At 40.3% G+C, this 60,948-nt stretch overlaps 5 protein-coding genes, 1 long non-coding RNA gene and 1 pseudogene across 9 annotated transcripts; 4 read left to right on the top strand and 3 right to left on the bottom strand.

Moving 5' to 3' along the window:
- Positions 1 to 4,483: 4,483 nt before the first annotated feature.
- LOC121979014 lies at positions 4,484 to 4,623 on the bottom strand (annotated as a pseudogene).
- Positions 4,624 to 7,087: 2,464 nt separating this feature from the next.
- LOC121974390 (V-type proton ATPase 16 kDa proteolipid subunit) lies at positions 7,088 to 10,252 on the bottom strand. The gene is made up of 3 exons (XM_042525424.1): positions 10,075 to 10,252; positions 9,672 to 9,957; positions 7,088 to 7,473 (listed from the first exon to the last, which is right to left on the bottom strand). The coding sequence occupies exons 1-3, from the start codon at positions 10,148 to 10,150 to the stop codon at positions 7,341 to 7,343; spliced, it is 495 nt and encodes a 164-aa protein (XP_042381358.1). The 5' UTR covers positions 10,151 to 10,252; the 3' UTR covers positions 7,088 to 7,340.
- A 583-nt stretch (positions 10,253 to 10,835) lies between these two features.
- On the top strand, positions 10,836 to 12,166 carry LOC121974389 (photosystem II 22 kDa protein, chloroplastic-like). The gene is made up of 4 exons (XM_042525423.1): positions 10,836 to 11,091; positions 11,163 to 11,276; positions 11,419 to 11,662; positions 11,748 to 12,166. The coding sequence occupies exons 1-4, from the start codon at positions 10,885 to 10,887 to the stop codon at positions 11,990 to 11,992; spliced, it is 810 nt and encodes a 269-aa protein (XP_042381357.1). The 5' UTR covers positions 10,836 to 10,884; the 3' UTR covers positions 11,993 to 12,166.
- A 1,065-nt stretch (positions 12,167 to 13,231) lies between these two features.
- LOC121974387 (cystathionine beta-lyase, chloroplastic-like) lies at positions 13,232 to 22,584 on the top strand. Of its 3 annotated transcripts, none has more exons than XM_042525421.1 (15): positions 13,232 to 13,623; positions 13,686 to 13,728; positions 14,107 to 14,248; positions 14,357 to 14,543; positions 14,630 to 14,739; positions 16,916 to 16,986; positions 17,098 to 17,189; positions 17,261 to 17,348; positions 17,431 to 17,542; positions 20,490 to 20,586; positions 20,700 to 20,781; positions 21,216 to 21,333; positions 21,527 to 21,634; positions 21,707 to 21,809; positions 22,118 to 22,584. In XM_042525421.1, exons 3-15 carry the CDS (start codon positions 14,171 to 14,173, stop codon positions 22,291 to 22,293), a joined length of 1,422 nt encoding a protein of 473 aa, XP_042381355.1. In that variant the 5' UTR covers positions 13,232 to 13,623; positions 13,686 to 13,728; positions 14,107 to 14,170; the 3' UTR covers positions 22,294 to 22,584. The 3 variants fall into 3 exon arrangements, with proteins under 3 accessions (XP_042381355.1, XP_042381356.1, XP_042381354.1); XM_042525422.1 differs by having other exon boundaries at positions 13,686 to 13,786; XM_042525420.1 differs by lacking the exon at positions 13,686 to 13,728.
- A 1,495-nt stretch (positions 22,585 to 24,079) lies between these two features.
- On the top strand, positions 24,080 to 26,490 carry LOC121974386 (patellin-3-like). Its single transcript, XM_042525419.1, has 4 exons — positions 24,080 to 25,332; positions 25,515 to 25,639; positions 25,727 to 25,868; positions 25,987 to 26,490. The coding sequence occupies exons 1-4, from the start codon at positions 24,154 to 24,156 to the stop codon at positions 26,245 to 26,247; spliced, it is 1,707 nt and encodes a 568-aa protein (XP_042381353.1). The 5' UTR covers positions 24,080 to 24,153; the 3' UTR covers positions 26,248 to 26,490.
- Positions 26,491 to 26,867: 377 nt separating this feature from the next.
- On the bottom strand, positions 26,868 to 27,737 carry LOC121977303. Its single transcript, XR_006110778.1, has 3 exons — positions 27,646 to 27,737; positions 27,422 to 27,570; positions 26,868 to 27,088 (listed from the first exon to the last, which is right to left on the bottom strand). It is a non-coding gene; the product is annotated as an uncharacterized LOC121977303 (long non-coding RNA).
- Positions 27,738 to 35,892: 8,155 nt separating this feature from the next.
- Positions 35,893 to 37,950, top strand: LOC121974385 (protein DETOXIFICATION 54-like). 2 transcript variants are annotated; one of them, XM_042525417.1, is made up of 2 exons: positions 35,893 to 36,924; positions 37,187 to 37,950. In XM_042525417.1, exons 1-2 carry the CDS (start codon positions 35,983 to 35,985, stop codon positions 37,781 to 37,783), a joined length of 1,539 nt encoding a protein of 512 aa, XP_042381351.1. In that variant the 5' UTR covers positions 35,893 to 35,982; the 3' UTR covers positions 37,784 to 37,950. The 2 variants fall into 2 exon arrangements, with proteins under 2 accessions (XP_042381351.1, XP_042381352.1); XM_042525418.1 differs by having other exon boundaries at positions 35,894 to 36,924; positions 37,202 to 37,950.
- The last annotated feature ends 22,998 nt before the right edge of the window (positions 37,951 to 60,948 follow it).

Raw genomic sequence — 60,948 nt, 5'->3', positions numbered from 1 at the left:
TGTGTTTTCCTTGATTTTATTAATTTGCACAATGGTTATCGTTGCTTGCATATACCAACAAACGAATTTATATTTCACGGCATGTTATTTTTGATGAGTCTCTATTATCTTTTTTAATAGATTTTTTAATCTCTCCTTCAGATACATGCGGTGCATTCTTAATGCCACCTAACATTGTAGAAAGTGAGGATATCGTAGGTCCTGTTCTGGAGCTCTCTGATAACTCCCCTATCCTATCAGAATCACTTTAAATTACTGCTCCAATCTTGGAAGTCTCACCAGTTGAAGATAATATGTTCTCTAGTTCTAGATCCTCAGATAATACAATCTCGTCATCTAAATCACCATGTCAGCCTATTTCCACGTCTCCATTAACAAGTGATTCGGATGATAATGTTGTTGGTTCGAGTCGCACATGAGAGAGGGGGGGGATGAATCACGTGGTTTTGAAAATCTTTTTTTTTTTCAAATCAAGTACGAACGTAGCGGAATAAGAGAATAGACAAACGAAAACAATACGAACACAAGCGGTTTACTTGGTTCAGAGCCTTCGACAACTCCTACTCCAAGATCCAGGTCCCACAGACCTATCGATAGATAATCCATTAACAAACCTCTTCCGGTACATCCGGAAGAGGAAATCAAATACAAAGAGATCGGAAAAGTGTAACAAACTACGCTTTTCGTTTATAAAAATTAAGTATAAAAAATGACTTTGTTACCGACACGTAGTGATCGAAGTGAGAGCACATGAGTGTCGGTGTCGATCTGCCGGCCGCGATCGGAAGTCCTCGGAGCAGTTGTCAAGCGCAGCAGCTTCATGGTAGAGTCGCAGTAGGAAATCAGAGCAGTCGAAACCTCAAATTGACGCGTAGTAGCTCGTATATAAGTTGTTGAATGAAGATTGATTGAGACTGACTTGAATAGGGCATGGAAGGCGTCTTCCATAGGCGTTGAAGGCCCCTCCAATGGGCCTAATTTGATCCCGGAACTTCCTGAAGCTTATCGTTGAATCAGTCAACTTTTATCCTCCGGAAGGCGCCTTCCAATGCTTGAAGGCACATTCGGGTACTATTTATCTGAAGGATTTTGTGCTCCTTTTTTCCTGCAACAAGTGTTAGTCCAAAACTAAAACATCTACCTTGTAAAACAAAGTTAGCACAGTTATAATAAAGAGTAGTAATTATTTCCTATCCTCCCAGGACCATGAACTAGTGCATGGTCTCAATTTAGGGATCCAAAATGAACCTAAACTGAACTGGTGCCTACTGTCTCTTGACCCGGGACGCGTCTTCACTTAGTCACTCTCCTTCAGTGACTTACCTTAACTTACCAGCTTGCTGTTGACTTGCATCTTGCCCTACCAGGTCTTTATGTAGTTGTCTGGTCTGCAAATCCAAATGGACTTCTGCTGGTTATTCGATCTCATGGACTAAACCGGACTTTCTGCAAAATATTCGGTCGGCTCATTGACCTATATGGACTTCATACCAGCTATTTAGTCCCGCAGACCTAGCTGAATTTTAACCTGGTGTCCGATTCTTCAAACTCGTCAATTTCTGCACACTTGGTAATGCAATTAGATCACAAAATACCTAACTTAACTCTATTGTCATTCATCAAAACCTGAATTAGACCGTTAGTGCAAACTGCACCAACAAATGCTCCTCATTGCATGCTTCCCTTAAGTGACATCTATGCATGTTGCCCACCAATGACAACTCGACATCCCCTTCCACGAGCTCTAGCGGTCTCTTCAAAATCTATTGGAAAAACTTATTTGACATAAGCGAACAAGGATCTAAATTGGCATAGTGCAATGACTACATAATTTGATATATATCTTCGCAATGGAACATGGAGCTTAGTTCCACGCACTCTCTCCATGAATGTTGTGGGTTCTAAATAAGTATTCCGTCTTAAGCATAGAACTGATAGTTCTCTTGAATGATATAAAGATCAACTTGTAGCTAAAGGATTTAGCCAACAACTAAGTATTGACTTCAATGACACTTTTAGCCCAGTCATCAAAATTACATCCGTCAGACTATTATTATCAGTAGTTGTTAGTTTTAATTGACTTGTACGATAATTAGACATTTCAAATATGTTTCTTCATGGTTATCTTGAGGAAACTATATTCATAAAGCAACCACCTCTATTCATTCATCCATAATTTCTATCTCATGTTTATAACTCAAGAAATCTTTATATGATCTTCGACAAGCTCCTCATATATAGTTTCATCAATTATCTAATTAGTTACAAGCTCAAGGATTTTCTGGATCAAATACTGACTCATCTCTATTCCATAAATATAATAATGGATCTATGATATTTTTTTTATTTATGTGTGGATGACATCCAAATAACTGGCAAAGATCAAAAGGGTGTCATAACTTTATTAAGTCTTCTCAATCAAGAATTTTTTACTCGAAATTTGGGTATTGTTCATTTTTTCTTGGTATTGAACTTATTCCACATGAGGAAGACTATCTCTTCTCTCAAAGCAAATACATTACTGAGCTTCTTTAAAGAGCTAAAATGGATGAAGCATATCCGGTCTTTACACCTATTGTTATAAAATTAGTTCACACTCTGATATTACCTTTGCAATAATCGTGTTTGTCAGTTCATGCATGCTCCCACTAAATAAAATTAGGAATGTGTGAAAAGAATACTTCGCTATTCAAAGGTACTATTCTACATGATTTTATTTATATCGTCAATCGTCTCGAAATTTACATGCCTATAGTGATGCAGATTGAGCAAGTTCTCTTGAAGATAGACACTCTACTAGTGGATATGCAATATTTCTTGGACGAAACCTTATATCATGGAATTCGAAAAAGCAACCTACGATATCTCATTCAAGCATTGAGGTAGAATATAAAGTTATAGCAAATACAACGTCTAAAATTATTTGGCTTCAATCACTTCTCTGAACTTCATCTTACAGCAAATATTGCACCAAAAAGTCGGTGTGAAAATATTGGAGAAACATATCTCATAACAAATCTAATCTTTCATGCTCGTACAAAACACGTGAAAATTGATTTTTATATTGTTTGGGAGTGTGATGACTCAACAATTATCGATTTCTTATATTTCTACAGAGGATCAAATTGTTGATATATTTACTAAGTCATTATCTAAACAGCATTTCAACAAGCAGGCAAGCAAACTCAATGTTAGAGATCTCCCGTTAAATTTGTCGGAGGATAAAAGAGAATTATTCAATATGATTGCATCAAAATAAAATTAGGACTTATTAATTATTTTTTATTTATGACTCTGTAAATTGACGGAGTCTTATAATATTTCTTTTATTTATTACTTTATCAATTGATGAAGTCTTTATAATGCAGTCGAGATCCTTTGGACCACAATCCCTGGTCCACTCCTGGACCAGGGGTCGTTCATAGGTGGAATTTTATGGATCCCACCTGTATAGCAGGTGGGATCCATAGAACCCCACCTATGAGTGAGATGGTCCATCCTTTAGACCACAAAAGTGTGGTCCAAAAGATTCGTGCTCCTTATAATGTATCTATAAATTATCCCTTTATGGACAAACCAATGTAATCTACAATTTTGTTGTTTCATCTCGTTTTCAATCTTATTTTCTTTCATGGATTGGCCGAATGTTCATAACACGAAGGTATTTTTGTTTAAAAAGAAAAAAAATCATAGGATAATTTTGATTTTTTTTAATTTCTGAATCACATCAAACCTAACACTTCTAAGATAATTGCATTTCGAGTTATATTCTACATTTGTTGATACAACGGACATTCTCCATTATCTAAGAATCACTCATTACTTAGATATATAATTAAGATTATCAATAATAACCTTTAATCAAATATGTCTAGATTCAATACAAAATGGTTTTTCAGACATGATCGTGACATAGGAAAGACCAGCAAACCAACAACACATAGGAATAAGGTTATTCCTTAACAGCGGTGATATGCAAGACTGCAGACTTCTTCGAGTACTCAACCTTATTTATTTCAACTATTTGAGATCGAATAACGCGCTTGAATCAATAGCCTTGGGATTTGATTCTGAAGGAAAAAAAGTCTGGTTGAAATTGTTTAAGGAGAATATCAATACGAAGAGTATTTTCGAGCAAAAATAAAAAAGGATATCTTTTTTAATAGAATTGTAAAGGACATCTTTCTTTATTATAATTGTAAGAAATATTCAATTTTAATTTATTACTAGTGATAGTGCACACACGTGTGTGTAATATAATATATGAATACACGTAAATTTTATAAGAACAAATACTACACTTAGCCAAGTGGTCATCCATAAATTAGATAAGGGTGTGCTAGACCCATGCAATTGTGCTATACAGGTGACGCTAGCAATCGTGCACACATATTGTGTATGTAATATAATATATGAATACATGTAAATTTTATAATAATAAATACTACACTTAATTTTAGTCAAAAACCACCCATAAATTGGGTAAGGGTGCGCCAAACCCATGTAATAGCAAGGGTGCCACTCGAAAATCTCAGTAGCAAGCTACTGTTAACGGACTCACCCTTATAAAAAATCAATTTAATATATCATACATGATCTTAGCTAAAAAGTTGAGAAAAGTATGCTTTCTAATATCACCGTCCCAAGGTATTTCTAAAAGATTTTTTGCTCGTAGTGTTGTCAATTCTAATATGTGAGGCTAAAAAGATTATAAATAGAGACTCTAAATTTCTGATTGATTATTAATGAGAAAAATTCTCAATAATACACCTTAGCTGAATCTCGAACTCTAAATCCTTGATTGATTAATAGAAAAATTCTTAATAATACATCACAACTGAGTCTCGAACTCTAGATCTCTGATTGATTAATGAGATTTTTTTTAATAATACATCGTAGCTAAGTCTTAAACTCTATAGTCTTGATTGATGCGTCTGTGGAAATTGCTAATAAACCTTAGAATTGTTTTCGATGTGAATAGAAAAAAAGATATTATCGTAATTTTATTTTGGGCTTCACCAAAGTTAGTTAGTAAAGTCCATATTCTTAATAAAATATAAGAAGATTAAAAGGGTGTCCATGACTTGTGACATAATTTTTAAAGAAGCCCTAAATTTTAATTTATTATCACAAGGATGTCATATGTACCATTAATTAATATTTCAATCTCATCAACACTAATGAATTGATAGTAATTATAGTTCATAATTACTATAATATGAACATTTCATCTATGATCAATACTAATCTATATTATGTTATAAATTTTGAATTTTAATATTAATCAAATCTCTAGTCAATACCGATTCTTAACAAAGTCCTTGTTGGGTGCCTGATCTCCATACAAAAGGTCACTATACTAGGATAAATATTTTCCCCTGTAATTTACTCCTTTCTTATCCTAGAGGGGTTGCTAAAATAATAAGTTCACTTTTTGCTCCAATACTAATCCTTGAGAAATATAACATTGATCAACATCATATTATAGTGGCAATCATGGTTTGTAAAATCGTGATCCTGGATCGTGGGATCGTACGATCCTACTATCCAGAACACCTAATCGATCCTAGATTGTGTAGAATCATTTTTTGTAGCAGAATCGTAGCAGGATAGGTAAGATTGGTAGGATCATAGTAGGAACGATAGAATCGAAACAGGATTGAAATAAGATCGGAGTAGAATCGTTAGAGGCTTTGAGATGGGTTAAACCATGTTACCTATAATATAAAGTATATTGAGAGATCTACAATTAATTACCGAGTAAAACCCTAACTTCTTAGTTTTAGATTCAAAAAACATCATTTAAAGCCTTTTTGGAGACTTGAAATTTTTTTAATATCTTTTATTATCTTTTGGACTATTTTATAATTTAGGTTATTTTCATTTTTGTAAAATTAGGATTAGGGTTTTGAAACTATTTAAGCATCTATTTAGTTGGAGTTAGTTTTTAAGCAACAATATTCCGTCATTTCTTTTTCCTAAAAAGATGAGTTTTTTAGTGTCTAGTATCTAGTATTATGCGGAATTACAAGTCTTTAAAAATTTATTTCAAATATTCATGTTTGAATTAAATGTTTCAATAGCTTCCGCTACGTCAGCTACTTTGTTGACCTTTAAATTAAGTTATCTTGTAAACTAAGGGAATATTCTTGAGGTTAATGTAATTATTATTATTGTATTAGTAGAAATTTTATTTTAATTTTATGATATGAAAATATAAATATTATTGAATGTTATTATGCTACAATAATAGTTAAATTACTAATGAATTTAAATTTATATATTTAATCATATCAAATGTAGCGTCAATTGTTGATGATTTTATATATATATATATATATATATAAAATTATTAATCTATTTATGTCAATATTCCGAGACATCTGATTTTGATACCAAATCAATCTTGCGCAGGCATAGGATTATGATTTTTCAAATTACGTGGCTAGCGCATAAGGTGTTGTCATCATGAGATCTGAGGTTCGAATCTCGGTAAAGTCGAGGTAAATACCTCCCTTATGTGCTAGTCACTATTCCAAAAGTTAATAACCGTCCATAATTTACCTCCTCCGTGTTGACCCTGAGATAAATTAATGAGGATACTAAAGACGAGCATATTTATCTTTTGTCATCATGATTTTTCAAACTACGGTGGCAATAAAATTCCCAAGCCATTTGATGAGATAAGACCTACAGTTGGAAGAATCGCATATATACATGACTAAGAGACCGTTGAGAAATGATCTTAAAGATGAATTTATTCAATTCATTTCGGACAAATTTCAGCTCAAGACCAAGCCCAATCTATTTTTTGCTTTACACCTACAACCAAAGGAACAAAATAGACATTCAAGACAACGTCCAGTCCGTGTTCGTAGGATGAATTATTTGACACGGTTTGCACATGATGGATATTATATATTGTAAAATATGATCATATGACAATGCCTTCAACATGGGTATAGAAAGAGTTAGCAAAGCTATATGAATACGAGTCGTTGCTCAACTGGTGCATATAAATAGAGTTAATACTATAACGAGGATTTAGAGTAGAGATTGACTAATAGCTATAGAAACACTTGTTCCATAAGAAAATCTCGCATTCTAATCATTCAATCATTGAAGAAAGCAATCAAAATCTTTTTAGTTTTTGCTGCAAAGTATAGTTTTTGCGGCAACCGAAAACTTACAGAGCCGACAAAGATTACAAGCTTGTAAGTTCAAATTATTGAGCATTTAATGAGTCCGCCTGACTCTTATCTGTAGCAAAAGTTAAATAAATAAATAACATTGTAACCACAAAAGATAGGGCAAAATAATGGACCATCTCCTGCAGTTCTTTAATCTGCTCGAGATTGACCAGCTCGAGAGGAAAGGATGATGCCGACAATAAGGCCATAGAGGGCAAGAGCTTCGGCGAAGATGAGTATCAGAATCATTCCCACAAAGAGCTTTGGCTGCTGGGCGTTGGCCCTACAACAAATGGAATAACACAGCATTAAGATCAGACTGAAATTTACACAGACCTGTTATTTTGTTTGAACTTCATATATATAATAACCCTATACACGATTTTCATGTTCGTTGGGTGCCGTGATCCACAACATGCACAGATCTCTCAATTTCAAAAATTCTAAGATGCTTGGTCTATGCACATAAAGCTAGCCCAGATAAAAAAAAATATATCATAATATCTCATTTACAAAGGTTTTCACATGGATTAAAATGTAAATACTAGGTAGATAAACTGATGCCTATGCCTGGAAGTTGTTTAAGCCTAGAGATGTCTGCTTGGAAGCAGCTTAAGTAGGGCGAAGGAGGGCAAAAAGTAGTCAATTTCTTTCTTTATCTATTTCAGCAGAAGAAGAAAATTAAGGAGAAGGATCGGAAGAGGGCAATTTGAAGTTCCTTTACCTTTTTTTAGTTCCATCCAAAAGTGAACAGAAGATGAGAGAAAATGAGAAGCGGAGGAAAGATTAGTTTATCCTTGCATGTCTAGGAACAACAAATCAGAGTTTAAATTTTTCTCAATTTATCTTCTTTCCTTTTTTTCTAGTAGGCAAAACAAATGAAACTCCTCCCCTCTCCCCTTCCTTCCCCTCTTCCCTTTCTGGACACTCCTCTTCTTTTCACTCTCCTCTCAAATAAACATGCTTTTAAGGCCAAAACCACCTCCAAAATTAAAAGTTGGCGATAGCTAGAGAGTTCATATACCACCAGACAACTAAAAAAACAGAATACCAAGGATCCAGACATCATATTATCAAAGCATATATACAGCTAGAAGATAGTGAGACATATCAAAAACATACAGATTTTAGGATGGCAGATGTTCAAACATCTTCATTGTTTGCAGGTATTGACGGAATGGACAAGGGTTCTACTTTCTAACTATGGAAAGTAGAAAAGCAGATTTTCATTCATTACAAAAACTAAAGGCAAAAACTATGGGGTACACTACTATTTTTATAGTTGCATAGAAGGAGAAAGCATTGTATCAGATCCTGTGCATAGTTCGTTTGACGCATGTTTGCATAGAAAAAATGATTTGATTATGATATACATGTGATCAGGAACTCAAACCAAGGAGATAATTATGATGGCCGTCAAGAGTGTCAGATTGGTCAGATTAGAGAATCCACAACAAGACTAAATATTTCTCTCAAATATTTGTGTTCCTACATCCACATCATCAATTAAATATCTCACTCCTCAAATATCCCAAATCCCACAATTAAATATACAAATCAAATATTTACGAGCCCAACAATCAAATATCTCACTCTCCAAATATCCCAAATTCCATCATTAAACATTTTTTCTTAAATTTTTTTTTGTTAAGAAAGCAGAGAGAGAGAGAGAGAGAGAGAGAGAGAGAGAGAGTCTATGCCCGGTGATTTCAAATCCGCTCAACAATATCCCCTTCCAATGGGGGATATTTGAGATTGAGGGATATATGGAGAAATATCCCCACTGTGGATGCCCTCAAGGATAGCTAGAGGAGCACAAAGCATCTCGAGCCATGTTGCAAAAATGAGACGGAATATGATATCACAGTTTTGCTTTGGGAACCTAGGGAAGTCATGGATAACAGAGAACAATATGAGAAATGGATTTTTGTTCTTGTGCAAATTTCTTTATGTATCGAGGTTTTAGTGCATTTTTCTCCAGTTGAATTTTCTATTCTACCATGTAGGTACTCATATTGAAGGGAAGATTTATTAGAAGAATTAGATGCCCTTGGTATGTAGTAAAACAGAATCTCGTTTCACCCCTCCTTTCTTATTTATACTGATGCATCAAACTTTCATAGTGTTACTTTGCTTGTTGATGAAACTAACCAGACTGATCTTCTCCGCCATTCCAATATTTCCAATATCAATAAAAAAAAGCTTTAAGAGTTATCTGGTTCAGATGACAATGCTTGATAATTAGCAAAAAACGTCCTTAATCAAGGTTAAGGACAACAATATATACGACATATGTGCAATTGATCAATCATATGCTTTAACCGGGGGGAAAGTTTCTCATCTATCCTACGGGCATCTCAAAATCAATTAAGCAAATTTACGAGAATATAAGACAAGATAAGAGAATAGGTCTCCGACAATTCAGCCGGAACAACAGAATTCAGATCACTCTCAGATCTAGAGAGGGTCTCAAACAGATACCTGACTCCAGCATCTCCTACGATTCCAATCGCCATGCCAGCTGAAAGTCCTGCGAGGCCACAAGCCAGCCCGGAAGAGAGGTGCGCGTACCCATCGAAGAGGTAGTACGACTTGGCCTTGGGGTTGATCCCGGTGCTTATTATCACCGCAATGATGAGACCGTAGATCCCCAAAACTCCGGCCATGACAACGGGAACTATCGACTTCATCACGAGCTCCGGGCGCATCACACCCATGGAAGCAACACCAACGCCGCTCTTCGCAGTTCCGTACGCCGCCCCCATGCCTGAAAGGAACAAAATCAACCCGAAACATTTCAAACACGAAACCTTCACATCGAATCCAGCTCGACGCCAAGATGAAGACCCGGAAAGGGCGCGGCGCATGAGTTGGGAGAAATTACAAGAGAAGACGAGCGCCGCGGCCGCGCCGAGGAATCCGAAGAATGGGGCAGTTTCATCGCCGCTGAAGCTAGACATCGGGGCAGGGCAGCGGCGTCGAGGAAACCCTAGTTTGCTTCGGAGGAGGTAGGGAAGCGCGGAGGGAGAAAACAGAGCGAGAGGCGGTCAGATCCAAAGAGTCGTGGTGACCGAGATTTATTTCTCGGACACAGCAGACATTATAATACCAAAACTACCCTTATGATATATAACAGTTGTAGCAGCATTTTGCGATTTCGTCATGGGGTCTTTGGTCATTTAACATTTGCTTTCTTCCTTACCGGCCAATTCTCCCAAGGTTCCTTCTTACCTGCAAGCTTCAGTTCAATCCGTTAACTATACCGTGGGTGTACGTACACGTGGCAACATAGATGATCTTCCAGGAATACCGTATATACCTGCGCACTGCGCTGCGGCATGAACAGAGCGACAAACAAAGAGAGATTGTGATGGAGACATCACTGGCTCACAACCAAATTCCACACTGTTCCTTAAATGTTGTGATCCTGAGCCCATGGCGCATGCGTGGACTGGCTCTGCTTCACAAGTTCTCAGTCTGGCTTTTGCCTCCCATGAACACTTTTTCATCGATCTCTAATATGGATCAAGAACTGTGCACGTTATCTCCAAGTAGAGCCGGTGAGACGTGGTCTCTCCACTGCCAACAGACCTCCTCAAACCCTATCTCTGGCTCCTAGTGATCACTTGATTTCATAAAGATAGGGCCTCGAGCCCAGCAGATTAGGCAGAGGTCGAGAAGGCTCAGGTTCGCTATGGCCACAGCTCAGTCCATGCTCGTGTCCAGCATTAATGGAGGCAGAGAGACGACGGCGCTTCTTCAGTCTCAAATTCGCCGGCTCCGACCGGCACCGTTCTCCCACTTCCTCCTCCCTCCTCGGCCGTCGCCTTCTACTTCTTCCACTTCTTACAGGCCAGTTCTGGCCGTATTCAAGTCTAAGGCCAAAGCTCCGCCCAAGAAGGTTAGTAACAAAGTTTGAAGCGTGCAGATATTAAGAAAGAGCTTAAGCTTGATGGTGTTTTGAATAAATAGGTGGAGAAGGTCAAGGGAAAGGTGGAAGATGGCATTTTTGGTACTTCAGGGGGAATTGGATTCACCAAGCAGAATGAGCTATTCGTTGGCCGGGTTGCTATGCTTGGATTTGCAGTGAGTAGATCGATCCTTTCATTCACTCTTACAAATTACTCTACTTAATTGCTTGCGAATATATCAACAAGAGCAAGCTAAGCAAACTGAATTCATGTGTGGATCTGAATCTGATTGAGAGTGCCTTCGCTAACGACTGCAGGCATCAATACTAGGAGAAGCAATCACAGGGAAAGGAATCCTGGCACAACTTAACCTGGAAACAGGAATACCAATCTACGAAGCCGAGCCTCTCCTCCTCTTCTTCATCCTCTTCACCCTTCTTGGAGCCATCGGAGCTCTCGGGGATCGTGGCAAGTTCGTCGACGACGAACCCGCAGGCTTGGAAAAGGCTGTCATCCCCCCTGGCAAGGGAGTCCGATCAGCTCTAGGACTCAAAGAAGGAGGTATAACAGGATCATAAGATCATATCACTCGTTTTAAAAAGAACACATATATATATCACTGACTATGTGTTTGTTTCCACTGAAGGTCCCCTCTTTGGGTTCACGAAGGCAAATGAGCTCTTTGTTGGGAGATTAGCTCAGCTTGGTTTTGCAATCTCGATAATTGGGGAGATCATCACAGGGAAGGGAGCTCTCGCTCAACTGAACATCGAGACTGGTGTGCCGATCAATGAGATTGAGCCACTGGTTTTGTTCAACGTGCTCTTCTTCTTCATTGCCGCAATCAATCCAGGAACCGGCAAATTTGTCGTCACTGATGAAGAAGAGTAAATGAGAGCGGGAAGCTCTGTGTTTGTTTTCTTGTCTTAGTACTAGTTCTTGTTGTATCAGTATTTTGTTTGGGTAGCCAAGTGATATACGTTTGTATTCTAATGAAAGGTGGATAGTCCTCTTTTGCAACCTGAAAATTTGGTATCAATTCATCTGAAATGCTATGTTCGATTCCGCATTGTTCTTTTGGGGAAACTTATCTTCCCCATTTTTATTATTTACTTGAAAATGATCTTACAATTTCTTGTTCTTGGATTGATCCGGTCCGAGATCAAGAGATGAGTTGACTCAGTAAAGTAACCACGACTGAGTACTTCCGGATGGATCAATCCAAGAAAGACTAAGACAAACCTTTAAATAGTAAATATAGTAAAGAGTAATGAAAAATATTTATCTAGTCGATGCTATCCGTTATCTTTAAATAGAGAGTGAGTGAAAGCCCTATCTCTCAAAGGATGCACTTCTTCTCTCTCGAGTGAGTGAAAGCCCTATCTCTCAAAGGATGCACTTCTTCTCTCTCTATTGAGAGAGACATTTCTCGGTGATCATTATAGTGATAAAAAGTGAATACATTCGTTCCTAGTGTCCCTGTCAATCCATCCCAGATCAACACGGAGGAGTTAAATCATGGGCGAATGCTAGTTTTTGGAATAGTGACTAGCACATAAGAGAGATATTTATCTCAACTTTGTTGAGATTCGAACCCTAGACCTCATAGTGACAACACCTCATGCGCTAGCCACTAGACACATCCGAAGAGACCTTCTTGGTGATCATTATGCTCTAAGTAAATAACACTTCAATAATTGTTGTGTCGAATCCGAGTTCCAAATTGGAGCATGCCAAACTAGGATGCGACTTACATGGACTCGACTTGAGCTTTTCCAAAAGTAGCCAACTTAACTTGAGCTCGGTATGACTTTAGTCTAGCTCGATTTGACTAGTCTCAAACACGGCTTCACAATTTTCCAAAAAATAAAATTAAAACCAACACCAATTCAGTAGTGAAAAGCTCAATTGTGTTTCAAATTATTGGTTTATTGCCGTGTCATCAACTTAATTGCTAACTGAGGAAAACAAACGATATATTTCACACTTTTTATAAACATTGTGACAATTTAAAAAAAGAAATAAAACGTTGGGATAGATTTACAATTTCAGACACAGATTCTGATAAATTTATCAAAAGTTTTAAGGGCATTAAAACAAAGGGTCAATTTCAGTGGTCAAAGTGAAAATACCTGTTTAGCGCACGTTTTTTTTTGCCTATTTCTGTAACGAAGCCCTAATATTACGTCGATGTAACGCCTTCCGGCGCCGGATTTCACGACGTCGGCCAGTTCTCTCAGGATCCTAGCCGGCGAGTGACTTACTTTTCCACCGCCTCTCTTTGCTCATTGTCGTCTGAATCGATCACACATCCACGCCGCCCTCCTCGCTCCCCTCCTCGCCCCCGCCCATTTCTCCCCCTTAGAAGCGCTTCAAGCCACTGATCGCCTCATCCACTCATCCGAGCACATCTTTCTCGTCAGTGCCCCTCCACCTCGAATACTCTTTGCGTCACGTTTGCTGCAATTCCTGTACTCCTACCATCACATATTCACAGTTCTGCCTTCCAACTCAGTCATTAGGTACGATAATCGATAACTATGATATATTAATGAAGGCGTGTCATTATTAACTTTTTTTGTAGATATATTGCGCTCGTGTGCAGCATAATTCAATTTAATTTCCGGGTAAGACTCAAGAAGTGGAGAGCCTTCACTTACTTGGAGGATTTATCTGCGTTACTTGGTGATTTTTTGCATTTTACTCGGTGAATATGCAGGTTTTAATGAATATTTCTGTTTATAGCTGTGAATATTTTTTGTAGGCGTCTGTGCTATAATTGTTGATTATGATACTTATAAAAAGTTTGAATGAAGAATTCATGACAGCTGAACTATTTGTAATATGTGACTTTTGAAGCTTGTTTATCTATTTTGTGTATTGTTGATACCGTCTTTGGACTCAGATCAATGAAATGGTGAATTGATGCTCTCACCGGGTTTAAAATTATTGGTACTTGTGGGCAAGCAATAACTGCAAGTAGTAAATTATTCTATGCATGACAGGGTCGTGTTGTTTGGAAGAAGAATCTAAGCCTAACGAAGAACAAAGTGAAGACTAGAGGTTTCCATGACCTCCACCACTTGTGTCATCCCCTCTTCGCCCATCACTCAACATCTTACCTCCTACCATGTTGATTTCCCTTCGGTAGGAAGTGTCCGATCAAACACCTTCCTCTTGTCCTCCCTGTTAAAACTTTGTATTTTTCTTTTTCAACTGCTTGATGCATATTCTAACACATGCAACTATTTATAGGAGTTGAGGTCTTGGAATTTGAGTAGAAGCTTAGGTTTATCCTCTAGGAGGAGCTCAATGCCTTTACCGAAGATGTCATTGAGATCAAACACAAATCTTGGTGGCGGTGATGTAGACAAGGAGACTGAAACTTCAGCTATGGTGCATGGTTTTATTGACCATTCAGATGATTTATCTTCAGATTTGGGTCTGTTTAACCTTCTTGACTACTGCTTTTGTTTTCTTAATCGAGAATCTATTTTCCATGCATTAGAGACTCATTTATTTAACCAGAGTTGGAGAAGGAACCGGGCATTGCAACACTGTTGACTTCTTTTGGGAATTCTTTTGATCCATATGGAGCTCTGAGCACACCATTGTACCAAACATCCACGTTTAAGCAGGTAAAGATGGTTCTTTTCTCCTTTCCAGAAATATAAATGCATGATTCTTTTATTAATTTCTATAAAAGATCTTTCTTACTAGCAATATAGCCTTGCATAAAGCTCAATAAAGGAATAAAATTCATCTAGACAACTGCAAATAGTTGGGACATGATAAAAAAAAATTTATTGAAAAAAGGCTATATGTTATAAAAATTGTTATTTTATTTATTTAATATAAAACAAGTATAATACATAATTCTAGAATTGTATTCTCCTTTGAAAAAAAATACTGATTTTATTGCTTGGAGGTAGGTACCTTTCAGTCAAGGCCATTTATTTCAAAGCAAAAAAAAAAAAAATGCATGTCACAACTGATCCTATGAGAAAGGTAACCTGTTACTTGAGAAGTCAGACATCCTGTGACTGAGAATGCTTCAAGCCCATATAACAAACTTGATTGGCTTGATACCATTCAGCTCTATATACTTCAAGCTGAACCTTACTAATAGAATAAGAGCATCCACATCAGATACCCTATTCAAACATTTTACCTTAAATTTTGGATAGAGTAGTTAAAAAACCTTTGCATCATCAGTTACACTATTCATTCCCTAAATTATGCATTTATGAACAGTATTTCTCTAAATTTAGGGAATGGATTCCATTCCCTAAACATGATAAAGGAGAGAGAAGAAATAGGGAAGTTGATATATGGTGTATTGAAAAGTGGATATCTAAATTTAATAAAGTAAATTTTTTACCCTAAATTATGCATTTTAGATAGGGAAGCTGGTGTGGATGCTCTAATATTTCTTTATATCTCTACAAATTTACAGTGCTAACCTTTGATTAAACTATCATATCATAGTCTCCCTCTGTAAGCTGGACTTCTTCAATAGAACTGAAGACTCATAACCTAGAATCCAAAACTTGTCAGTGGTATGTAAGCTCTAGCCCAGTGGGCCATAGTACTATGAACTATCCACTTGTAGCCCTTTCGTACTTAGGTCCCTTCACTATGGGTAGAATCAGATCTGCTATGGTACAATTGTCAAAAGTTACCAAATCAGAAAACTGATGAATTATTAACTCAGTAGACCGAAGTTCTTGTCACCTAAAATATGCATGTCCAATTTAACAGAACTGCTGTAATAGACCCCATCTAAGTTATGAACACAAGTAACCTCCACATCTGATGTGGGATTACACTATGGTGTTACATAATGTTATCATTCTAAACAAGATACATTTAGTGCTATCTATTTTTAACACAAAACTTGTTTCAATTAGAGTGGTAATTGGCACATTAAGTGTTTAATTGTAGGATTGACTGGCATATATGTATATGCATATTTTCTCAGTGAAGAATATTGAACGAATGTTAAAAACAATTTTATTTTATTTTTCAATTTTCTTGTTTAAGGAAGAGAAAGAGCTGTTGAAGCTCATTATTTTAGAAATATCAGGCTTTACCATTAAAGTGAATCTTATGGTTTTTTAATCACAAGACTTTAATGCACTTTTGAAATAATAGGAGGATGGTGCTCAAATATGATAAGAACAAACTGGGTTATGACTAAAATAGGCATATTGCTTTGAAGAAAACTTTATACTTCTTTCTAACTACCTATGTTTAAAGATTCAAATCTATTGACAATTTAATATATATTGACCACTGTAATATGTTTTAAGAAGCAACCTAGGTGAGATATGTAGTATCTCGTATCACATATCACATGTCCGTATATCACATACGCGTCCTGCATATGCAAACACCCAAAATTTAAAGGCTTGGTTCATTCTAACCAGTTCGGTTGAATCGAATCAACTAAAAGATCCTAATTATCTCTTTATTTCTTTATTACTTGCCCCTATTCTTTCCAATAATAAACATTCAATAATTCCATTCTCTTTATCAGTTCTTGTGATTATGTAGCACTTTTACGGCCTAAGTTTTTGTGTGTTAACTTGTAAGTATTAACCTGTTAATTCAAACAGTTTGTTGGGCAAAAGTTTAATTATATGCATGTTTTCTATATGACATTTATAGAACTCCAGGAGTATTTATCTTAGAACTCAAGCATTTTTTTAAAAAACAGGTTGCATTTGGTATTTATGTTGAAATGTAGCCACTCCACATTTTTAGACTATGTCATTGTCCTAAAATCTTGTTGCTCATTTTCATCTTATCCAGCCTTCAGCAACTACTTTTGGCCCATATGACTATACTAGAAGTGGTAACCCTACGCGAGATGTGCTGGAAAGGTTTGTTGATTGGTCCTTTTCTGCAAAGTTCAAAAGAATTATGATATTATATGAAAAATTAATTTTACTATTTATAATATGATAAAATGTAATCTTTCATATAAATTCCAGTCTTATGGCTAAGCTTGAGAAGGCTGACAAGGCATTTTGCTTCACCAGTGGCATGGCCGCCCTCACTACAGTCACACATCTTGTTGAATCTGGTGAATTTCCACCTTTATGCTTCCTAACACTTACAATTTTACATAATTTATTGATTAAACTTCTTTTATAGGTCATGAAATTATTGCTGGTGATGATATATATGGTGGCTCTGACCGGTTACTCTCTCAAGTGGCTCCAAGACAAGGGATCATTGTGAAGTTAGTTTGGTTCCTTCTCATCTTTATAGATGTATATGCCATTCCTCTCTAATATTCAAATGGTACATCTTCCACGGTGCAGAAGAGTTAACACGTCTAATATTGAAGAGGTGGCATCTGCAATCAGTCCTCTGACAAAGCTTGTGTGGCTTGAAAGTCCAACAAATCCTCGTCAACAGATCACTAACATACGAGTATGCTCTTTTGTTATCTTTGTTGAATGTATTGTAGGAGGTGTTTTGCATAAGTCTGAAGGTTACTTGCTGCCTCTGTTTTATCTAATGCTGAAACATAGGACGTGCACTGTGATGCTTGTATTGTGCTGAGTAATCACTAATTGACCGTATGCAGCATAATCCTACTATCCACTTATTATAAGAGTTATCCTCCCTCTCCCTATCCTTCATTAGGTACTCTCTTTCCTATCTTTAGTAATGATGCTTTATGCTTGCAAAATTATCCTCTAGCCGATAGATTCATCCTGGCACTATTTGAAAATGGCCAAGTCTGCAAAAGAAAGCTTGTCAGTTGTCACTGTCAATGTGAACTTGGATGATGAATCTAGATAAATCTGCTATTTTGTCTACTTCGGATGGTAGTAATATTACTACTATGTACTTCCAATGGACTGTGGTAATTATCAAAAGGGCAACACATTTGTGCTTCTTGTATTTCCACCTGTACCTACGAAGTGAGCTAAGTGTTGATCTGAGTTTCTTAACCCATGTAGTCTTGAACAGCCATCAAATGTTGACTGGGTTAAGGTATATATAACATAAGGATAAGGGGGATAGGACCTTCCTTTAATGACACTTTAGAGTAGGTGTCCTACTTATGTTGTGAGTTAATCATTTGATCAACCTATTTAATTGTCATCACTTCCTATGGTCCTTGGCACTTATCTATCATTGAGAGTGGGCTCTTGTGGTGGTTGGCTTTGTTTGAGCCTTTTAAACTTTCATCAACTTTAATTGAACTTGACAATCCCTTCATCTTTATATCTTTGTCTCTGTTAGCAACAACCTTTATATTTTTGACTTGGCCAATGTCAATCAGCCGAATGATGAACTTGTGTTAGACTATATCTTTAGGTGGTGGTGAAATTTCAATATCAAGTGCGATCAACTACTTGGTTAGAAGCAAGCTGTTAAACTGGATGACGCCTAGTTTGAGGAAGTGAACACTTCCCATGTTCTGATTACTCTGTTGTCAAAGATGAAGCAACTCAAATTCCAAAAACCAAAAGAGGATTCAAGGCCACTTGCACAGGTGCAATAAGCTTGGGAAAGAAGGTAGGGTCATTCACATGAAAGGAAACAAAAAGACTAACTTGCCAACCATGGAAGGAACACAGCAAATTTGGGAAAACTATCTCTCAAAAAAGAAAAATTATGTTATTCCTTTGGAAAACAATGGATAAATTATTGAAATATTTCAACATGCAATGAAGATTTATCTGCAACTACTAGGAGTGATGTGCCTGAAAGAAGTCGCTATTCTCTGGACTGATGACTTCATCTATTGGGCATATCACATTTGTTTGTCATACCATTGTAGATTCATACATTTTATTGAGTTGAGAAAATAATAGAACCTCGCTAAGATTCTGTTCGTCCAAGCAAGTACCAAGAAAGCAAGCCAATATCAAGATTCAGATAACTATAGTTCATAAATGTTAAAAGGGTGTTCAGGTGGAGAAATGTTGTTTCATTTCTGTGATCGTATTTTGAATGACAACCTAAGCCTAGAAATCATAAGTCACATGTGCAGCACACTCAACTTGGACAGTAATTAGTAAGAAGAAATACTTCTTACCTGAAAGCTTTTTGTGATGAAATTGAGAAATAGGCTGAAAATACTTCTTACCTGAAAGCTATCTAGGTTGTAGAAATCCCCATATAAACGTAAGGAGTGAAAGACATAATCTGAAAATCTATGTAGTAATAACAAAGAAAAGTAGAAGACTGAAAATAGAAATATGAGAGGAGCAAACATAGCCTAAGTCACAACACAATACTAATGAGTATAATAAAATTATAAAGTTTCATCCAGATTGATAGATTGGGTATCAGTTCAAATTTTTACAAGAATTGTTTTCAAAATATGATAGATTTTGACATCAAGTAAAGTGAAGTCATTGTCCAAAGAATTCAATATTTGAGTCCTAAGGTAATATAAATTATAAATGAACAATAAAAAAGGTTGTAAGCGACCTGTGAAAAATATAACATTATGCAAACACTGGTGGATTAGCAGACCCCACTTAGTGGGATAAGACTTATTGCTATATGCAAACACCGGTGGATTAAAAAAAAACCCAAGTGCCCAATTAGGACTTGCATACTAGCTGTGAACTGGATGTTTTAAATGTTTCAATACAATCTTCAAATTGAATAAGAAGTCTCTGATTGAAAGAGATCACACAAAAAGAGATCTATGTTGACCTTTTTTATACCATTTGATGCAGACTAGAGGAAGGGAGGAAAGGAGTAGAGAGAACTCGTTTAGGAAAAAGGAATATTCTTTAAATATTTGAAACTTATCCCAAACAAAAATCACCAGAGCCTCATGAAGGCTTTAACCAAAATAAAATAGATTCACTCTAAGTAAGATTTAAAATGGAATGAAATCCTAGCTAGATCTGGTAATGGTCTAGACCTTAACAGAAATGGTAGACCCTTTCCTACAATCTGTAAAGATCTAGATTTTGATAAGTTATGTTAATAGACTCACTAGATAATGAAATTTCTTAACTTCGACATCTGTTGCTAAATTTCTTTTCCTTTACTCTATTTGTTGGTGCTATAGCATTTGCAAATGATATCAGTGTTTCTAGTTAAAAGATACAAATTGGTTACTGCCGTTCTATTTTTTTTTTGTTGCATATACTAGTTGTTTGTTGATAAGTTCTTTTCAAAAGTGTTTTGTTTGAGATAAACTGCTGACTAACTCCATTTGGCTTGAAGAAGATACATTAAGATTTAGTTATTTTGGTACATGTCAGATGCCGCCTTGTTCCTACTTTTCAAACCTATGATGTCTCCTTTATACTGCTCATGCTGCTTGTTGGCTGTTAATGATGGCTAAATACTCCTCTAGTTATATTGAGATGCCTTGGTTGATGCTTTAATTTTCTGGCAGGAAATTGCTGAAATAGCTCATTCATATGGTGCTTTAGTTATGGTAGATAATAGTATCATGTCACCTGTACTGTCCCAACCGTTGGAATGTGGTGCAGGTACCCAAGAATTATGAACCATTATTCGGAAAGGGTGTTTTGAATTTTTTTGCTGTTTCTGCTTCCTTCTAAGTAATAGCTTTTTATCTATTGGAAACTTGTCCTGCTTGCAGATATCGTGATGCACTCAGCTACTAAATTTATTTCTGGTCATAGTGATCTAATGGCTGGCATTCTTGCTGTAAAGGGTGATAGGTGGGCCATTTGTTGTTATTTGTCATTTTTCTATGATCTTATTTCAGGATTCTGTCTGCTTTCGTAAAGAATATACATATATGAATATATGATGATTCCAAAATAGTAAATATCAAAAGGACATAAGATAAGCTGTGTTGTTTCCCTGACAAGTCTTGCAGAAGATTGCATAGAAGATTTTTAAGGAATTCCATACTTTCATCTCATTGCATTTCAAATGTGAGGGTTCACTCTATGAAGTTAAATATTAGCATAATCGTAGATTAAATTTTCTCTTTGATGCAAGAAGTTTTATTTTAATGACATCCTTTTGACCATTGCCTATTTGAGCCACAGATAGTAGGCCTTCCAATTGTCTTTCTTTCAATTCCATGCCAAGCATTCTGTTTTAACATTTTATCTTTTTTTAAATGTTTTCATTGTTGTATGGCCAGATTGGTCAAAGAGATTGCCTTCCTCCAAAATGCTGAAGGCTCGGGATTATCACCATTTGATTGTTGGCTTTGCTTAAGAGGTATCAAGACTATGGCTTTACGTGTCGAGAAACAACAGGTTCGACATGTTCTTGGCCTTGAGAAGCTAACCTGTATTTGGTCTCCTCTGGATGAAACTTTTACATCCCTGTGACATTGTTATTATTTGCAATAATTCTTGCACTGAATAGTTAACTTTGACACGATTCTCATTATTGTATGTTTCATCAAGCTGCTGTATTATCCATCATAATAGTTAATTCTTCCAATAGGCTAATGCACAAAAGCTTGCTGAGTTCCTATCATCCCATCCACGGGTGACACAAGTGAATTATGCTGGACTTCCTGGACATCCTGGGCGCTCTCTACATTATTCTCAAGTGAGTTTACCAAATTTTTCTTGTTTGATCAAAAGTAATAAGATCAATAATGGTATTGCATATTCTTTGTAGGCAAAAGGTGCTGGCTCAGTGCTGAGTTTTTTGACAGGGTCACTAGCCCTTTCGGAGCATATTGTGCAAAGTACAAAGTACTTCAGTGTAACTGTTAGTTTTGGTAATTATACTTCCTTCTTGATAGCTTCTGATCTGAGGAATCAAAAATTTATCCTGTATGTTCTTGTATAAAAACTGGGGACGTTATTTGTTGACATAATTTGAGAAACGTTTTATGCGCTTGTTCATTTAGGCAAGCAAAGCATTGGTTTGCTTGGGGTAACACATCCTTTATTTAAATAATTGGAAATTTTGCATCATATGCTTCTATAAATAGACTTCATTCCTCATCTCTGCTATACATTCTTTTTTAAACCTTTCTTCTCGTTATGTGATTCGAGTTTCAATGTATATTTCCATTGGATCCAGGTAGCGTGAAGTCACTTATAAGCTTGCCTTGCTTCATGTCACATGCAAGCATACCAGCTGCAGTTCGAGAGGTTAGGGGTCTTACGGATGACCTTGTTCGCATCTCTGTTGGCATTGAGGACATTGATGATCTTATAGCAGATCTAGATCATGCCATCAGATCTGGGCCAGCTTAAAGGCTATGCCCTTGGTAAATTAAGTGTGGAAGGTGTGTTATCTTCACGTTGTGTTTGATATAACCTTCCATAAAATCAATTTATTTGAAGTAATTAATTGACAGATGTGTCAATTTGTCATTTTGTGCATTGTCTTTGTAATTCACTATCAGTGTTTTGCCTTCAACTGATTTATAGTTTGATGTCGATAAGGATGATGTTGTTTTTGCTTCAATATAATTTGTCACATATTTTGATGTATTAGATAGATAATTATGTTTGGGTGTATTTAATGACTAATTCAAATATAAATGATCTGTGCATATTAATTAGGCACTGTTTGGTTGTAGGATGACAGACTTTGTCCATTTTCTGCTACGTTTGGGCAATTTAGAAGAAACTCGTTGTGTCTCCAAAGAAATGGAGACAACATTTACCTTGAAAAAGTGAATTGCATAGCTTGCCATCTGTGCTTTGTTTTAAATTTCTTATAATGTATGCTTTTCCATGTGGTCAGTCATCAAGGCACATTCATACATGTTTTGCCCATGTTTAAGTGTAGTTATGATAGATAATATGTGGAGAAAATTGGGACATAATATTTGAGCATCAACATCTCTGATCTATACTAATGACATTGGATGCTTAGCTTTGGAAGCAGGGAAGATGGAGCTTAGCATGCTGAGTTCTAACAGAGTTTCTATGTTTCCGTCACCATATATATCAAATTCTCCAATTGTGAGTATTTATATTTGTCTTCGAATAATTAAAATACAAAGTAATTATTTTATCTAACAGCGAAAACAAAGATTGATTCTAACATTATTCAATTTTGTATCATACACATTTATTTATATGTGCCAACAGGCTGGTAGCTTATGTTGCGATGGCTATTGGCTAAGATGTCGATTGATTCTGGTTCGGCTGGGTTGGAAGTTTTTAGTCTTAGTCCTATTATCATTCAGTTCTACTACCACGACTTAAACAGTCTGATCTAGTCTAATATGTTATGACAACCAGTATCGATTGCTTAATGGTCTAGCATATCCCCGTGAACACAAACATTATTTCAAGCTCAACAAATTTTGGATTCAATGATAAAATGATCTACTGTGCCAGAGAAAAGAGAAGGAAAGTATTTGGAACTGATATGGAGCTATCCAAGATGTCCAAATTTTGTTGCTGGAAAGCTTAAGAGTTAATAATGACTAATCCCTAATCCTCCTTAGTCCTCAAAATCTATGGTCCTTCTCACTGACTCTGTCACAATCAATATAATTGTGCAAAAAACAAAAACAATAGTTTAAGTCAAATATGATTAGATTAAGTTACAGTCCATCTTATCTTCAAACCGAATTATAATTTTACCAATTGGGTTTCTTGCATCATTATCCATTCATAATTGAAGTCATTTCAACACCAAAACATTATTCTGATTCTTTTATGAAAATAGTGTGAGTAAAATAAAGTAATTGATTCCCTATAATTTGCAATCCAACTTAGAAGAATAGAATACACACGTTTTGCGTATATTTATGGAGTTAATTCATTTAATGTATTGTTTGATATTATTAGGCATTCAATTTGAAATATTATGTTTTGGATTAAATGGAAGTAAATCAAATCATTCTGTTGTTTTATTTAGAAACAGAGTAATTTATCGGAGTAATTGCTCCTATATTATTATTATTATTATTTATGAAAAAAAATATACAACTAAAATTGAACTGCTTCTATAGAACTGGCTTTTTCTTGTTTAATTGCCTTCTATTCTATTTATTCCTTTTCTACTTTTTTTCTTTCCTTTTTTTCGTTCTTCATTGTATTTATTATTTCACTTTCTCCGTCCGTTGCTTTTGCCCCGTCCCTCGCTCTGTCGCCATGGCGGAAGAATCCCAAAGCAAAGCGACCGATGCGACCCCCGCCACTGAAGTCGTCGTCTCCGAGCCTGCCGCCGAGGAGAGGGCGTCGCAGACAGAGACGCCTCCCTCCGCGGCCGCCGGTGAAGCCGCTGCGGAAGGGGAGGAGACTAAGAAGACTGCCGAGGCTGTGGCCGAGGCGGAAGCACCCGAGGCTGAGGAAAAGAAGCCCGAGGGCGTAGAAGGTGAATCCTCTGCTGAGAGAAGCGTCGTCACTGAGGCGATCGATCCCGAGAAGAAGGCGCTCGATGAGCTCAAGTTGCTCGTCCAAGCCGCCGTCGCCAACAACGAATTCGCGCCTCCGCCACTTCCCGCTTCTATTCCGGCCAAAGAGGAAGAAACTAAGTCTGAAGAGCCTGCGGCCCCTGCGCCGGAGGTGGCCTCGGAGGAACCTACGAAGCCGGAGGGAGTCCCGGAGGAGCCGACAAAATCGGAGGTCGAGAAGGAGACTGCTCCGCCATTAAAAGATGTGCCTTTATCCACCACGACGCCAACTGGCGAGGAGAAGTCGGTTACGGTCGAGGATGACAACGCGAAGACGGTCGAAGCCATCGAGGAGACCGCCATCCCAGTCGCGCCCCCTCCTCCGGAGACCGATGAGGAGGCAGCAAAGGAGGCACCAGTAGAGCCGCCGGAGGAGGTTTTCATTTGGGGCGTTCCTCTCCTTGGCGACGAGAAGAGCGATACTGTCCTCATCAAGTTCCTCCGTGCTAGGGACTTGAAGGTTACCGATGCCCTGACGATGCTCAAGAACGCCGTCATCTGGAGAAAGCAATTTGGCATCGAGGCTCTCCTTGAGGATGACCTCGGCCTGCCGGAACTGGAGAAGGCCGTGTTCATGCACGGCGTCGACAGGGAGGGCCACCCGGTGTGCTACAACGTCTATGGGGAGTTCCAAGACAAGGAGCTCTACGAGAAGGCCTTCGGCGACGAGGAGAAGAGGCAGAAGTTCCTCAAGTGGAGGATCCAGTACCTGGAAAAGGGTATCCGAGAGCTCTTGGACTTCACTCCCGGTGGTATCTCCTCCATGGTTCAGGTGACCGATCTCAAGAACGCTCCTAGGCTTGGGAAGCATCGCCAGGCCACCAACAAGGCCGTCACCTTGTTGCAGGACAACTACCCTGAGTTCATAGCCAAGAAGGTAATTTTAGCTCAATGATCCAACTTTAATTATATCTTTCGATCATAAAAATTGCATCTTTTTGATAATCCTCTCAGTTTGCTTGGTTGATTTTGCTAACTGTTAATGAAAATTATGGTCGAAGGAATTAATTGACAATTTCTGCTTCTTCAAGTTTAACTCATCTGTAACTGTCATGATAGGTGTTCATCAATGTTCCATGGTGGTATCTGGCTTTCAACAGGATGATGAGCCCCTTCTTGACCCAGAGGACCAAGAGCAAGTTTGTTTTCGCCGGGCCATCTAAATCAGCAGACACTCTATTCAAGTGGGTGTTGATCCATCAAGTTTCTTTTCTTCGATTTAGGTGATTTAGTTATTGATTTTTCCCTCTGGGTTCATGATCTTGGTACAGATACATAGCACCTGAGCAAGTTCCAGTTGCATTTGGAGGCCTAAGCAAGGAAAATGATCCAGATTTCACTAGCAGTGATGCTGTTACTGAGCTTAGCATCAAGCCCTCATCCAAACAATCCATCGAAATACCGACTATTGAGGTTGTGGCTCGATCCCATTCACATTTTCCCTTATTTCTTCCTTGTTTCAGAATATTCAATGCTCCTTGTTTCATAAAATCTTTGTTTGGGTATTGGATGATTGATGCTGTTTTATCAGGCAAGCGTCTTGGTTTGGGAACTCCGGGTCTTGGGATGGGAAGTGAGTTATAGTGCTGAATTCGTGCCTAGCGCGGAGGACGGATACACAGTGCTCGTGCAAAAGAACAGGAAGCTTATCGCCGCTGATGAACCTGTAATCAAGACCTCTTTCAAGATCGGTGAACCTGGAAAGGTGGTTCTTAACATCGAAAACCCAACATCCAAGAAAAAGAAACTCCTCTACAGATCCAAGGCCACATGTTCTGTTGAGTCCACATAAGTAGTTCATCTGCCATCTACCATCTGCCCTTCATTCCATATTTGTTGAAATTTGAGAAATAAAAAAGGAAGAATTCAGAGAAATGGGTTTTAATCAGTTGATCAAAGTTTCCTTTTTCTCCTCTTTGTTGTTGGTGTATTTGGTTTGATCATTGAGTTGAGTCATGCTTGTTGAATTATGGGTTGCTGCTCTGTTTTTATTTGTATATTCTATGTAAATTGGTTCAGAACTTGTCTCTTGAAATATGGCTTGACTTCGTCAGAAATTTTTGATTTAAAAAAGAACAAATCTGCCTCATGTTGATTTCTTATCTCTACATATTTGTTGCGTTGCCATGACTTAAATTACTTTGCAACTTCTGTGCTCCTACCTGTTTGTTTTGGTGTAAAATATAAAAGGATCCACAAACTATAAATATAACCTTGATCCTTAATTGCATGTAGATCCCATGATATATATATTGTTTAACTGTAACTCCAAATTCCATGCAAAAAATTACTATGAAACAAGAACCTACACACAGCATACGAGTAATGATGATGAGCATGTGCAATGGGCATCTTCTCAAACATGATGATAGCATCAGTCAGTCTCTTGTGTTCATCAAATCTCTCCAAATATTTTAACTCTATGTTTTCAGCATTGACTCCATTAAACTAAGTTGGAATAGGGTGGCTTTGTATAGACCAGCCATGTGCACAAGAGCCACTACATTTATTTGGTCTAGTGGAATGTACAGTTTGAATGTTCCTCTGTCTTGGTTTCTTTCAGCATTACACTTTCACTTGTAAGTTGTAACTGTATTCTTGGCAATGGCCTCATTAAATTCCATTTCTGAAACCTAAATCAAACAGTAGGTTAGTTGGGTGGATAACTGTCTTCTTTTAATATCCAGTCCAAGTCAAAATTAACTTAGATAACGTTGATATATTTTGTTGTAATGAATGAGAGTTAAATAGAAGTTGAGTAGAGAATTCTTCATTGGCATGAACCACATCTGAATGATTGCCCTTATTCTTTTTGTCTTTCAGAAACATGTAATTCATTGATGTTGGGCAACAATGAGATGTGCAATAACTTTTTGTAATCTCAAAGATCTTCTAATTTCCAACTCTTAGAAAAATAAAAATAAAAATAAAAAATATTGAAACATTGGGAGTGGGCATGGCACAACCTGGATCGTCTCAGCCTTTGGCTGTAGCTGGCCCCCACCAAGTGCAACCTGTACCATCTAAGTGTTTGGCTGTCCCAGGCCCACCAGGCACCTTGATTGGGCATTGTAGGCTATAGATGAGTGGGCAGGGAGAGTTAACTAAGTTGAGCCTATCATGACAAAGTGGAGAGGGAATTATCTTTTCCACGTTAAAAAAAAATGAAATGAAAAGAAAAAGACAGTACCAGGATATCAAGCACAGCTCATGGACACACATCTTGTTATCACTCAAGCATCAGCTACGTACAGATCGAGTATTTCCATTGTTTATTCCAGCTATTTAATTTTATAGTGATCAACATCTCACCTTGAGCTGTGTCATGAAAGAGGAATAGTGCTTGAAAAGCAGAGTTGGCATTGTGTAATTTGACATCTAAGCTAAAAGATTATAATAGTTAGATGCAAATAGGTCAAATGGAAAGTAAACTGAATCATTTTGATAGTTTCTGTTGATTATAGTAATTTATTTTTGGTGTTTTACATTTAACACAATCAAAATTAAGTATGATGCTAAAATCGATCACTATTCTGAGGTGAGTGCTAAGGAGATTAAATCCGACTTGCACACACGAACATAGTTATTTCCCGCGAGACCCTACTAATGAGTAAGTCATCAAGGTGAAGTGAAAGCAAAAGCACACAGTAAAAATATGAGAATGAAAGATTCTGAAATCTGAACCTATCAATGATATCCATATGTAGGTATTTACAGGCGAAAGGAGAAAGAAATCTATGGAGATTATGACCATGCTCTTTGAGAAAAGAGGGGTCATTGTGTTATTTCGATCGTTTCAATCAGTAGAGGAAGTTTGGGTCATCTCAGCTTAAAGGGACAAAGAACTGAGAAACTAGTTGGATGGAAAGCTATCAATGCAGGAAGAGAGAGTATCATAGTTGCAAAAGGTGCCATATAGTACACTCTGTTTATGCTACAACAAAAGGCAATGACTGAGTTATGGTCAGCCCAAAGAAAAGTTGCACAATACACTATTTCTTAAATTTTGCAAATCAAACAATTTTGAGACAGTTTTGTCTGTAATTGTGTCACCATTCGTGTAGAACAAACTTGAAAAATAGGCCAAACAAAACAAATCCACCAGCTTTAGTATAAGTTGCACGAGGTGAAATCTCCAATGTTTAGAACTGGTTAAAATTTGTGCCATTTCCAGATGATACTTGGAACAAGCGATAGAGTGTAGTTATTGCTGAATGAAAATTATATTCAATGATTTGATCGCATAACTGAAACATTTATAATTAGAATTTCACAATATAATTCAGAAAGCAATAGTCACTTTTAGTAGAAACCTTCAGCAGAAAGAAAATATCCAGGGAAAGCCTACACTATTTATCTTTAAAATCTGGCTATCAGGGTGACACTGCATTAACTACAAAAAGATCAAGTAGCTGTAATAAGCTGCTTGTGGTTACATTCATATAGAATATCATAACACACTAACCTGTTGTCGCAGGAGTGAAGGATTTAGTAGTCTGCGTGTATGAAACTAGGATATACCTCAAGCTTACATTTCCAAGAACAATATTAATGCAAAGAACAAATGACATTGGGAATATCCTCCTCCAGCAGTCTTCAGGTTCGACCTCAATTAAGGGCTTCATCTTTAGTAACTTGATCAGAGTGTAAGCTCCAATGGCAGAGCAGACGAAGTGAATGCATGATACTGTCAGAGGAAACTTCAAATCTAGGTTCTGTCAAGAGGAGGTGAAGCAGTGCACTTGTGGGTACCTTTCTAAAAAAAAATATAGAGGCCCAAATCAAAGGCTGGAACCAAGACTATCGATGGTGCTAGAAGAGCAAAGGAGTATGGAGTAACAGAAACAGGCTCAACTCTAGACCTTCATCTACAACTCCTCAGTACTGCTAGAGTCAATGTTGAAATCTCTATTGAGGAAGACAGAGTAAAAAAATTGATGGAGGATACTCTAGATTGAAAGATTAAAAGATGTGAGAAAAATATTTCTTGGCATTGTCATTTCTTAAAGATTAAATACACACTACAACTTGAGTTATTATTGTAACACAATAATCATCAATGAGGTAACAATATTTGAAACCAAGCGATGAACATACTGTATACACAACTTATAAGTATTAGAGCATCCCGAGAAAAAAAAATGCAGAACACTTATGATACTTGAAGGAAATGATGATCACATCTATTTTCCTAATAACTCTGAAAATTGGCCTGATAATTGATCATCTTTCGTAAGTTCTAGCTACTAATTAAGAGCCCCTGGGGCAAGGTTGAGTTGGCTAGTGCGGAGCAGAGTTGCTACCATAGGATAAGAGTTCGAATCTCGGCAAAGTTGAGGAAAAAAAACTCTCTTCCGCACTGGCCAACTATAACTTCCCAATTTACCTCCTCACAGATGGTCGTGAGGCCGATCATGTGGGGCCGTTGGGGTGACGGATTCCAACTATAGCTTCGCAATTTACCTCCTCACAAATACAATAACAGTAGATGAACCCATATTGATGAGAAATGTTGATCTTAAGAAGATATAAGATCCAATCAACTTTAATTTGATTTATGGTAGCAAAAACTGAAGCTACAAGAAAGAAACTAGTGAACTGGAGAAGGAATCTATAAAGGAGAAAGGGAAGAAACTGTGCACAATCTGGTCTAAAAGTGAAGATCTACAAAACTGAAGAAAGAGAACCAACAACAATACCTAATTGTTTGAAGAAATCTATAGAAGGAGAAAGGGAAGAAACTGTGCACAATCTGGTATAGAAAGGAAGATCTAGAAAACTAAAGAAAGAGAACCAACAACAATACCTAATTGCTTACTTTTAAAGGTGTGCATTTTGAGATTTGATTTATTCCACACCATTTAACCAAAACTTTTGTACTGAGAGAAGGTTTAATTTTGCTATCACAGTATTTAACTTGACTAACAACTTATGTTATCTTTTACTTGATAATTTTTAATTTTTTTAAGGATTGCTAAAGTTTTTATGAAACCTCAAAAAATCTCTCATTTATTTTTAATTCCAAAATTAGATTTAAAAATGTTTTATAATGAACCTATAAGTTTCTAGAGAATATTATTGCTAAATCTAGCATAGACTTTTTATGCTTTAACAAATCTAGCATGCACTTTTAATTTAGACAAATATATCTATGTGCATTATTAATCTAATGCATTATATAAAAAATTTAGAAAAAAAAATCAATAATAAAGATATTATTTGATTTAAAATATTATTTATTTTTAAATAAAAAATAAAAAATACACATAACAGAATTATTAGTTAATATATTAGTTGTTTGGCTTAATTTTTTTTTCTCTCTAACAATCAAATAAGTCTTAAAGCAATATGCCAAATCATTGAAAAAAAATATTACAAAAATTATATAATGTGTTAATTTGATAATATACTAAATTTGTTATAAAATTAAAAGTATGTGTTTATGTTGGTGAAAAATCGTACTAGATTTGTCAAGCATTAAAAAAATTATGCTAGATTGAGCAATTATTCTAAATTTTTTTATCTAATTTAATTGGATATGCATCATATAATCCAAATCATAGATTCTAGCACTAACATATTTAAGTAATAATTTTTAATTATTAAAGCATAAGCATAACTTTTTTCTTACTCAGTGAGAGGTCAGAATCTCTCCTTTGGATAGAGATTACTCAACTTCGGATTTTACCTTTTCAATCTTTCTCCAATTTTTTCCGTTCTTTAAAGAAACAATATATATGTTGAAGTCATCACAGGATATGTATAAAATTATTTCTAAATAGAATTATTTTTATGTAACAGATCTATCGGAATTGAATAAACCTAGAATTTGACAAGCCCATTCGATCTTCTTACAAAACCACCAGATCTAGAGAGAAGTGGCAGTCATATATCAGTTCCAGTTAACACTCGCTTTCTAACTACGGAACAATGTAGTTCTATATAGCCATTGAATCAGGAGCTTATAAGTTCATAAATTCCAAATGATGCGGCGATAAAAGGGAGTCATCTGTCATGCATGGGTCAATTGATACGGTGTCGGTCAAAGTCAAGACGGTCAACGTCGGGGCTTACGAAAAGAGTCTCGGCCAAAGGTGCTATCTGGTTATCCCGGTCGGCAAAAGAGTGGCCGAGTGGATCACCAGGCCGGTTAGACAAATGGGCATCATGGGTTGATCGAACGAATGGACAACCCGTAATTGGTTGTTTCGATCGGTAGGAAAACGAGCCACTCATCTGGTAGGAAAACGAGCAACTCGGACTACTCTTCCGGCACAAGAATAACACTATACAGGAGGAGACAAGAAAATAAAAGAGAACACTCCGCCTATCATCATTAAATATGAAGAAACCAAGACCAAGAAGAACACTTCATTTATTATTAATGCACAGAAGTCAAGACAAAGAAATAAGGATAGATGAATTATCACAGAGAAAGATATAAAAAAATACGTCAAGTATAAGAAAAGGTAAGAATTACTCATTCTCTCTTTCTGATTTTGATTTTAATGTCAGACGACCAACACAAAAAATCTTATCCTGGTTTGATTTAATTTTACAGGATTAAAATCTTCATCCCGTCTTCCTTCATTCAAGCAAACAGGATCACCAAACTTTAAACAAAATACAATCTTAACGCACAAAGTGAAGGAATGCTTCCGATCACAGACGAAGAACGACCACAACAATAAAGAGAGAACTAAAAAATCGACCTCCTTACGATCTAGATAGATAAAAAAAAATACACTATAAAACAATCAGGGGAAAAAAATAATGGGTCGAAGAGACGAAAATAAAGTAAGGAACGGAATCACACCTGAAAGATGCACTTATTCGTGATGATGACCGTGACACTGAACCTCCACCACTGCAGAATGGACAGCGCCGAAAGTCTCCCGATGCGACATCTTGGTCTCCTCCATCCTGCCACCTCCTACACTGAAAAGCCCTCAATTCGATCCTCCCCGCCACCGCCGAGATGGCCGAAGAATCTGAGGGAATAAGGATGGCGACGGGCCCTCGTGCCCATAAATCAACTGTCTAAATATTAAATTATTTAAATTTTTATCAAATTAATTAATATTTCATTGATTAAATTCAGTCGGTGTAGTTGGTTAAAAAACAAATCCGATTTGTTAGATTTTGATTTAATTGATTTGATGGATTCCATTATTCATCAACCCTAGGCAGTTGAGCACCCCTCTAAACTGCATCCCGCAGCGTTAGCCTGGGGTCGGGCTGGTCAGAACTGGACTGCCCCTGCCCCTGCCCCTGCCCCTGCCCCTGCCCCTAGCTTAGGAGGCCAGATTAATCGATCCGCAATTTTTTATTTTTTCTGATCCCTTCTATAATTTGGACGTCAAATTCAATTAAAATTAGTTACTATAAAATTCAATTGCGAAAGGAATAAGAGAATTACGAATCAGATGATCTAGACTCCTTAATTTAGTGTAAGGCTACAAATGAACCGAGTCGAGTTTTAATTCGGATCGACTCGAGCTCGAGCTTGAGAAAATTAAAAAGGCTCGGGTTGAGTAGTTTCTGAATTTGAACTTAAGCTTGGCTCAGCGATTTAATCATGGGCTCAAGTTCAACTTGAAAATAGTGAATTTAAATATAAAAATAAGTACACACAAGTGATTTGAACCTTAAATCTCTAACAATCAAACATTCTAACTACAAACACTTCCTCAACTTATTTTTTAATGCTAAAATAATAATTATTTTAATATTAAAATATTAAATTAATTGAGATCGAACAAACTCGACGAACCTTCGAGTCAGTATTAAATGAGTTCAAGATCGACTCGAATATTAAATGAGTCGGATCAAACTCAGTCAACTTTGAACTCCGGCTCGAGCTTGGTCAACTCCGAGCTCCGGCTTGTGCTCGATCAACTCCGAGCTCCGATTTGAGCTCAATCAACTCCGAGCTCGAGTTGAACTTTGATCGAGTGACTCGTGAGCGGTCGATGAATGATTTAACTTATTTATATCCCTAATTTAATGACAACTTGTAATCACTGCGTGCCTGCCCTAATTTATTTCTTTTATATTAATTAATAATAAATTTATAAAAATATTAGGACGAATGAATGATCGTTTATAGTTATTACTCACAGTTGGGAGAAAAGGCACTTTCGTGTCATCACGCATAAAAGACAAGTCACGGCACCGCACTAGTTTATCCACATAAATCCTACTGCCGAGTAGCTTGATCCTCCCTCTCCTGGCTAGCTGGCTAGCTCACTGTCTGTTAGGGTACACTAACAAACCTAAAAGACATGCAGGCCTAATATTTTATAGTTGGACCACACAAGCATGCCCCTCTTTTCCTCCGTGTAGATATTCTAAAATACATATTCACGTTATAATAAGGCAGTAATGTCATGTCGATATAAAGTTGCATGTGCATGATCTTGGTCCATCGAATTCAATTGCACGCATGAAGTGTTAATGCCCGTAACAGGGAGTGGGATACGTTTGAATTTAAAGGAAGATCCCGGCCGTTTAAATAAGCAGTCAAGTGTCATTTTCACTTGCTCAGATCGATTTCTCCTCCCACAGAGCTACGATCGCCTCTTGGAAGTCCAAGGTTGATGATCTGAGACGTAAAAGACGGTAGGATTGGGCGCCATATTATATACTTGTAAAGTTATTCCGATACTCAAATCAATGTCGAATGGAAAAAAGATAAAAGTCGCACAGAGATGAGGAAATAGAGTAAAAAAGACGGGAGAAGAGATAGAAGCTTAACGAAGAAGAGTGGCCTCCGCACATGAAAAGAAAATTATATTTCTATACCATCTATGGTGCTTATATAACTTGATTGTCGTTAGATGAGATCTCCACATAGGCTGCCGGGAGTCGAAGGCAAGTATATACCTGATTGCTTTGGTGTTCAGGAATGCCAATTTGAAGACTATATTCGGTGCTCGAAAATGCTAATCTAAAGACTACATTTGGTGCTCGAGAATGACTATCTTCAGATACCCCTTGTGCTCGGGATTGTCCATCTAAAGGCTACATTTGGTGCTTGGGAATGACTATTTGTAGAAGCCCCTTGGTGCTCAAGACTTGCAATCTGATGAATACATTTGATGCTTGAGAATGGGCATGCGCAGATGCCCCTTGATGCGCGAGACTATTAATTCTTAGTCTTGAGGTACAATTAATATCATATATTAAAAATATGAGACTTTTTTTTATAGAACCTAAAATTAAATTTATGGGACGTTAGATCTAAAATGGATAATATCATACCATTATAAATATATTTGAATTTTTTTTTATCTTAACAAGTGGTATTAGAGATATATATAGTCTATATTGAATATCATACACGATGATCTTAAATGAAGTTGAGGAAAGACCCAGAGTAGATCAAAAGTGACCGAATATTTGAAGAAAGACTAGGTCAAGAGTGGTCAGATACTTGAGGGGAGGTCTGGAGTAAGTCAAGAGTGACTAGATGCTTGTGGAGAAGCCCGGAGCAGGTCAAGAGTAACCTGATATTTGAGACGAGGCCCAGAGCAAGTCAAGAGGGACCGAATATTTGAGGAGAGGTCCGGAGCAGTAGGGGTGTAAATAAATTAAACCGCTCATGAGCTATTCGAAACTCGATTCGATAAAAGTTCGTTTGAACTTATTTAATGAGGCTCGTTAAGATAAATAAACCAAACTCGAGCTTCATAATATTTGACTCGTTAGCTCGTGAACACGTTTGTTAAATTCATGAATCAACTTTTAAATAAAAAAAAAATTTGATATCCTTAATTAGTTTGAGGAAAAAATTATTAAGAATACAATCAAAATTCTATATTAAAAATTATAAGTTTAAAAGTTAAAAAAATATCTTATTTGGAGTATAGTCAACAACAATTACAAGAGGACTTAGGTGTAAAATAGATAACACCAGATATATGAATTCGATCGTTGTTATCGAATGTTTACGGAGCTCCTTGCCACCTATGAGCTGGCTTTTCCGCAGCCTGCCTTTGACTCTACATCAGTTTTCATAACAGTTATACCATTATATAATCAAACAAAGAAATATATATGTGCGTGTATATTAGTAATCTACTAAATGTAAATATATTATGCTATTTTTTGTAAAACAAAACTTTAAAATAATAAAAGATGATTTAGGTAAGAACTAAAATCAAGCCAATTGCATGAACATATTTTTAAATAATATTTTTTTTTTTATATATCCCTTCCATAGTCCCACATTTATTTGTTCCAGTTACACCATTCCTCCTGTCCCCCTCTCAAACCTCAATTAAAAATTATTGAAATAAAAATTATTAATCCGGACCAAGCAATTAGAAAAATATGTTAGTTATTTATTTATTATTTGATCTAAAGAAAAAAAAAAAAGGGTAAAACCGAGTGACCACCAGCCGCACCATTTAAAACCACCCAACCCAGTTAGCGTTTTCTTCAAGCGACGGCGCGAGCGGGTACGGGCAGCAGAGGAACCGCACTTGGCACTTGGCAGTCGTTGCTTTGCAGAATCTGTGAACCGATGGCGGCGAGGAAGCACGAGGAGGAGGAGGACGGCGTCGGGGGAGGAGGAGGGCTGGGGAGTCAGGTGACTTCGGAGCTCAAGGAACTTTGGGCCATGGCGGCGCCAATCACCGCGATGAACTGCCTAGTCTACCTGCGAGCGATGGTGTCGGTAGTCTGCTTGGGTCGCCTCGGTCCTCTCGAGCTCGCCGGCGGAGCGCTCTCCATCGGCTTCACCAACATCACCGGTTACTCTGTTCTCTTCGGGCTCGCCTCCGGCCTCGAGCCTCTCTGTTCGCAGGCGTACGGGACGCGCAACTGGGACTTGATATCGCTCTCGCTACAACGCGCCATCTTGCTCCTCCTCTTCGCCGCCGTCCCCATCGCCTTCCTTTGGGTCAACCTCGGCCCCATCCTGGTGGCGCTGGGGCAGGACCCTGCTATCACTGCCGTTGCCGCGACCTACTGCCTCCACTCCCTGCCGGACCTCCTCACCAACGCGCTCCTTCAGCCGCTTCGCGTCTTCCTGCGCTCGCAGGGCATCACCCGCCCCATGGCCGCTTGCACCGCCGCCGCCGTCGTCCTCCACATTCCTCTCAACCTCCTCCTCGTCTTCGTCCTCCGCCTCGGCATCACCGGCGTCGCCCTCGCCGCCGTCATCACCAACCTCAACATGGCTGTACTCCTCCTCGTCTACCTCCGCGTCTCCCGCGCCTGCGAGCTAACATGGCGCGGCTGGTCCCCCCGGGCGGCCCTGAGCGGTCTCGCTCCGGTACTCCGCCTGGCTCTCCCCAGCTGTCTCGGCGTCTGCCTCGAGTGGTGGTGGTACGAGATCATGACCGTGCTCGCCGGCTACCTCCCTGACCCCACCACCGCCGTCGCTGCCACCGCCGTCCTCATACAGACTACCAGCCTCATGTACACTGTACCCATGTCTCTCGCTGCCTGCGTCTCCACCAGGGTAACATCACCTTCCTTCATATATTTCAGAATCCCCTGCTCGTTGGGTGCTCCGGCGGTCCGCCGCCGCCTTTGTTCTTCCTCTTGCTAAATCTAGCAACATTTGCCTCGTATTCTCGTGATACTACGCATCCAACGCGCACGTGGGACAATCCTAGCCCCTGTTTCATGAGCCGAATCCACCACCTTCTTGTCGAACTGTTGTACTTCGCTTTACCTTACTTTTTTTTTCTCAAAATTTATTTGCAATTAATGGCATTTAGGAATCGATGCATCAGGTGGGGAACGAGCTCGGCGCAGGGCGGCCGAAACGGGCGAAGACGGCGGCGCTGGTGGCGCTCGGATGCGGCGCGGTCATCGGCGTGGTGAACGTGGCGTGGACGACCCTGTTCCGCGAGCAATGGGCGCGGCTCTTCACGGCGGACGCCGCGGTGCTGCGCCTCTCCGCCGCCGTGCTGCCGCTCGTGGGGCTGTGCGAGCTGGGCAACTGCCCGCAGACCACCGGCTGCGGCGTGCTCCGCGGCACCGCGCGGCCGGCCGTCGGCGCCCGCATCAACCTGCTCTCCTTCTACCTGGTGGGCACGCCGGTGGCCGTCGGGCTCGCCTTCCGCCTCGGCGCGGGCTTCGGCGGGCTCTGGTACGGCCTCCTCACCGCCCAAATCGTCTGCGTCGTGCTTGTCCTCGCCGTCATCCTCCTCCGTACCGACTGGGACGTCGAGGCGCTGCGCGCCAAGAAGCTCACCGCCTCCGCCAACGCCGAAGTCGCCATCGCAGCTCGACCGAATGACGAGAGGCGGCAATTAATAGTAGAAGAAGACGACGACCACGACGAGGATGAAGCCGCCGCCGATCCGGTATAGAAGTCAACGTCAAATCTTGACTGACACAGCATGCATCTTTAGGTTTGGCCGAGATTTCATTTAATAGTCGAGTACAAACATTTTCTACGTTGCTTTTGGGCAGTGGGGGATATAGTTACTTCCTTTTGGCTGTAAAGGCTCTGCACTTAAATGCAATGTTTCATAAACCCGGTTCGCTCCTTTTCCTAATAATAATAATAATATTATTATTAATATTATTATTATTTTAACTAAGACCGGCTTCATTCTCAAATCTCAAGCTGAACCAATTCAATTCAATTCCCATTTCCAAGTGGCTGTATCTCGTGAGGTTTCTTAAAGTTGGAAACTTGGAATCCGGTCCAGGCAAAAGAGGTGTACACTGGAGTAAGCTAACTTTTGCTTTCTGTTCTTTCTTTCAGGATCACCCACATTTAAAAGGCTCGCTCTGTGGCTTGTGATTTTTCAGCCCTTAACGTTGTTGTCAACCACGTACTCTGTCATACCTCCACTATGGTTTCGTCTGTATTATTCGGTGAATAAGATTGGTCCCTGAAATGGGGTCGAAGTCAATAAAATTAGTTAATACATCGGTCAAACCGAGGGTCAACGTTCAAGACCATATGAAGTCAATAAAATTAGCTAATATATCGGTCAAAATCGAAGGTCAACGTATAAGGTAATATGGACATACTGTTGGTACCATTTATATTTATATTAATGATCTAATTTAAATTTTAATAAATGACAAACGAATAAAGTTATAATATTTTAGGATCTAACTTATCAAATATGTAAGAGTTGACGAGTCTGAAAGACCTGACATTAGTATGAAATTTAGCTAGATTCACTGGATCCGATAGTTAGTGGGAAGTCCAGATAGGTCCGCAAGATCTGATATTTGGTAGAAAGTCCGATTGGATCAATGAAATCTAACAATCTACCGAAGTCCAATTAGGTCCACGGGATTTGACAACTGATAGGAAGACCTGGTGAGTGAAAGGCAAGCCAAAAGACTACAAGTGGTGAGTAAAAGTAAGAAACTGGAGGAGAAATTCAGTGAGAATGCATTTCCGGTTAAGGGAACTGTAGGCGTTGGTCGAACTTAAGTCTATTTCCGGTTGAGGGATCCTCTGGACCGCTTTTTGCGGTCCAAGGGATGGTCCCTTGATGTGGATTGGTGGGGATGAATGGTCCCCATTTATAAAATAGGTGAGGACCATTCATTTCACCAATCCATGCTAAGGGATCATCCCCTGGACCACAAAAAGCGGTCCAGAGGATCTACCCTCGCCGACCACTTTAATAAAAGAAAAGGAAATTATTTTTTTTATCAATTAAATTTTCCTTTTCATGGCAAAGAAAATAAGAAAGTTTTTATTAAAACTTTCCTTATTTGCCAAGACCAAGGATTATAAAAGAGAGGGAGGGTTGCCTTCACAAGAAGAACTCTCTTCTATTCCTATCCTCTCTTGCTTGGTGTGGTCGGCCCTCTTATTCTCCCTTTTCCTTTGCCTTTCTTCTCCTTGGCCGAATCTCATCATCTCTTGGAGCTTGGAAGGTGGCCGGATCTTGCTAGGAGAAGAAGGAGGAAAAGGAGGCTTTGTTTCTAGCATCCCTTGGAGCTTGGTGGTGGTGACCGAGACTTTCTATCTCTTGGAGAAATTTACTTGGCCGAAACTTGGAAGAAGGAAGAAGAAGGGCTTGGGTGGTTCTCGTCTTGGAAGATCGTCACCCACACGACGCTCGAGATAAGAAGAGGAATATGGTAGAAGATCAAGAGGTTGTTGCATACAAAGAAAGATATAACTAGTAATTATTTTCCGCATCATACTAGTTTTTCTTTGTATGAATTCCAAACACAAGAGGCTAGAGATTCTAGATGTTCGGATTTGTTTCAAATTTGTGTTTCTTTTATTTTTTCGATCTTGTGATTCGATTGTTCTTTTTTGGTTAAACCTAGAGTTATATAAGGAAATTAAATATTGAATTTCGTTAAGAGACTTTGTCGAGGCAGTGGTGGATGTTCCCATACCCAAGAAGGCCAAGTGTTTCGCCATATTTGACCTGAGAGCCGATTTTCGAAATAAATATTTAATTGAATTTGTAACATAGGTGGATTTGGATCTATAATGTTAAGTATCGTTTGTGATCCAAGTCTAAACCTCTAAGAACAGATAAGTTAAATTTGGAATCAATAATGTTAAGTTCCGTTTACGATTCCGAATTTAATTTCTAAAGAACACAATAGGTTGTTAGGAAAGGTTCAGGACTTGTATAAAATTTTTGTATAGAGGAATCGGTACGATATTCCTAGGACCAACCAACAATTGGTATCAGAGCTAGGGTTTGTCTCTGTGTGTTTGGTTTTCAATTTAATTATGCACATGTCATACATAATTTAGGCAGGATAATAGTAGGATGTGCTAACTTTATGGTTGCAGGCTCCAACTATTATGACTTATATATATTGTGTGTGATTGGACCCTTGGGCATGCCAAGGGCATTTTATTATGTGTGCATGATTGTAATATTAAATACAGCAGGAGCTGTATTAGTTATTAGGATTTTACATTTTTGTTTCGATCTATATTACATGTACATTCTTTTGTGGAATATAGGATTGATATATGTAAAATTCCATTTTTGTCGTGGATCGTATCCTTGCGAGGCGTGATACTATTTGTAGACCAGAGGCGCAGCGAAAAATAAAGCAAGATAGATGCGGCGACTAGACCCGATTGCGGTGGCTAAAGATAGCAGCAGCTAGGGTTGGCAGCACACGGAGGACAGTGATGGAAAAGGCCATAATAGTTGGAAAATTAATTTCCATATTTATTGCTTTTATTTACTGTGATGTGTGTGATGCTTGCATAGTTAAAATTCCTCACCTTAAATAACTAAGTGGGAGAGAGATTAGTAAATAAATTCCACGGTCTCCATTACTGGTTTGTATGTGATGCGACAAACTTGCGTGTTAGCTATGAGTGCCTCCCTCCCCATCGGATGAGTTTTTTTGTAGATCACTAGATCAAACTTCCTTTATGGATGGTTATAGGAAATTAATTAGGAGCGTGTGATCTTCCCCATCGGAAGGGGCACAATCTTATTTAATGGACTAAGTATCAAGTAATGGTATACACTTAGGCGCATTTAATAGTATCCTCCCTATCGGAGTCACTACTATTATTTGTGTGACTGAAGGAAAACCAACTATTAATTTGTCATAAAGAAAGGTTGACAAGATAATAAAATTAAAACCCCCTCTTACAAATGTATGATTTTGTATACGTCCACACTATCGTGGCATACAAAATTCACAGTGTTTGAGGTAATTTTATTTGTCAGGTTGACAAAATAATAAAATTAATGGGTAAAACCCCTCTTACAAATGTTTGGATTTGTATACATCCACACTATCGTGGCATATAAAATTCACGGTGTTTAAGGTAATTTTATTTGTCATAAAGAGAGATTGACAAGATAATTAATGGGTAAAACCCTCCTCTTACAAATATTTGAATTTGTATACGTCCACACTATCGTGGCATGCAAAATTCATGGTGTTTGAGGTGTTGGTAAATTTAAATGATATTGTTTTGAGGAATCAATATTATTTTAAATTCAAAGTTTTGACCAAATATTTGATCAAAGAAAGACCAACTATTAATTTTATTTGTCATAAAGTTAGGTTGACAAGACAATAAAATTAATGGATAAATCACTGGGATTTTGATGTGTTGGTCTTGACCAAATATTTTTGGGATTCTTAGGATTTCAAATGTTTGTTAATCCCCTAACTGTTATACTATAGAATAGACTTAGTAGTCCCAATAATGATTGGAAACAAAACTTGGACACTAAGGTGGGCTGTCCTCTTAAAACTGAGAACAATAAAGGTGTTTTTTTTAATTATTGAAACATGTTTGGTGGTGTTATCTACCAGTACCTGGTGTGTAGATACGGGAACCACTGATCATGTCTGTAATTCATTGCAGGGGTTCCAGGAAATCTGACAACTATATGAAGGAGAAATCACCGTCTACATGGACACTACTGCAAATATAGCAGTTGTTGCAGTGGGAGATGTTTATTCTCTGATAGAAATAAAACATGGATTTTGAGAAATTGTGTTTACGTACCAAGTTTAGAAAAAACTAGATTTCAGTCTCCAAACTATTCAAAGAACTTGATATTCTGTCTCTTTTTTATAACAAAATTGTTATCAAGAAAAAGAGGAAAGTTATCTGTTCTGGTACGTTGGTTGGTAATTTATATAAATCCAATAAATTCCACGATGCAACAAATGGAAATTAATAACATATCTTCTAACTCTAATAAGAGAAAGCAACATTCGGAAATGAACCAATCATATCTTTGACATATAAGGCTAGGTCATATTAACTTGAGTAGGATTCAAAGGATAATAGCCGATGAACTTTTGGGTTCATTAGTGGTGGAAAAATTTCCAACCTACAAGTCTTGCTTGGAAGGAAAAATGACCGAGAGGCCTTTTAAGTCTTATGTTTATCGACAAAGATAAAACATTATCTTCGACCAATGGTCATCTGAAGACGTCTCCAACAAGCTGGAAGGCACCTTCGACACTGCTCATGGAAGGTGCATTCTAAGTCATTGAAGGGGCCTTTCCTGAGGTAGATCAGCTCTTTAGCTAATTTTCTTTGTGTGGGTAATGCTCTGGCTTTCCAGAGTTGAGCTCACCCGAATCCAACTCCAACTTTCTCCTCGAGCAAGCTTCCGCTCCGGCTTCTCGTCCCTTCGAAGCGCCGCGCGTGTCCTTCTCACTCCACCAGCGTACTCTTCTATAGCTTCTCATTCCGTGGATACACCGAGCCTGTCAACTCGATTCCTATGCCATCTTTCTCATCCGCGACATCTTCCACTCAACTTCTTGTGTTCCTAAGTTCCTGCATACTCAGACGGAATACATCAAATAACATAAAGTCTAACTTGACTTGGTTGATCACGTCAAAACAACACGGAGTACTTACAATCTCCTTCTTTTTGATGAGATCAACCTCAGTTAAGTTAGGGTTAAAAAGAACAGTAACATATAGTAAAATAATTGCAATTAATAAACATGAAATGCAATCAATAAATATGTAAAATTAAAATTATTAATATGTGAAAAAATCTACCTCCCCTAGGCATAATATAATATTGTCCCCCTTTGATCACATTAAAAATAGGAATAAAAATTCTAAAGGTTACACAAATAGTGACTTGCACTTAGAAAAATACTGGAAATTATTTTTCAAAAAATTAAATATTTATGATTTAAAAACTAATTTTAGAAGAAATAATTTTAAAATTATTTTAATCTTTTAAAAATTCTGAATTTTTTTGTAACAGTTATACATGATTATCCAAAACAATCATAAAATTTTTATGAATAAAAGAAATAAATATAAGCATTAATAAATTATTTTGTATAGGAAAATATATTTTTAAAAAAAATACATAAAAAAAAAGATTTTGAGCTAAAAAATTCTTACAACTTTTTCTCATTATGTAAAATAGAAATTATATTTTTAGAGAAATTATATTTTGAAATTGATTCTTTTTCATGTTTTTCTATTTGAAATTGATTCTTTTCATGTTTTTCTATTTGATCCCTTAATTTTTTATTTTTTATTTTTACCTTATCGAAATATTCTAATGACAAAATTTTGCTAAAGTTATTTTTAAGTCTACATTTTCATTTTTAAATTTTTTATTTTTAATTTTTAATTTACAAGAATTTTTTGAAAGTATTTTTATAAATTTATATAATTTATCAAGAGCTAGAGATCGTACCTCACTTACTTATCTTGTCGATCTCATTATCTGATGCTCCCCCTGTATTGATGCTCCCTTCTGAAGTGACTCCTCCTTCGTCAATGCACTCGATGCTCATTTCAAATGAACTCACTTCGTCGTCTTCTTAGTGACTTGCCCTTAGTGCAAGTTTAGCATAGGCTTCGATTTCTGATTCTGATGATGATATTTCATCCCACATTGCCTTTAGATTTTTGTGCTTCATCAGGATCAGTCTTTTGTTATTTTTTTTGTCCTTCAGTTTTGGGCAGTGGTCTTTTATATGCCCTTCTTCTTGGCAGTTATAACATCTTACCTTTCGTTTGCTTCATGAATATTTCTTAGCTTGTGACTTATTAAATTTATTAGTTTTAAGAAACTTTCCAAATTTTCTTACCATAAATGTAGCTTCATCTTCGTCAAGCGATGTGTCTGAATCTGGTTTGCCTTTCTAGTTAGCTTTTAGTGCTACATTTTGGGCTATCTTTTCTTCTTTATTCTTTACGCCTGTACATCTTGATTCGTGAAGTTCAAAAGTAGAAAATAAATTTTCTAAGGTACTAACCTCGAGTTACTTAGAGATGTAGAATGAGTCGACTATCAATGTCCACTCAGGTGTTCTCGGAAATGAATTTAAAGCGTACCTTAATGAATCTTGGTTTGTTACCTTTTCTCCGAGATTCGTGAGCCCGGTGATCAATTTTTTAATCCTCGAGTGTAGATGTGCGACTGTTTCGCCTTCTTCCATTTGGAGGTTGTTGATTTGGTTCCGGAGCATGTTTCATCTCGCGAGTTTCGACTCCGAGGTCCCTTCGTGCAGTTCTAGAAATTTCTCCCAAAGCTCTTTGGCTGACTCATAGGTTCTAATTTGATTGACCTCTTGTGGTAGTAAGACGCTCAGCAGATGAAATTCTACCTTGTGGTTTGCTACAAAGTCGATTAGCTCCTTCTTCATCCACTAATATTCTTCTTTGTCGGCTCTTTGCTGATCCTTAGGTGATACAAAGTCATATTTCATTATTAAAAATAAATCAAAATCTATTTTAAAGAATACTTCCATCTTCTTTTTTCAAGTCGTGAATTTCCCTTCGAATTTCAATGGATAAATACTCGGTCTGTCCATCATCTTATTTGGTTCGGTTGATGGTTAGTCCTTTTTAAGCGGTTGGACTCTGATATCATTTGTTGGTCGCGGTGTTGTTGGCTAGAGGGAGGTGAATAGCCTGAAATAATAGTTAGAAATAATCTCTTGCTTTTGTTTAGCAAGGATGCACAATTTAGTTAAGCATAACCGATTAACATAAAAGAAATAACAACTTAAAAAGACAATAAGTAAGAAGTCTGGGATTTTTACTTAGTTACAATGTAGGTGATTGTTAATCCAAGACAGTTGCAAAAGTCTACTAAAAATATCTCCTTTGTTAAAGTTGGAGAAGTCTTTTATACTCTTTGAAAAACTCAGGTATTAGCTAGGAATTTAATACAAAAGTTGTTGCTGATTTCCTAACTCTAGAGGTCTTTTTATAGCGCTTGCTAAACTCTATCCGAAGATTGAAGGTGACTTCAAGGGAGTCCAAGGCGCCTTCAATAGTCTAAGGTTTATTGCCAATGATAAAACCTTATCTTCGACCAATGGTCATCTGAAGACGCCTCCAACAAGCTAGAAGGCACCTCTGATACTACTCATGGAAGACGCATTCTAAGTCATTGAAGGCGCTTTCCCTGAGGCAAATTATCTCTTTAGCTAATCTTCTTTCTGTGGGTGATGCTCTGGCTTTCCAGAGTTGAGCTCACCCGAATCCAATTCCGACCTTCTCCTCGAGCAAGCTTCCTCTCCGGCTTCTCGTCCCTCGAAAGCATCGGCGCGCCCTTCTCACTTCATTGGTGTACTCTGCCATAGCTTCTCGTCCCTCGGTTGTACCGAAACCCTTCACTCGATTCCCCTGATATCTTTCTCATCTGTCGCATCTTCCGCTTGATTTCTTGTATTCCTAATCCCTGCACACTCAAACGTAATGAATCAAATAACACAGAGCCTAACTTGACTTGGTTGATCATATCAAAACCAACACGGGATACTTAAAACATTGACACCCCATAACCAACATGTCATCTTCCCCGAATCCAGACAAGATCAAATTTAGTGTCATCTATGGGAATTTCGCCTGAATCTGGAACATGAAGATGGAAGAAGCTGAACGATTTACAACTATTACTTTGTCACAAGAGGACTTAGAGTTGCTCGTGGTCGCACGAGCACAAAAGTTGGTACAACAACAACATCAAGCTGTCAAACATCCCTTGCTGAATGACCCGGCGTTCTCAGTGACAAGACCTCACACCGAACGGAGGACCAGAGTAGAAAGACCGATGAAGTTTCCCCCGATCCCTTTATAGGTCGGCTTTAATCAGGTACTTATATAGCCGAAGTGGATTTCCTCCTATGCCACCATCTCCAATTGCATACCATCGAGCATGGTTCATCACGTCCCTCGAGGACATGAGTCATTCAAAGAAGCCCTAGGGATCATCTTCAAGAGACGTGTCTGCTCGAAATCCACTGGAGGGGAAGGCTCTAGTCTTCAATGGCTCTTCCGAGCGGATAAGCATGTCATTCTCCCTAGAAATATTAGAGGACAAACTGCCGAGTCATTTCCATCCTTTAACGATTGGGGAATACGGAGTAGCAATCGACCCAAAAGACCATTTCCTCAAGTTCAAGAATGCAACTATCCTCCACCGATACATAGATGATGTTAAGTATCAAGTATTCCTGACTACCCTCTTGGGCTCTGCACAGCGATGGTTTAACAGGTTGTCAGCTGATTCCATTTGTTGTTTCAGAGATTTTCATAAGGATTTTCTCCACCACTTCGCTAGCAGTCGCTAGTACCACAAGACCAAATTGAGTTTATTTTCCCTCAAGCAAGGGCCTAAAGAGATGCTAAGTGCATACATCAAGTGTTTTAACCAAATGGCTATGGATGTCCCCTTGGCCACTTCAGAGATTCTGGTGAGAGCTTTTTCCCAAGGGCTCACAGATAGGGATTTCTTCCGATCGTTCATCAAGAAATCACCTAGGGATTTCAACCATCTTCTAGGAAGGGCAACCGAGTACATAAATGTGGAGGAGGCACAGTCCACTCGGAAGAAGGAGGTGATTGCATCTACTCCTGTTTATGCCCCCGAGCGTCGAACCCCTCTCCCTCCTCTGCTACACAAAGGACCCTGAGCGGGCCATCCATCACATCCTATGAGTAGAGGTCGAACGTGGTTCAACACATGGAAGCCGAGGTGACTCGATTCACCAAGCCGCGCCGATGGACTCTGCCATTTAGCACTTAGCACCGATCGGGAACCCACAACACTGAAGGTTGTTAGTAGAATAACCAAGAGATATGTAGAGAAATCAACTAAGGGTTTCACCAGCGTTTACCGTCTCCCAACAATCGACGTTACCAACAACCGAACAGATCATCGGGGAGAGGCCCTGGGAATACCAATTGGAACCAGCAGTAACCCAGCAACAAAATAACTGAGCCCCGACTTAGGCACCTACCGAGCCACCGCACTAATCGACTTGAGAAGAAGAAAATTATGACATTACACCTCGGGGAGATATAGGCATCATAGCGCATGATCAAACTGACGAAGATTCTAATCGGACCCAAAAGTCACACGCCTGTCAACTAGAGATTCATGTAGTTGAATATAGCCGAGAGCAGGCACAGGAGCTAGAGATCAGTTTCAACCCCAAGCACTAGGAAGGGGTAGAAGTGTCCCATGATGACGCCTTGATCATCAAGGCTACTATAACTAATTATAACATCCATCAAACTTTTGTTGACACAGGGAGTTCTGTCAACATCATATTCAAGATGGAGTTCGAGCAACCGCAGATAGAGAAAAGCGAGTTCCAATCATGACAATACCCCTCTACGGATTCACTAGCAACGAAGTACAACTGAACAGACAAATCTGATTAACTATCTCTTTTGGGGAGGAGCCCCTAATGAGGACCTGCTGATCGACCTTCAACGTTGATCCTCTTTGAAAGCTGAGAAAATGGCTAATTGGGATCGTGGCTCTGGTGTTGACCGGAAGAAGACTTCGGGGTGGCTCTGGTGCTAACTGGAAGAAGACTTTGCATTGTCCTGCAAAACCAAGAGTGTTAGTGTCAGGCTAGGGAAGGGGGTCCCCGACGTTGGCCCTCCGACGCTCAAGTCAATGATCCATGTATGAGAATAGGAATAGTAAGAAGACTGTAGCAATAAGCGTGTTCAAATATGAAACATCGCATACCTCCGCCTGTGGGTCGAGACCCCATTGTATACTGTCATTGTTGCGTCTGTGCACACATCCCAAAGCATATACATGTTTTCTAAAGCATCCTAAGAGAAGATAAGTTGAAAAATGTCTCTAACACCTTTCCTTAAGCGAACACGCAAATCTCTGTGATGTGACAGGTTAGAAGCTTCTAAAGTACTATTTGCTTGAAGGACATTCTTTGTTGTCGGCGGCACAAACTTCCAAAAGAGTACAGTAAGATATGTATGTGTTGGCCCCCGATTGGCCGACTAGAAGAGGGTTGAGTAGCCCTGCACAAAATAAAAGAGATACCCTTCTCGGACTTTAAAATAACACTTGCATAAATAATTAAAGAAATGAAAGGACGAGGCTCATAGTTTTTACTTGGTTACAACCGGGACGGTTGTTAATTCAAGGAAGTTAATGCACTAACGATCTCCTTCAGGCAGAGATACTTCTTACAGCAGTGACAACATAGAAAATGAGAAGCTAAACTAACAATGAAGAGTACACAAGTGTTGTATTACAAAATGCTTGTTGTTATAAAGCTTCTGGACCAAGGATGTATTTATAGCCTTGGTCATGATGTTTGGAAGGGGATAAAACTTTATCTCCTTCAAAACGATCAACATCCACGTCGACTGTGGATAAAATTAGGTTCTGGGCGCTTGGACCCTTAAAGTAAACCTTGTTGACTTTTTTCAGTCCGGGCTCTCTACTCTGGTGCTGCTCGCCTCAATCCGGGTCTTCCGCTCCAGCTCCGCTCGCTTGAATTATTTCGGCCAACCGAAATAAGGCTCACCCGAACCTAATTTCGACCTTCTCCTCATGCAGGCTTCCGCTCTGGCTTATCATCCCTCGAACGTCGTGCACGTTATTCTCGTCCACCGGTGTACTCTTTCGCGGTGCCTCATCCCTCAGACGCACCGAGCCCGTCGACTCTCTCTCGTGCCCTCCTTCTCACTAGTCACGTCTTCCACTCGACTTCATGTATAAGCTCCTGCACACTTAGACACAGAGATCAAAAACTACAGGACCTAATTTAATTTGTTTGATCACATCAAAATAATCTTGGGGTTCCAACAATCTCCCACTTTTTTATGTGAGCAATCCAAGTTAATCTAGGGTAAACATACATAAAGTTAAAATAATAAATTCTGCAATAAAGTGCAAAAATAAAATAAAAAACATTAATTTGAGAATCTACTTCCCCTTAAACTTAATCTTCTTTTCCTTCTCCCCCTTTGGTCACACAAAAATGGGGTAACAAGAAACATCTAAGGGTAATAACTTTGAAAAAACTTTAAAACAATTTGAAAATTATTTTGATATCAAAAAAAAATTCTAAGTAAACAAAATTTGAAAAAAAAAATCTAAGTTTAAAAATGAGAAATTTTCAAGTAAAAAAGAATTTCTATGTAAACTCTGATTTTGAAAATATTGAGAACAATTTTGATAGCTCTAAAAATGTAAAAATTTTAGAAACATTTTCTAAGTAAAAAAAAATTCTCAGTTGAACAAATTTTCAAGAATTAATTTTTGTAGAAATTTTGGTAAAGTAAATCTGAAAAAGTCTTTATGTAAAAAATTTCTAAGTAAAACAAATTTTTTAAAAAAATACTAATTTAAATTTGTGCAACATGTAAAATACAGTTTGGTAAAGCACAAATAAAAAACACTTTAAGTTAAATAGATTAGAATTTTTAAAAAAATTGAATAACTATCCAAAATATTATCTAATTTTAATTTTTAAAGCTTTATCAGTTATTCAATTAAATATTTTATTTCAATATTTGGCTTCTAGGCTGTGGCGAGGCACTATACCTTTTTGGTTATTGGATCACCAACCACTTCTAGACAAAGCCGCATAAGGAAATTAAACGATTAATTTTCTCGCTGAAAGCTCAAAATCTAAATAAGGTTCAGGTTAGGCAAGACTTGGGAACCCAATATAAGTTCCAGCCAATAAGATTGATTAGGTATTTTCTAGGGACATATTTCTTTGAAATATTTCTAATTTATCCTTTATGATATCTAAAATACTAATTTAGATTATTGAATTTTCTAACACTTGTATTATATGAGCATGCATTATTTTTCAAGTTCATTATTTCTTTTTACAAAATCTCATTTTCTAGCTTTATTTTGTCAAATTCCTCTAACGGGCAAGATTTTGCTAGAATTAATTTTAAATTTTAAATTTCTTTTTGAAGTTTGCAACAATCTTTGGTTAATAATTTTACAAACTTAAACAACTTATCAGGTGGGAGAGATCGTACCTGACTTACCTTGTCGTTCTCGTTGTCCATGGCTCCCCCTAAACTACTACTTTCTTCCAATGTTGCCCCCCCTTTATCGATGCTCTCGATGCTCATTTCGGAAGAGATTTCTTCGTCTTCATCTTGATGACTTGCCATTAATGCAAGTCCGGAGAAAGTCTCGACTTCCGATTCGGATGGCGTATTGTCTCATGTCGCCTTTAGTGTCTTGTACTTGTTCGTGTAGACATGCTTCTTTCCTTTGTCCTTGTTCCTTAGCTTGGGTCAGTTGTCTTTGACGTGTCCTTCTTCGTTACAATGGCAGCATCTGATCGTCCTTTTCTTTCTACCCTGCGAATGGTTAGTTTTTTCTAGATTTAATTAATTTCTCTTAAATCGTCTTACCATCAATGTCGTTTCTTCGCCTTCAAGAGAGGATTCCGAGTCTTGTTTGTCCATCCTTGCCTTAAAGGTAATATTGTGCATTGACTCCTTTTTCGTATCTGCACATCTTGACTCATGGACTTCAAAAGTCAAAAATAATTCTTCTAAGGTAACAATTTCTAGATCCTTAGAGATATAGAAAGCATCTACTAGTGATTCTCATTTTATATTCCTAGGGAATGCATTAAGAGCGTACCTTAGCGAATCTCGGTTGCTTACCGTTTCTTCGATATTCGAAAGTCCGATGATGAGCTCCTTAATCCTCGAGTGAAGGTGTGCAATCGTTTCGCCTTCTTCAAATCGGAGGTTGCTGATCTGCTTACAAAGTAAATCCCATCTCGGGTGGACCGGTAAGCCTTGGCGGACCCGAGGTTCCTTCGTGAAGTTCCAGGAATTTTTCCCAGAGCTCCTTAGAGATATAGAAAGCATCTACTAGTGATGCTCATTTTGTATTCCTAGGGAATGCATTAAGAGTGTACCTTAGCGAATCTCGGTTGCTTACCGTTTCTCCGATATTCGAAAGTTTGGTGATGAGCTCCTTAATCCTCGAGTGAAGGTGTGCAATCATTTCGCCTTCTTCAAATCGGAGGTTGCTGATCTGCTTACAAAGTAAGTCCCATCTCGTAAGGCAGACCCGTAAGTTTCGATCCAGTTTGAAGCAATCGAGGTTCCTTCGTGAAGTTCCAGGAATTTTTCCTCCGAGGTTCCTTCGTGAAGTTCCAGGAATTTTTCCTCCGAGGTTCCTTCGTGAAGTTCCAGGAATTTTTCCCAGAGCTCCTTAGCCGACCCGTAAGCTCCGATCCGGTTGACTTCTTGTGGTGGGAGGACGTTTAGCATATAAAACTCTGCTTTGTCATTTGCTACGAAATTAGCTTGTTTCTTCTTCATCCATTGATATTTTTGCTTGCCTTCAGGTGCTTCAAAACTGAATTCCATTATTAATAGTAAATCGAAGTCTATTTTAAAAAAAATACCTCCATTCTCTTCTTCCAGTTGGCGAATTCTCCCTCGAACTTTGGTGGGAAGATGTTTGGTCCGGCCATTTCGTGTGCTTCGTTCAGCGGTTAGTCCTCTTGAAGCAACCTCGCTCTGATACCACTTGTTGGCCCTCGATTGGCCGGCCAGAAGGGGGGCTAAATATCCCTACACAAAATAAAAGAGATACCCTTATCGGTCTTTAAAATAACACTTGCATAAATAATTAAAGAAATGAACTAAAGGACAAGACTCACAGTTTTTACTTGGTTACAGTCGGGGAGGTTGTAAATCCAAGGAAGTTAATGCACTAACGATCTCCTTCAGGCGGAGAAGCCTCTTACGGTAGTGACAACACAGAAAATGAGAAGCTAAACTAACAATGAAAAACACACAAGTGTTGTACTATAAAATGCTTGTTGTTATAAGGCTTCAGGACCAAGGCTGCATTTATAGCCTTGGTTGAGGTGCCTGGAAGGGGATAAAACTTTATCTCCTTCGTAACGGTCAACATCCACGTCGACCATGGATAAAATTTGGTTCAAGGCGCCCGGAATCGCTTCGAGCGTCCGGACCCTTAAAGTCAACCTTGTTGACTTTTTTGGTCTGGGCTCTTTGCTCCGGTGCTGCTCGCCTCGGTCCGGGTCTTCCGCTCCGGCTCCACTCGCTTGGTGATTTCGGTCAACTGAAATAAGGCTCACCCTAACCTAATTTTGGCCTTCTCTTCGAGCAAGCTTCCGCTTCGGCATCTCGTCCCTCAAACGTCGTTCACGTTCTTCTCATCCACCGATGTACTCTTCCATAGCGCCTCGTTAGAAGCACCGAGCTCGTCGGCTCTCTCCCGTGTCATTCTTCTCGCTAGCCGCGTCTTCCGCTCGACTTCCTGTGCTCCTAAACTCCTGTACACTTAGACACAGGGATCAAAAAATCGCAGGACCTAACTTAACTTGTTCGATCACATCAAAATAACTTTGGGATTCTAATAGTATGTGGGTCTCGTTGCGGGCCGGCCGGAGGCCACTCGGCCAAGACCTCTCTACTCGGTCGTACTAAATGGAACTATCAACATGTTCTTCACTCGGCTTTACTATTGTCGAAGAGGCGAATTGTGTTCGATTAGACCTAAGGTCTGATCGACCAGGGCGGTGGATTGGAAAATTTAGCATTCGACTCTCAACCTCAGCAACAAGTTACGGAAGACTGTCGCTCGGATGATTCTGTCGACCTTTTAGTTCGACCAGCTCTGATGGCCTGCTCGACCAACTTTGCCTGATCCTCACTTTGCGGTCTCGTAGTCCACCCGGCCCTGCGATTTTGACAATTTGACTTTGACCTCCACGTCAGTCGAGCTTCCCTGCTTTGATCCAATTTTGGGGGGGGGCCATCTTTATCACCATATCAAACGTGATTTTGAATCAACCGACGTTGAATGAATTCTAAGTTGTTGCCTCCATTTTCTGTCAAAAGATCAAGTTCTTGGTCGATGACTCGGTGGGAGAAGTGAAGGGGGACCAATTGGTAGCATGCAAGTACTATAGGTAAGTACCCCTGGTTAGTTTAAATGTGATCATCCAAGTTAAGTTAGACTCTACGTATTTGATACCTTGTGTCTAACTATGCAGGGATTTAGGATCATAGGAAGTTGAGTAGTAGATGCAATGAGCGAGAAGGATGACACAGAAAGTGAGTCAACAGACTCGGTGCATTCGAGGGATGAGGAGCTGCGGAAGAGTACACGAACAGACAAGAAGGATGCGCATGACACTTCTGAGGGATGAGAAGCCAGAGCGGAAAACTGCTTGAGGAGAATACCGGAGTTGGGTCTGGGTGAGCTTAACTCTAGATGGTCGGAGAATCACCCAAGTGATCGAAGTAGTAGTCAAACAAGTCAACACGATGTTGACTTGTCCATACGCCTGGACCAAGTCCGGGTGCCTGGACTCCAAGCGCCCAGACCACCTTGGGTCAGTAGAGGTGCAATGACGAGCCATTACTAGCAAGGATAAAGTTTTATCATCAAACCGTTGAAGAGCCGTTGAGGAGCAGATAAGGTGCACCGCTCGGGGCGCCCATACCTGCTCTAGGCACCCAAAGCTACTATGTCAACCAATGGTCAAATTCGACTGGTAGGCTATAAATAGAGCTGTAGTTCTAGGAGTTTAATACAACAACTTGTAATTAATTTCTATACTCCTAACTGAGACATCGACGATTGTAAGAGACTTCTCCGCCTTCAACGAAAGAGATTCTTATTGAGCTTTCATTTGTCTTGGATTCACAACTGCCTAAATTGTAACCAAGTAAACTCTGGTGTCTCTTACTCTTTTAGGTTGTTTATTTTGATTGTTTAATTAATTGTCTATCCTTGCTAGTTCATAAACAAGAGATTTTTTTTAACTTATTTTCAAAGCAATTCACCCCTCTTGTCGATCGCACCGGAATCTATAATTGATATCAGAGTAAGGCACGCCTTAGGAGGACTAACTGACATTGATCCTGTCGGGAAACTGAGAAGACGGACCTGCCGGTGTGGCATATCTGGAAGGTTGACTGCATCCCCATGACCCGGTGGTGAGCTGTCCTATGCTTTGACCAGGTCTACAGAAGTCCTCTGGTCATCGCTACCTGCAACCAGCGACCGGGTTGCCCCGGTCTCTAGTACCTTGATGCTCGAGGTGGGTCCCACGAATATATAAGTAGTCGCATAAAATAGAGCAATAAAATAAGTAGCGAGTACGAGAACGTACCCTGGCCCCAGGGGGGGCGCCCTCGGATAGGTCGTTGAGACGATCGCGGTGTTGATCGAGTCGTCGCGGCCCGAACTAGTAGATGGGTGTGAGCCAACTGAGGAATCGGATCTGAGCGTGACAACATGAAATCTGGTGCGACACAAGTCAAAAAGGCAGCACGTAGGCCGGAATACCACAACGGCTTGCGGGCCGGAACACGACACACAAGCCGGATAAGACCAATCACCCACAATCATAATAGCGGTGCACAGAGTAAAATACAACGGCTCGATGGCCAAAATCACATCGGCTCGTAGGTCGAACACTATCTTGACTCGAGGGCCAAAGTAGACAAACCTGAGCCTTCTGACGGCGTCTGCCCGGCGGGTGACGGCGGCTATCGCCGGAGGCGGCGCTCATTAGAGGGCGATGTTGGCGGCTGTCGTCGGAGGCGGTGCTCACTAGAGGGCGATGCCGGCGGCTGCTGGATGTGTCGGTGGCAATATCTGCAGCCGCTGGAGCCAGCAGTAGAGGCGGGAAGCGCCGGTAGCTGCTGGAGGAAACCTCAGCGCTCGTCGAAGGCAGCTGCGCTCGCCAGATGCAAAGTTGGCAGCGCCTGCTGAAGGTGTCGATTGGATACATCGTGGAGGGTGGTGGCAGGAGGCCCGTTGGCGACGAAGGCTCGTTGGCCAAGGGTTGCGGCGTGCTCCCCTCGTCGATGAGGGTGCGAAGAGAGAAAAGGAGAGCAGCAGCCGCGAACTGTCCGGTGGCCGGCGTCGAGAAGGGGAGGAAGAAGAAGAAAGGCTTTGGCTGTGGTCGGCAGCCAGCGCTCGAGGGTGACAACGAAAGAAGGAGCAGAGGTGGCGGCGTCTCCATTCCAGCGAGTGGCAGCTAGAGCCATCTACAAGCAAGAGGAGAGTGAGGCAGAGGGCTATAGCCAGCGTTGTGAGGAGAAGAAGAGGAGGAGCAGTGGCCATGGACGGCGTCGTGAGGAGGAGGAAGCAAGGTCTCCTTCCTGTTGGCAGTCGTCCTCCTCTAAACACAAGCCCGAACCGATCCCCTTAGAAGATGAACAGTGATCCCTTTAAAACAAAGCCCTACCTATGCAAAAAGACCAAACTGCCCTTTCTCCCCTTCCTAATTACATCGGAGTCATCCCCATATATCCACATCCCAAGCATCCCCTATATGTCTAGTTGAAGGAGGCGCAAGTCCGACTGACTAGACAGTCTGTCGCAAAGGCTGACTCGCTCTCGATATCAAAGTCAAATCATTGAACCCCTCGTATCATGGCACACGAGTGACCGCTGTCGTAAGGGTGTCGCAAGAGAGATGGTAGTGACGCTGAGCGAATGGCGAAGCAACGAGTGAGGCAAGCGCTGACAGAACGACGCGTGCTTGGCAGAGTGGCGAGGAAAACGTGTGTCGACCGAGCGATGAGTAGACCGAGCAGACGAGCGACGCCGAGCGGACTACGAGGAATGGTACCAAGTCGATAACCGAACAGATGCCGCATGGGCGGCAAAACGTCGAGTGATGGCTGGTACAATGATAGCAGACCGAGCGACACGCAGGACAGCGAGTAGACCGAGCAGGCGAGCAATGTCGAACGTGCGACCGAGAAAATGCTGACCAATAAACCGTAAAATGCTGACCGGATCATCTAGAGAATGTCGAGCAAAACAAGCGCATGGCCGAGTGGACGATTTGGCGTAGGATCAGGCGGCTACCAAAGTGTCAACTGAGCGATGAAAAATGGTGCTGCGCGGCTGCCAGGCAAGCTATCGGGCGAACGGCAAGTGAGCGCCTGGACAAATACCGAGGGAGAGACGAAGCAGCGCTGGGTAGAAGTGGGGTCCAAAAACTAAGCGGGAGCATCGCCCGTGAAATCGAGTGTGCGCAGAAACGAAAGTCGTGGACCGAACAAGTGTATCGTGCGTGAGATGAACTGGAGTGTAGCCCGTGAGTCGAAGGTGCATGGACGTGCAAGTAGTGAGCCGACCGGGTGGATAACCTTTGAGATATTCTGGTCCGAAACCAGTGGAGATTACTCTTGTTTGCGACCACCGGAGATAGCTCGACCTCGAACGGGAGAGCTAGATGATCTGATAAGCTCAACCCCGAACGATGGAGATAGAATATCTGAAGCTGGTCCGAGACCAGTGACGACCGCTCGACCCCGAACGGTGGAGATAGAATATCTGAAGCTGGTCCGAGACCAGTGACGACCGCTCGACCCCGAACGGGGGAGATAAAATATCTGAAGCTGGTCCGAGACCAGTGACGAACGCTCGACCCCGAATGGGGGAGAGAATATCCGATGCTCTGATAAGCAGGTTGGTGAAGACGCGGGTTTAAGGTCGCCGCTCGACCGCCAATGACGCGAGGGTTTAAGGTCGCCGCTCGACCGCCGATGACGCGAGGGTTTAAGGTCGTCGCTCGACCGCCGATAACGCGAGGGTTTAAGGTCGCCGCTCGACCGTCTTCTAGCATAACTCAAACTCGGCCGATCGACAAGGGGTTTTCGACAATGAGCTCACAGCTCAGATAATATACGCCCGACCGATCGGCCGGGGGTCTTCGACATCGAGCCCTTGGCTCGGATAATATACGCCCGGCCGATCGGCACGGGGTCTTCGACATCGAGCCTCTGGCTCGACTAATATACGTCCGGCTGATCGGCACGGGATCTTCGACATCGAGCCCCTGGCTCGGCTAATATACGCCGGCTGATCGACACGGGGTATTCGACATCGAGCCTAGGGATGACAATGGGTCAGGTTCGGGTCGAATTCTATATCCTCTGTCCCCATACCCATCCGGTATAGGATCTCCGATGGGTATATCCATACCCATTAAATGATCGAATATCTTCTATAGTTATATTTTTTCTTCTTTCTATCCAACTATTATCATTAAACAAAAATATATTAAAATTAACAACCTATTAAAAAATATATATATTGATCCTGTCCGAAAGCTGAATCAATGAACGTTGGGCACGGAGCGTTCTTCGACTACTGACGTGGCTCTTCAACTGCTAGAACGAAGCTCCGGCGAACCTGCACAGAAGTCGAGCCGGGAAGGGGGTTCCCGGCGGCGACCCTCCGACGCTCAAGTCAGGTAAGCAACGATGAAAAAGGTGGCTCCCAAAGTCTCAGAATGCATACCTCCGGCGAAGTCTGAGGCTCTTTATATAGAGTTGTGAAGGGTTAGGGCACGCATACCGAGGTGCATATGTGTCCTCTGTCCTTTCCTCGGTATGCAGTTGTCAGAAAGCTCACCTGACCCATACCACTACAGTCAAAGCATGTCCTCGATGGGACAGCAGAATCCCCTGTCACAAGATTTGGAGCATGACCTACATGTAAAACATACCTGCTGTCAGAAAAAGACCTCCCTTGTCCTTTTCCCCTTTGCTCCAGATCTAGCGTCCGGGCGGACAACTCCCTCAACATCCGGCCGGACATATGCGGTGGTTTACTTGGGGAGATTCTCCATCACATGCTTTATGGGGACTATTAGCAGTGTTACCTTATGGCTTTGGCCGAGCGTGTGGTCCGCTCGGCCCACGACCTTTTCCCCTAAGCGTCGGAACTCTGCTTTCGACAGGGCGCCTTTAACCATCAGCTGTATATCGTCCGGTCGGCAAGCCGATCGGACCCATCCCTCTCCGGGCATTCGATTCCATCGGCCGGTCGGACCCTGCCCTCTCCGGACGGACGACTACCACTATGGCTTCCACGTGGCGTTGACTTCCCATGGCGGGGCCCCCTGCTCTTACTACCGGATCACTTGCCTCTCCTTCAAGTCTAGTCGAAGGAGGCGAATTGTCCGACTGACTGGACTGCGAATCTAGCCGGGCATCTCCTCCGTGCTAGTATCCTCCGATCAGCCTACCGCAGAGATGACCTTGAACAAATCAACAATGGCATTCGCCGGATCTCCTCGGGTTTTGCGCCAATCTCCGACATTAAGGTTGAGCATGCTTTCATTAAATGCTCCGAATGGTAGAATGCCACGTGGCGCAATGCCATCAGCCTACGGCGGCGGTGGCATGGTGTTTTGATGCGATCGAAGAGATTCGAAATGAACGGCGAGATGCACGCTTTGATTCCCGTGACCTGGATCCAACGGTGGAGGCCGGCCGGCCTCCGCCCTATAAAGCCTTCGTTTCCTTCTCTCCCTCATTTGCTTCCGCGTTCTCGACCACTGCCTCTAGTGCTTTGGAGCTCCGGCGATCTTGTTTCTGCCCTCCGACGCTCTCTGGCGGCTTTTTCGCGATCCCTTTCCTCGCAGTAAGATTTTACATCTTTCCTTCCTCCTTTCCGGTGTTTCCTCAGCGTTTTTTCCTCAGTTTCGATCCTTGAAACCTCCTTTCGTTTGCTGTCGTTTTTCTCCTGCCTTTTTGCCTTTTGATTTCTTCCGATCGGCCAATGGCTAGTTCTTCACATCCCGAACACCAGTCGCTCGGCCCATGGTACACCACCATGCAGTCCCGATTCGAACAGCGGGACTTTGATATTTTGACTAACAATTTCGAAATCCCAGAGGATTTCGAAATTCGTTTAGCCGGTCCTTCTGCTCGGCCTCATAGGCCGCCGCGCGGAGCTTTCTGTATCTTCCGAGACCAATTTACCGCTGGTCTTCACTTCCCTGTGCATCCTTTCATCATAGATGTCTGCAATTTTTTCGGTGTGCCGCTCGGCAGTCTAGTACCCAATACCTTCCGTCTCCTTTGCGGTGTTGTCGTTTTATTTAAGATTCACAACATCCCCCTCCGACCGGAGGTCTTCTTTTATTTCTATTACCCCAAGCAAGCCGAGCCAGGCACCTTCATGTTCCAAGCTCGACCCGGCTTAGTCTTTTTCAACAAACTCCCTTCTTCCAATAAACATTGGAAGGATTATTTTTTCTACATCCGCATGCCCGATCAGGCCACCTTCCCGACAAAGTGGCAAGTCAGCTTGCCCCCTACTCCCGAGCTGAAGAAGTTCAAGACCCGACCGGACTACCTCCACGCTGCAAACATACTAGCCGATCTGCGACTCGACATCAATAAGCTCCTTCATGAAGGAGTGATGTATATCTTCGGTCTGAGTCCTATACGGACTCCTCTTCCGGCCAGCTTCGGTAAGAACTTTACTTGGACATTTGCTTTGATCGCTAACTGATTTCCTTTCTTTCTTTTGCAGCGGACATCGTCATGGATTCGGTGATGGCCGGCGTTTTGAAGAGAAAGGCGGCCGCTCTGGAAGCCGCGGCGGCCAGAGAAATGGAAGCTTTGGGTATCCATCCGGTCGGATCCCATGAAGGTGAGAGCGGGACTTAGGCTGAGTCGGCCGCTCAGGCCTCTCAACAAAATGTGGCCAGCGGAGCCACCCCTCCCCAAGAACGAACTGCACCCGAGGAAGGTTCCGCTCGGGAGGAGGAGCAGCCTCTACAAAAGAGGCGCCGAGTGGAGACTCCTCTGCCCTCGGCCACGTCAACGGTCCAACCGTCCGAGCGAGCAACCGCCGCCGCTCGAGGCAAGGCGCCAGAGGTCGAAGCCATTTCGTCCGACCGGACTCCTTCTGAATGGGACGAGCCGGAAGCCCCCATTGAGGCTATTCCGGTCAGCACCCGCCCACCCGCTCGGCATTCGGTCAAGAGCTCAACTATCCATTCGCAGTTTTCTGCGCCGGCTTCTGATCCCGGTCGGACGATCCCTGGTCACGGCCGCACAGTACGGGTCACCCTTCATCTCCCGACTGAAGAATTGCTTCCAGAAGCCGACCGGCCAACCGCGCCCGAGCATACCATCACCTTGAAAGGGCCCCTGGCCGAGATGTGGGCCGACGCTCGGGCGCTCATTGCAATGATCCCCCTCCGGAACTTGGCCAATAGCCATATACAGGAGTCCACGGGGGTAAGTTTTCTTTTATTAATCTTCACTTGCATTTTTCCGCTCGGCCTTTGACAATTTCGCCTTTTTGTCTCAGCGATGGGTGGAAGTGATAGCCGTCTCCAACCGCCTGGCTATGGTGGACGAGGAGCTGAGGCAACTGAAGGCGGCAGGCGGTCCGTCCGGCTCTCAGGGCTCGTCTTACTCCGAGCTGCAAAAGGAGCTGAAGAAAGCTCAAGATCTGTTGGCGGCCGAGCAAAAGAAAACGGCCGATCAGGCCCACGCCCTGGCCGAGTCCGAGCGACAAGTCAAGTCGCTCGACACAAAATTAACCTTGGCCACCACCCGAAAGAATACGGCCTTCTCCAATTTGGAGAAAAAGAACGTGGAGGCTCGGGGCCTGGAGCTTAAGGTAAAAGAGCTGATAGAGCAGCTCGACAGGGAGAAGGTGGGCCGCTCGGCCGACGCGGCAAAGATTCAGAGTTTGAATGAGGCCCTCACTGGATCCCAAGCGGCCTTCAAAGAATATCAAGATGCCGAGCCGAGTCGAGTTGCTGCCTTAAGACAGGGCTGCATCCGCTCGCCTGAATTCTTGGAGAAAATCTGCGAGCGGATGTACACAGCCTTCAACTTGGCTATGACCGCGACCACCAACTATCTGAAGTCCAAGGGTGTTCTTCCAGAGTCCACTACCATTCCGGCCGGCGATCAAGTGGCGCTCCTGGAAAGCATTCCCAAGACCCTTTACGATTACATAGAGTAACTTTTGTA

The sequence above is a fragment of the Zingiber officinale genome, chromosome 4B (assembly GCF_018446385.1).
Source record: "Zingiber officinale cultivar Zhangliang chromosome 4B, Zo_v1.1, whole genome shotgun sequence".
Lineage (NCBI taxonomy): Eukaryota > Viridiplantae > Streptophyta > Magnoliopsida > Zingiberales > Zingiberaceae > Zingiber > Zingiber officinale.
The sequence above is the reverse complement of the archived record's forward strand: the minus strand, read 5'-3'. Positions and strand labels throughout refer to the sequence as shown.

Bases quoted from the DNA above. Each gene is read 5' to 3' on its own strand.
- LOC121974389 (XM_042525423.1), top strand. From the start codon at position 10,885: ATGGCCACAGCTCAGTCCATGCTCGTGTCCAGCATTAATGGAGGCAGA. The intron at 11,092-11,162 runs GTTAGTAACAAA...TTGAATAAATAG, and splicing joins CCAAAGCTCCGCCCAAGAAG to GTGGAGAAGGTCAAGGGAAA. The intron at 11,663-11,747 runs GTATAACAGGAT...TTTCCACTGAAG, and splicing joins TCTAGGACTCAAAGAAGGAG to GTCCCCTCTTTGGGTTCACG.
- LOC121974387 (XM_042525420.1), top strand. From the start codon at position 14,171: ATGACCTCCACCACTTGTGTCATCCCCTCTTCGCCCATCACTCAACAT. The intron at 14,544-14,629 runs GTCTGTTTAACC...TTATTTAACCAG, and splicing joins TGATTTATCTTCAGATTTGG to AGTTGGAGAAGGAACCGGGC. The intron at 17,543-20,489 runs GTATGCTCTTTT...ATTTTCTGGCAG, and splicing joins AACAGATCACTAACATACGA to GAAATTGCTGAAATAGCTCA.
- LOC121974390 (XM_042525424.1), bottom strand. From the start codon at position 10,150: ATGTCTAGCTTCAGCGGCGATGAAACTGCCCCATTCTTCGGATTCCTC. The intron at 9,958-10,074 runs GTAATTTCTCCC...TGTTCCTTTCAG, and splicing joins CGCGGCGCTCGTCTTCTCTT to GCATGGGGGCGGCGTACGGA. The intron at 7,474-9,671 runs GTATCTGTTTGA...CATTTGTTGTAG, and splicing joins GTAGGAGATGCTGGAGTCAG to GGCCAACGCCCAGCAGCCAA.
- LOC121974386 (XM_042525419.1), top strand. From the start codon at position 24,154: ATGGCGGAAGAATCCCAAAGCAAAGCGACCGATGCGACCCCCGCCACT. The intron at 25,640-25,726 runs GTGGGTGTTGAT...ATCTTGGTACAG, and splicing joins TCAGCAGACACTCTATTCAA to ATACATAGCACCTGAGCAAG. The intron at 25,869-25,986 runs GTTGTGGCTCGA...CTGTTTTATCAG, and splicing joins TCGAAATACCGACTATTGAG to GCAAGCGTCTTGGTTTGGGA.
- LOC121974385 (XM_042525417.1), top strand. From the start codon at position 35,983: ATGGCGGCGAGGAAGCACGAGGAGGAGGAGGACGGCGTCGGGGGAGGA. The intron at 36,925-37,186 runs GTAACATCACCT...AATGGCATTTAG, and splicing joins CTGCCTGCGTCTCCACCAGG to GAATCGATGCATCAGGTGGG.